Source organism: Haliotis rufescens, unplaced genomic scaffold (assembly GCF_023055435.1).
Source record: "Haliotis rufescens isolate VD_foot unplaced genomic scaffold, xgHalRufe1.0.p SCAF_8, whole genome shotgun sequence".
Classification (NCBI taxonomy): Eukaryota; Metazoa; Mollusca; class Gastropoda; order Lepetellida; family Haliotidae; genus Haliotis; species Haliotis rufescens.
Window position 1 is genome coordinate 48,191,010 of NW_025964372.1, and position 72,089 is coordinate 48,263,098.

General features: G+C 43.1%; 2 protein-coding genes across 2 annotated transcripts; one reads left to right on the top strand and one right to left on the bottom strand.

Moving 5' to 3' along the window:
* Positions 1–4,439: 4,439 nt before the first annotated feature.
* LOC124152749 (complement C3-like) lies at positions 4,440–57,750 on the top strand. Its single transcript, XM_048389067.1, has 39 exons — positions 4,440–4,734; positions 18,096–18,262; positions 19,964–20,164; positions 20,558–20,628; positions 21,287–21,415; positions 22,660–22,702; positions 22,810–22,903; positions 23,971–24,070; positions 24,220–24,459; positions 25,472–25,669; positions 26,915–27,034; positions 27,669–27,761; positions 28,073–28,273; positions 31,020–31,178; positions 31,560–31,634; positions 32,681–32,786; positions 33,722–33,904; positions 34,242–34,374; positions 35,235–35,463; positions 36,607–36,816; positions 37,924–38,026; positions 38,562–38,663; positions 39,327–39,515; positions 40,055–40,130; positions 40,890–41,046; positions 41,622–41,696; positions 41,858–42,038; positions 43,003–43,217; positions 43,924–44,085; positions 44,881–45,053; positions 47,030–47,296; positions 48,320–48,407; positions 48,730–48,798; positions 50,107–50,212; positions 52,139–52,234; positions 53,428–53,511; positions 54,274–54,360; positions 55,516–55,660; positions 57,041–57,750. Exons 1-39 carry the CDS (start codon positions 4,646–4,648, stop codon positions 57,276–57,278), a joined length of 5,454 nt encoding a protein of 1,817 aa, XP_048245024.1. The 5' UTR covers positions 4,440–4,645; the 3' UTR covers positions 57,279–57,750.
* Positions 57,751–59,505: 1,755 nt separating this feature from the next.
* LOC124152746 (cation-dependent mannose-6-phosphate receptor-like) lies at positions 59,506–66,411 on the bottom strand. The gene is made up of 3 exons (XM_046525787.2): positions 65,935–66,411; positions 63,525–63,734; positions 59,506–61,827 (listed from the first exon to the last, which is right to left on the bottom strand). The coding sequence occupies exons 1-3, from the start codon at positions 66,287–66,289 to the stop codon at positions 61,664–61,666; spliced, it is 729 nt and encodes a 242-aa protein (XP_046381743.2). The 5' UTR covers positions 66,290–66,411; the 3' UTR covers positions 59,506–61,663.
* Between the last annotated feature and the right edge of the window lie 5,678 nt (positions 66,412–72,089).

The following is a 72,089-nucleotide window of genomic DNA, read 5'->3' on the forward strand; positions in this document are numbered from 1 at the left end:
CGATTATGTTTCTAGGTTTGTCAGCTACAAACCCGTGCTCGTGGGTTTCACCGAAGTGGTAAACGTCTGAGACTCGCATCACTTTGGGCATTCCTCCTACATTAAGCTGACTCGCCGTGATATAACTGGAATACCGTTAACAGCGGCGTTAAACCCAACTCACTCACTCACTGAACGGAAACCATGGCGGCCATCTTTGATTAATCCGAACTGATCCTTGTACAAACCTTCGTGGGAATATTGACAAGCAAGCTTTTGCATCAGCTACAACTGAAAATGGGTTTACAATTGTTACTTGGCAGTGTATTTTATTGTTGCACAGTGATTGTAACTGTGTTACATTGTTTCTGTTGAGATTCGGTAGACGCTTATTGCATTGTATTTGGACAGTGATCAGACGTCAGGAAGTTACTATGTTTAGATGCTAGTGTGGTGTGTAAACTTCCTGCCCGGTATCCCGCTGACGGTGATAGTATGTAACCAAAATGTCTGTAATGTTCTATGTGGCGAGGGCACGATGTAGAAATTTCCATTAACTTGGTAAGTTGAATGTAAGGTGACAATAGATGGGTTTACGTATCTCCCAAGCATTTCATCGCTTTGAAACCAGCTTTCAGGTGAGGATCGCTCATCATTCCTACCTAGCTCATCTCGGAAGCTTGAACACTGTCGCCGCTGGCTTAACACATATTGGAATTACTATAGTCAAGTGGGACCTGGTACAGCAACAACGCCATCGTGGCCGCCAGGGAGAAGATCGTTGTCTGACGCCGCACTCAGCAATGTCCTAGTTACATGAAAGCGGGCTTAAATAATAGCTTTGAAAAGACACACTACTCATTGTTATCATTATCAAAGTCCCTTGACGACGATCCCCTATGACACACAATCAAGCAAGTCACTGAGCCTAAACCTCCCGATCCATCATGTAGCCCCGTGCGACATATAACATATATAGGTTTCAAGGGACTTCTTCTAACCCTGAATCCCCTCGGGTTTCCATGGACATGAGGTATGTGTGGTCGTTCGTGCATCTATACCACCATACGTGCTTGAACTACTAGTTCACCGATTCACTAATTGAGGATGACCTTTGACTAGGATTATGGAAACGTAACATAGCCAATAACATTGTGACACTTTATGTTCCTGGATGGTGTAGGGAGACAAGGATTATACCCTTCGGGGAGCCATATTGCATTGCTTCACGTAATCCTAAAAGAAACTTTGGAGCATAGTCGCCCTTAAAAAGACAAGCAAACATTGTGAAAATTATTTGAACAATATTTTAAATATTTTACCAAGGATGACAATGCAACAATTCGGTTATAACCCTTCTAGGTTTCCATACATTTAAGACTGGCAGTATAAATGTTGATTTCAATGTTAATAAGATAGGAGCTGACGAGGTATTACTTATTATATCTACAGAGAATTGATGCGGGAAGTCTCGGGAGAAATATTCGTTAAGTCTGAGTACCGAGTAAGACGTATTTCACAAGATCTGTAAAGGAAACGACTACTTTGTACAGGTCAACAGCTTAGAGCCATTGTTTGTCCTTGACAATGTTTGGCTACAGTGCCATCTCGTTTATGACGTCACAATTGTTTAAAAAGGCATGAAGCTGGAAATAGGATACTGAAGTAACCCGAAGCCGCAAAATTCTAAAACAGAACATGAAACAAAAAGTATAAGTAACCATACGAACTGAGGATAATCTCCTTAACGCCAATCCCCACTGGGGAAATAAATGAGAGTTTTTATTTTATGGATTGTTACATACCTTCTCTCCAAGATGTTGTGTTGTACTGAGTAGTCCCAGCAATCCCTGCTTGTCGTAAGAGGCATACATCATCTGCACATTTATAAACACAAAGAGTTATATTCCTCGGTGGGATTCGAACCTGCATCCTCTTGATGTGTCGTCCGTGTCGCTACCACCTGTGCCACGGAGACAATTGTCAATCTTCTTAGTCACCATTTGCTTTGTTTATTTGTGCATGTTTATGTTAATATTGTACCTAGTTCGTTGTAAGTCCTGGTGGAATATCTTATTTCAATATATATTATACTCGTACTTCTCCTCCTCATTTGACTTACTATGCTTGTCGTAAGAGGCGACTATGCTTGTCGTAAGAGGCGACTATGCTTGTCGTAAGAGGCGACTATGCTTGTCGTAAGAGGCGACTAACGGGATCGGGTGGTCAGGCACGCTGACTTGGTTGTTGCATGTCATCGATCCCAATTGCGTAGATGCTCATGATATTAATCACTGGGTGCGGCGTTAAACAACACACCAACCAACCAACTTATCTGGCTTATAACTTGATAGTATGCACTTTATTAAACATGTTTAAAGTTAACGTGGCTTCACTTAACGGGGCGGTCGGGTAGCCTAGTGGTTTAAGCGTTCGCTCGTCACGCCGAAGACCCGGGTTCGATTCCCGACATGGGTACAATATGTGAAGCCCATTTCTGGTGTCCCCCGCCGTGATATTGCTGGAATATTGCTAAAAGCGGCGTAAAACAATACTCACTCACTCACTCACTTTACTTAACCATGAACTACTCATTTTAGTAGTGTTTTATTATGTTTAAAACGTACTTGGTCTCTCTCAACATGAAGGTTCGGGTTGTTGCGTCAGATATGGATATACACACACAACCCACGAGAACTACCAGGAAGCATGTCATCATGGCTATGAATATAACCAATAATACTGAATGTTTAAAACGTACTTGGTCTCTCTCAACATGAAGGTTCGGGTTGTTGCGTCAGATATGGATATACACACACATCCCACGACAACTACCAGGAAGCATGTCATCATGGCTATGAATATAACCAATAATACTGAATGTTTAAAACGTGCTTGGTCTCTCTCAACATGAAGGTTCGGGTTGTTGCGTCAGATATGGATATACACACACATCCCACGACAACTACCAGGAAGCATGTCATCATGGCTATGAATATAACCAATAATACTGAAAGGGTAAAGGGTCATGTTGACCCCACAAGGGTTAACATTTCGTATGGTGTATAAGGTGTCAGCGACACCTAGTTACGAGCTGGTTAACCAAACAGCATCGCAGACAGCGGTATCGCGTTACAGTTCTCCGCAGGGGACAACTCAGTACAAGACATGGTAAACCTATCTACGAATGCAATAAACACAGGCGCCAGCCCTGCATGGCTGTGTATGTCACCATACTGTGAACTTCTACTTTATGGCGTTTTATTATCAGATTCATATTCGGTTCTATCCACATATATATTTATGTTCTTTTGAGTAGGATTGGCACTCTTCTCCGTTTAATAACTCGAAAACATAACATTACACACTCACTCATTCTATTCCTGAACCCCTTTAAGACAAATGATTCTGGACCCTTCCTGCCAAGATACATCCAACCAGCATGTGCACATCGCTATTTGAATGCTTCATCATTTTGTTTACGTCAACATTTACTCTCACAGAAATAACATATATTTTTTAAGGGTATATTTGAAACAAAAAATTAATTGTTAAAAATGTCGTTTTGCAATATTACAATTTCATAGCGACAAAGTAGACACGATTTATGGATAACAACTTCTTTAATACCGTAAAGGCGACGTTTTGGTATAGATCCTTATACCGTTGTCAGGCAATCGGTCTTGCTTGACAACGTTATAAGGATCTATGCCGAAACGTCGCCTTGACAGTATTAAAGAAGCTGTTATCCATAAATTGTTTCTACTTTGTCATCCGTCAACTTCTAGGTAATACCTATCACACAATTTTATTTAGAAGTGGTTCTCTTCGTCTTAAGAGAGAGACATGTAGGTATATTGTACTGTTCCTAGAAATCAAAGATTATGTCCAGTTTGTGAAGACTGTTATTTGCAGATGCATTCCATCTCTTGATATCTATATAATACAAATCCTAGGTAATAAATAGCTTCCTAGACAATTCTTTATTTTATGTACTTATGGCATTTACTGATTTTAATTACTCAGCTTGCAAGGTTTGTTTGTCTTGTTAAGTGAGTTATTAAGCTATATTGCAATACCTAGTCTATGGATTCCTTCACTATGTTGTTTACAATATACTCTTCTAAGTTTGTGAACACGGGGCGATGGCCTGTATGTCTCATGAATAAAGTCTATACCCACATATATTATATTACGTTCCTTTTCTCTACCAATACCATACATCATGGTCTGAGAACACTGTCTTAATAATGTGTGTTATTAATTTAGCTGTATGTACGATACTGCATAGTCGTCAATTTTACAGGCGTTTCAGACAGGGCGTGCAAGCAACTTGAGTTGATGGGAATCGCATGTGAAGGACAACCTACGCAGCTGACGTCTTCCTTTAAACTTTGATCACTCAAAAGCCCCCCTCCCCCCTCCCCCACCCACAACAGTGCACTCTTGCGCAACAGATGTCCCAGCCACAACTGTGGGAATGGGTCACGTCCCAAACTCATCAGTATGACTTACAGCAGGCGATTCATCCTCGACACGGGCACTCGTATTTCACGACCTCTCGCCAAAGTTCAGCGATATTTCTACGCCCGGATCTATCCCACATGGCGATAACACTTTGTATACATTTTGTGATTCTATCGTAAACTTAAACGGACGCCATTCTATGCGCAAGTCTTTGTATATTAACATGACGCGCCATTTTCTTAGCCTGGTGTTTCTTGTGTGGAGTTTAGTGGAAGCTGAGGACACGAGGTGAGTACTGTTATATGATTGTATGGAATAGTGTTAGGGTCAAATGTGGGCGTGTTTCCATGTAATCGTGTATATAGGACAATACATTGTCTTCTTACGATGCAAAGGCTCCGCCTTGTCAGACCGTCTGTGTTAGCAGGACGATGCGGAGAAGAAAGACACTTTATTGCATCCTTTTATGATTGGATACAGCTGTATGACCTTGGTTAGTGCTAAACATGTAACATTGTGGACAGCAGTGTGGGGGAATTATCGGTTAATATGAGAAGCGAACTAGTATTTGAGACTACGTTCTTGATGCATTGGCAAAACTCGTGTGTGTTTGATTAATCATCGCATGTACCTGTACCTATGCTACACTCGGACAAAATAACAGAATATGTACATGATGGGGTTTTGTACATGTTGTGACAGACATACAAATATGAATATAAGTTCAAGATCGACGTTGTACAGTGTATTATTTAGTATTCCTCTGTACTATATCAGCGACAATCGTCATAAATAGAAATGCCATAACATCATGATAGAAATGCCATTACATCAATGTCTCAGGGCCCACTTGCACAAAGCGATCTTAGCGCTAAGATGATCTCAACTCCCATACTTTAACATAGGCTTACAATAGTCTTAGCGTTAAGATCGTTTTGTGCAAGTAGGCCCATGGTCTTTTACATCAATACGTGATCTATTTGTGATTTAAACATAATTGTATTGCGGCAAATCAAATGGATTAGGCACAAGTGACACACTTACGAGGCCTTCACCTAAGACATCAATATTTGATATTTTACATCAATACTGTGTGTATTACATGAATCATTGGTCTATAACACCAATGCCGACCCGTAAAGATCATGGTAGAGAATAAGTCTTCAGCAACCCATGCTTGTCGGAACAGGTGGTTATGCTTGTCTTGAGAGGTGACTAACGGGATCGGGTGGTCAGGCTCGCTGACTTGGTTGATGCATGTTATCGTAGCCCAATTGCGTAGATCGATGCTCATGATATGAATCACTGGACTGTCTGGTCCAGACTCAATTATGTCCAGACAGCCGTGATACATGGCTGGAATAGTGCTGAGTTCGGCGTTAAAGAACAAACAAACATCAATACCTTTTCTATCACATTAATACCTGATCTATGACATAAATACCTTGTCTTTTACATCAATACCTGATCTTTCACATTAAAAAATAATTGAATGATGATCTGCCATTTCCAATAATAGTAGGTCTTTGATCGTCTTTACAAGCTATTAAGTCATTTCGTTAAACGAACGCAGGAAAGCAAGCACATGCTGTACCCCCCTCACCAAGTTATGTTATTTAACATTAACAAAATTATGATTGCACTTTGAACTCTACTTGAGAAATAGAACGACAGGCACCTATATGCTTATAATTCGGGTTACAGATTTTATAATAAGTTTTAATAATACGATCGCAGATTCATTTTTGATTTCATAAAACAGTTTGAACGATACATAAGTGTGTCCCTTATGTGACAAGTAGGACGAGAGAGGGAGTCAAGACGCACAAACGTCTGAAGGAAGGAGGAATGACTGCACTCTTCCTTCCTGCCAGTAGTGTCAGTGATCGAGATAGCACGAAACGCCCGTCGTGAGCCGAGTGCGTGAGAACTATTTCACGATAACTGCGGAATGATAAAAGTTTCCCAAATGTACCGCATCCATTATAGCTCGGTTTGTAAATGTGTCCCTCTGTTTGTAAATAGCCCCCTCCGTTTGTATATGTGTTCCCCCTGTTGTAAATGTGTCCCCCTTTTGTAATTGTTTTCCCCCTTTTGTAAATGTGTTCCCCATTTTGTAAATGTGTACCCCCTTTTGTAAACGTGTCCCCATTTTGTAAATGTATCCCCCTTTTGTTAATGTGTCCCCCTTTTGTAAATGTGTCCCTCCGTTTATAAATGTCTCCCCCTTTTATAAATGTGTCCCCCTTTTGCAAATGTGTCCCCCTTTTGTAAATATGTCCCCCCTTTTGTAAATGTGTCCCCCTTTTGTAAATGTCTCCCCCTTTTGTAAACGTGTCCCCCTTTTGTAAATGTATCCCCCTTTTGTAAATGTCTCCCCCTTTTGTAAATGTGTCCCCCCCTTTTGTAAATGTTTTCCCCCTTTTGTAAATTTGTCCCCCTTTTGTAAATGTCTCCCCCTTTTGTAAATGTGTCCCCCTTTTGCAAATGTGTCCCCCTTTTGTAAATGTGTCCCCCTTTTGTAAATATGTCCCCCCTTTTGTAAACGTGTCCCCCTTTTGTAAATGTATCCCCCTTTTGTAAATGTGTCCCTCTGTTTATAAATGTCTCCCCCTTTTATAAATGTGTCCCCCTTTTGCAAATGTGTCCCCCTTTTGTAAATACGTCCCCCCTTTTGTAAATGTGTCCCCCTTTTGTAAATGTCTCCCCCTTTTGTAAACGTGTCCCCCTTTTGTAAATGTATCCCCCTTTTGTAAATGTCTCCCCCTTTTGTAAATGTGTCCCCCCCTTTTGTAAATGTTTTCCCCCTTTTGTAAATTTGTCCCCCTTTTGTAAATGTCTCCCCCTTTTGTAAATGTGTCCCCCTTTTGCAAATGTGTCCCCCTTTTGTAAATGTGTCCCCCTTTTGTAAATGTGTCCCCCTTTTGTAAATGTGTACCCCCTTTTGCAAATGTGTCCCTCCTTTTGTAAATGTGTCCCCCTTTTGTAAATGTGTCCCCCTTTTGTAAATGTGTACCCCCTTTTGTAAATGTGTCCCCCTTTTGTAAATGCATCCCTCTTTTGTAAATGTGTCCCCCTTTTGTTAACGTGTCCTCCTTTTGTTAATGTGTCCCCCTTTTGTTAATGTGTCCCCCTTTTGTAAATGTGTCCCCCTTTTGTAAATGTGTACCCCCTTTTGTAAATGTGTCCCCCTTTTGTAAATGCATCCCTCTTTTGTAAATGTGTCCCCCTTTTGTAAATGTGTCCCCCTTTTGTAAATGTCTCCCCCTTTTGTAAATGTGTCCCCCTTTTGCAAATGTGTCCCCCTTTTGTAAATGCATCCCTCTTTTGTAAATGTGTCCCCCTTTTGTTAACGTGTCCTCCTTTTGTTAATGTGTCCCCCTTTTGTTAATGTGTCCCCCTTTTGTAAATGTGTCCCCCTTTTGTAAATGTGTACCCCCTTTTGTAAATGTGTCCCCCTTTTGTAAATGCATCCCTCTTTTGTAAATGTGTCCCCCTTTTGTAAATGTGTCCCCCTTTTGTAAATGTGTCCCCCTTTTGTAAATGTGTCCTCTTTTTGTAAATGTGTCCCCCTTTTGTAAATGCATCCCTCTTTTGTAAATGTGTCCCCCTTTTGTTAATGTGTCCTCCTTTTGTAAATGTATCCCCCCTTTTGCAAATGTGTCCCCCTTTTGTAAATGTGTCCTCTTTTTGTAAATGTGTCCCCCTTTTGTTAATGTGTCCCCCTTTTGTAAATGCATCCCTCTTTTGTAAATGTGTCCCCCTTTTGTAAATGTGTCCCCCTTTTGTAAATGTCTCCCCTTTTGTTAATGTGTCCCCCTTTTGTAAATGTGTCCCCCTTTTGTAAATGTGTCCCCCTTTTGTTAATGTGTCCCCCTTTTGTAAATGTGTCCCCCTTTTGTAAATGTGTCCCCCTTTTGTTAATGTGTCCTCTTTTTGTAAATGTTTTCCCCCCTTTTGTAAATGTGTCCCCCCTTTTGTAAATGTGTCCCCCTTTTGTTAATGTGTCCCCCTTTTGTAAATGTGTCCCCCTTTTGTTAATGTGTCCCCCTTTTGTTAATGTGTCCTCTTTTTGTAAATGTGTCCCCCTTTTGTTAATGTGTCCCCCTTTTGTAAATGTGTCCCCCTTTTGTAAATGTGTCCCCCTTTTGTAAATGTGTCCCCCTTTTGTTAATGTGTCCCCCTTTTGTTAATGTGTCCCCCTTTTGTAAATGTTTTCCCCCCTTTTGTAAATGTGTCCCCCTTTTGTAAATGTGTCCCCCTTTTGTTAATGTGTCCCCCTTTTGTTAATGTGTCCCCCTTTTGTAAATGTGTCCCCCTTTTGTTAATGTGTCCCCCTTTTGTAAATGTGTCCCCCTTTTGTAAATGTGTCCCCCTTTTGTTAATGTGTCCCCCTTTTGTAAATGTGTCCCCCTTTTGTTAATGTGTCCTCTTTTTGTAAATGTTTTCCCCCCTTTTGTAAATGTGTCCCCCTTTTGTTAATGTGTCCCCCTTTTGTAAATGTGTCCCCCTTTTGTAAATGTGTCCCCCTTTTGTAAATGTGTCCCCCTTTTGTTAATGTGTCCCCCTTTTGTTAATGTGTCCCCCTTTTGTAAATGTTTTCCCCCCTTTTGTAAATGTGTCCCCCTTTTGTAAATGTGTCCCCCTTTTGTTAATGTGTCCCCCTTTTGTTAATGTGTCCCCCTTTTGTAAATGTGTCCCCCTTTTGTTAATGTGTCCTCTTTTTGTAAATGTTTTCCCCCCTTTTGTAAATGTGTCCCCCTTTTGTTAATGTGTCCCTCCTTTTGTAAATGTGTCCCCCTTTTGTAAATGTGTCCTCTTTTTGTAAATGTGTCCCCCTTTTGTTAATGTGTCCCCCTTTTGTTAATGTGTCCCCCTTTTGTTAATGTGTCCCCCTTTTGTAAATGTGTCCCCCTTTTGTAAATGTGTCCCCCTTTTGTTAATGTGTCCCCCTTTTGTAAATGTGTCCCCCTTTTGTAAATGTGTCCCCCTTTTGTTAATGTGTCCCCCTTTTGTAAATGTGTCCCCCTTTTGTTAATGTGTCCTCTTTTTGTAAATGTTTTCCCCCCTTTTGTAAATGTGTCCCCCTTTTGTTAATGTGTCCCTCCTTTTGTAAATGTGTCCCCCTTTTGTAAATGTGTCCCCCTTTTGTAAATGTGTCCCTCCTTTTGTAAATGTATCCCCCCTTTTGTAAATGTTTCCATCCTTTTGTAAATGTTTCCATCCTTTTGGAAATCCTTTGCTCCGTTTCTTTGCTTTTCGGAGACGACAGGCTGATTTTTAGGTAAATTCATAATTTGCTGTAATATCAAAACCAATTGCCATATTATTGGGAGTAAGTTACAGGTCGTGAACCGCCAAATGTTTTCAGATAAAACGTTCGTTCGCTGATATCACTTGAACCCAACAGTACAGCAATTCCCTGTGGTGCTTCCTCTATCGGGAGATAAGCCATCATGATGCACCGGTACACTGGATGAGGCGGTGGACCTGTGGGCGCGGCAGTGTATTTGCTAACTTAGGAGTATTTCACACGTTGTCATTTCTGCGTCGAGGTCTGGAGTAACATACGTATACGTGTAATAAATACATTATAATAATATATTATATATCAGGAGCATCATAAATGGATCGCCTCCATGGTCTAGTGGTAGAGCGCCCGCCCGGAGAGCGGAAGGTCAGGGTTCGATACCGGCTACGTCATACTAAAGACGTTAAAAGATGGTACTTGTTGTTACCTTGCCTGGCGTTGGCAAGGACTGGTCCGCTCTGAGTCAATATACTATGTGTGAGTGAGGTAATAATGTTAAACTGCGGAATGATATCTCAGTGGGCTAGCACTATAAACATTGCAATAGTCCGGACAAGTACATGCAGCCACACACACACACACACACACACACACACACACACACACACACACACACACACTCGTACGTGCAATAATCTTGAACGCGACGTTAAGCCCCATTTCACCTTACCTCATCCTAAATGAGGCATATATTTCCACAATACATTTCTGCGCAGAGAGTTCTACTGCGTTGTGGCGATCTGAAACTAAATGAGACGTAAATTTCATTTTCATATGGCAAACATTCATAGAACCCAGTACCCCCAACATCGTCGTGATAAATATACATGTAACCCGCCTTGGAGGGAAATACATTTCTCAGCGTGTGAATAGATCCCGTATACCCCGCCACGAGCAAGACAGGCTTCACGTAGATTTCTGAGAGGCAGAATAAATCCCTTATACCCCGCTTCTAAATTTGTCATTAATCGCCGACACGTAAGGGATGATGTAAATCCTGCTGGGGCCCTAGTAGGTAGCAAACGCACTTTAAGCCCCTATGGTCCCCTGTATGGTGATCTACCTTCACATTCGTGACCAACTCGTGTTATTCCGGGACAAGCCGAATAGCGTCTTCTTGCAGGTTACGGAAAGGGGCGAGTGCTGACGAATGCTACCTTCAATGGCTGGCGATCTATAGCCCGTCTTTATATTGTGTTGTTTACTGATAGTGTATTATTTGAAATGTTCTCAACTAGTTTTAAATCGAATCTGTGATATTCTAGTTATTTTACTTTCCATCATTTACAGGTTGTAATAAGTCTAAGATATATGTATTAATAATTTATAACTTCTCGTCACGAAATGGCTGAAATACTGCCCATGTGACGCTAACGTTTAACTCACTCACTCACTCGAAGTGAATGAAAGTCACGTGACATAGCACAAGTTTACCTAAGCTCAGTCGAACAGCTGTTTACTATCAATTATTGAGCCTCAGCCTCAGCCTCGTGGCCTCGGGACGCATGAAACCCGATGCATCCCTCGTAATACTGCTACATCTTATATAAGAATAAATTAGAACCCTCCAAGCCTGGATCTAACTTTTAAAATTTGACAGTTCGATCCCTAAGGGCGCAGCCAGCAGGGTCTAACTGTCAAATTTTAAAAGTTTGATCCCGGCTTGGAGGGGTCTAATTTATTTAAACCATGGCCAACATTTATAGCACCTAAAATGCTTAAAAAACATTGTTTTGTTAAAGGTATTTTGAAATATATTCAGGAATTCTATGCTCAACTGTGAGAACACTGTGTTAGTCGGCCCTGCGTGAAGCACGTGAAATATGTCCCCCGAGCCTTTCGCACGTGCACCTCGCACTTTGCCGATTTGGGTTATGAAATGCATGTCCCGGGGCAAGTATACCATTCGTTTTGGACCAACTCGAGCACATCTATCAATCAACTAAATTTTACTTGCCCATGTTGATGGGCCTATTATGAGCAAATATAGCCCTGATCAAGATAATAGTAATTTCTTTTCTGTCCGTTCGTTTCGTTGAACGAAAAGCTTCAAAAATCACAAGTACTGTACAAATACTAGAATGCATAGAGTAACATACTGTATACAAATTACATAATACACATTTCGCAGTTCATAAAGGGATAAGCAATTGGTACTGATGTAAGTAAATATAAAACTATTAAAGGATTTTATGCTCAGCTGACCCCGCGAGATGCACGTGAAACGTGTACCCCGTGCCTTTCTCTCGTGCACTCCGCTCCGGATTACGAAATGCAATGTGATTGGTACATTCATCAACAATAGCCAATAGTTCTGATAAAGAAAAGCGGACACTTCTATTTCGTTTTTTCTACTATGGAAACGCTTCTACAAATTTACATATGAATTACTTTATTCGTAAGGGGGCCACCGGCCCATTATACATTGTTCATTAATCGGTATCCATGGTAACGATGGAGCGCCAGATGATAACAGAGTATATAAAACTACCAATGGTAAAAAAATAGAGCAGATCATACTAAACAGATCATTTCTTGTCCACAGGGGTTTGTCCCAACCGATTACTTTATATGAAATTGTTTACAGTGCATAAATAAACAATGAAGCTTTGGAAAGTATCAGTACTTATTTACAAAAGAGTTTGTCACAGTAGATAAGTACATAATCTCTGTTTACAGTGTATATATGAGCAATAAAGTTTGAAAAGTAGAGCAGACAAGTAAATCCTACAAGAAGCATCAGTTCTTGTTTACAAAGCGTCTATTTCACCCGACCACTGGGGACTGAATTATTGAAAGCCATTATTAAATGTGTAGTGAGTATCAACCAAAATACATGTGGTATCCTCTTAATACATGTTCATATTAATCATTGTTTAAGAACTTTTCCCTTTCTTAAATGCAAGAAAAATACATTTTCCTATGCTGTTTAACATTGTGGTGTTAGAAGATACAAGTAAACTATGAAGCTTTTGCGGTGAAAATAACTAGGATTAGTGACTGTCTTAAATCCGAGTAGAAGTTACATTCAAGACAAAAATGAAACTCTGTTTCTACAGTGGGAATAACACAAAAAGGACAGAGACGTTTATGTCTCGCCAAGCCCAGCTTTCTACCTGCCTCAATCATCAACTGATGGCTGGAAGTGAGGTGAGGTGAAATGGGGTTTAACGTCGCGTCCAAGATTATTGCACTTATATAGCGACGTGCATGCACGTGTGTGTGTGTGGCTGCTTGTACTAGTCCGGACTGATGCCGATTTATAGTGCTAGCACACTGAGATACCATGCCGCAGTTTAACATGAATACCCCACTCAGACACAGTATACTGACTCCGAGCCGACCAGTCCTTGTTTTAGCCCCTTAATGCCGAGCGCCAGACAGGGTAACAACAAGTATCATCTTTTAACGTCTTTTGGTATGACGCGGCCAGGGATTGAACCCCGGACCTTCCGCTCTCCGGGCGGACGCTCTACCACAAGACCACGGAGGCGGTTACTGATGGCTGGAGCACCTAAGTGACCAAAGTGCAATACGATAAGCTTTTATATTAACATCGTATAAATAATTTTCAAATACAATATGAGATTTCAATGATCTGTACAGATCTAGCTTGGAAATTTTTTGAAGATTTGACAACCACATTTGTTGATCAATATCGATACATCTTTGTTTAAATGAAGCCAAAAACTGATTTACATTTCCAATATTCTGAGCCTCCCAAACAGTTCCAAAACCATAGTTGTATAGCAGCATTTTCACATCTAGGGCCCATGATTTGATATTTTCATTTGCAAAAGATAATTGGTAATTATACACATGTTTTAGAATACCGTTTTCTTCTTGATGAGGTGAGGTGAGGTGAAATTGGGTTTAACGTCGCGTCCAAGATTATTACACTTATATAGAGACGTGCATGCACGTGTGTGTGTGTGTGTGTGTGGCTGCTTGTACTAGTCCGGACTGATGCCGATTTATAGTGCTAGCACACTGAGATACCATGCCGCAGTTTAACATGAATACCCCACTCAGACACAGTATACTGACTCCGAGCCGACCAGTCCTTGTTTTAGCCCCTTAATGCCAAGCGCCAGACAGGGTAACAACAAGTACCATCTTTTAACGTCTTTTGGTATGACGCGGCCGGGGATCGAACTCTGACCTGACCCATAATGGGATGTCTCCAGATCTTTGTTTAGCAGTAGCGTGAACTAAGATCTGATTTAATGAGATTGACCACAACCCATAACAGAGTGTCGAATAGGCTACACATTTATCAAAGCCCCAAATGTAATTCCGGAGAGGAGGGTGTATCCTATACCCTTACTGTGTTGATGGCAAGACGAAAATGGGAATCGGACTGCGTCATCGTTTCCCGCCGTCGATAGTGGTTCATGCTATCGACCACTGGTTTGTCTGATTCAGATTCGATGCAACCGTCGTAATTACTGACTGTAGCGTTAAATGGCTTTCAATAGCTAAACCCTGTATCTTATGCACAGTGGCATGGATACGTTGCCTTGGGCGATGTTGATCGCTTCATATCTATCACAAGGTGGGGGCACGGGTGGCCCAGTCGTCTAAGTCGCCGCGATTCGCTGTGCAGAGTTGCGCCAGAAACCTATGATTGTGGGTTCGAATCTCGGTTCGCCCAAATTATGTTTCTAGGTTTGTCAGCACCATACCCGTGCTCGTGGGTTTCACCGAAGTGATAAACGTCTGGGACCTGCATCACTTCGGGCTTTCCTCCCACATTAAGCTGACACGCCGCGATATAACTGGAATAATGTTAAAAGCGGCGTTAAACCCAACTCACTCACTCACTATCACAAGGTGAGGTGAAATGGGGATTAACGTTGCGTCCAAGATTATTGCACTTATGTAGCGACGTGCATGCACGTGTGTGTGTTTGTGTGGCTGCTTGTACTAGTCCGGACTGATGCCGATTTATAGTGCTAGCTCACTGAGATACCATGCCGCAGTTTAACATGAATATCCCACTCAGACCAGTCCTTGTTTTAGCCCCTTAATGCCGAGCGCCAGACAGGGTAACAACAAGTTCCATCTTTTAACGTCTTTTGGTATGACGCGGCCGGGGATCGAACCCCGGACCTTCCGCTCTCCGGGCAGACGCTCTACCACAAGACCACGGAGGCGGTCATTTTCTTCTTGGTACAACAACCGTATCCAAAACTTAATGATTTTAACAAAACGGTTTACTTGAAGAGAGTATCGACCAAGCTCTCCACGAGCAACAATGTTAGGTGTAAATCTGCTAAGATCCAAAATAGTTTTACAAAATACGTCATGAAATCTTTCAACATCGGGTGAAGTGTGGAATCCCCACACTTCACTTTCGTAGTTTAGAACTGGGGAAATTTTAACATCGAAGATGTATAGTAATACTTTCAAGGGCAATTTAGTGAAGTCTGCAATTTTAGATTTTAAACACTGGAGGTTTTATTAGCTTGCAAAGCTAAAGTATTTTGTGTGTTGTACCAAGATCCTGAGCTTGACAAATGAACACCCAAGTACTTATAGGTAGGGACAATATCCAAAGCGTCATCCTTTAGAAAAAAACTTTTCAAAAGATTTCGAATTTACATATACTACGTTGTCATAACAGGCGACTATGCTTGTCAGGCGACTAACGGGATCGGGTGATCAGGCTTGCTGACTTGGTTGATGCATGTCATCGTATCCCAATTGCGTGGATCGATGCTCATGATATCAATCACTGAATTATCTGGTCCAGACTCGATTATTTACAGACCGTTGTCATATAGCTGAAATAATGCTGAGTGCGGCGTTAAATAACAAACAAAAAACCCCGTTTAATCTACAGATAGCATGCTGAAGAAGAATATAAATCCCCGTTAATAAACGGATTATCAATTTGCCTTATTGTTAGTAAAACTTTTTATTTAATTATTAATTCCGCAGAATGTCTTCACTGTCGTTGCAGATAAATGTTCGTGGCGGTTCGAATCCCGAAAATGTTTCTCATCAGGTTGTTCTATCGCCAATCAGAGGCAAAGACGAAACCCCACCAGTGCCAAGTCATATTTAACAAACAGTTCAGTTAGTTGATGCCTATTAAAAGATAAAGTAGACATGATTTAACATTAAATTTTTGACATTTTGTCAAGAAAATGTAGGCACGGTTTAATAATTCATACTGAGTTGTAGGTTCTTCTGATCATCCATGTTGTCATTATTTTAAAACTCGACCTACCTTGTACCTATGTCGAGAATTGAACCCGAGTCTTCGGCGTGACAAGCGAACGCTTTAACCACTAGGCTACGCCACCGCCCCTGAAAAACAGTAGAACTGATAGGGACATGGAATATGCACTAGTATATATCCATTACATCGATTATTAGTGGCAATCAATTTATTTTTATTATATACTTCAGTGTGAAAGACTGAGTTTTCTGAAGTTGAGAAAAGTGATATTTTCATTGCAGTGAACATAACACTTGATATTTCACTGCAGTGAAACATAACACCTGATATTTCACTGCAGAGAACATAACACGTTGACGGAACTATGTTGGCCTACACGAGACAGCTCGTACACAAACTGTTGATTTACGTCAGTTCAACGTTGACAAGTCATATAATGACAGATGGTCATTTATGTAGTTAATACCGATTCTTACCGTTTGTTATTTTGTTGAAAATGATTTGTATTAAACTGTGAATTTCTCTTCTGATTTGTCAGTCGATACTTTACGTTTCGCAAATCGCCATTTTGTTACTTGAATTGCGTGTATTCTTTCGCTTCGAACAACGTTAACCGTCTCATTGATTTGAAATTTATTTTTTGATGAAGTTGATTTTGTATATAATCATATCCAAATTTATACTAAAGAAATTTAGTGACATCAAATATTTTTGGTTATTTTTGTTTATATTTGTTAAGATTTAGCAAAGACGGAACTACATTTTTAGTCGTACTTACAGGGGGTGGAAAACCGTCCATTTGTGTTATGTAGGGAGAATTTACGCTTGAAGGTTTTACATTTGTAATGAAATAATTTAATCTTCCTGCAGACAACTACACCAAAAGAATATAATAAATAGGATATTTCATGTGTCGAGTGAAACATCATGTTTCTCTCACCGAGTGACGGAGGGAAAGAAGATATTTTCACGAGTGGCGTAGACACTCGTGACGGGGGGAAAGGAGATATTTTCACTCGTGGCTACGCCACTCGTGAAAATATCTTCTTTCCCTCCGTCACTTGGTGAGAGAAACATGATATTTCACTCGACACATGGAATATCCTCCATATCCTGCCCAGTCTGTTGCACCCGTCATAAGCACATACAAAGGCAAGTCGAATGTTTTCCCTGAAAATTGAAAAAAGCACGGGAACATATGGTACAAGTCAATTAGGGAATTGCATCGGAAATATCCTCCACATATCTACCGTGAAACCTTTGAAAGTTTTACTGAGGACTTGCATCCTGTAACCCTGATCAAACATTTTGAGTCGTTTGACGCTCTTTGATATCTTTGAAGAAAGAGCATGCTAGATTGTACCTCAAAGTTGTGAAATGTAGACAGGTCTGAGCTGCTGGAATATTGCTCGACATGACGGGAAAGTTGACTGTATTTAGATGGGTGAAATGGACTACAAATTGAAATGCCTCCATTACTCGTGTCCGGATAAGTTATAGAAACACTTCGATGTGACGGTGTTGGAGCATTATAATAGGGTTCAAGGTTAAGTTCGTCCACAGCAACCTATCCTAGTTGTAAGAGGCGACCAAATGGATCGGTTGAAAGCTTTGCATCGTATCCTGACAGCACGGAGTTTCTGGTCGCTGTTTTTATAGGCCGCCTCTGTACAGCTGGGATATGGGCTGATTGTGGTGTTAAATGACAAACAGACAAACATGTCACGTAGATATTAGCATCAATATGAGGATACATCATAGCATAGATGATGTTTGTTTGTTTTTTAACGGCTTTTAAGCAACACTCCAGCTATAAACACGGCGGCAAACAATCACCCAGATCACTCTATCACTTCGTCGCCTCGCACGCCAAGCAGTGGTTACTGGGGATGTTCGAGAAAATTAACCTGGAATCCCCATGGAGTGACCTGATTGGGACTGAGGTTACTACAGGGATCTATTAGTATCTATCCTGGTAGAGCGTAGGTCTTCAGCAACCCATGCTTGCCGTAAGAGGCGACTCGATTATTTACAGACCGCCGTCATGTATCTGCAATATTGCTGAGTGCGGCGTTAAACAACAAACAAACAAACAAATAAACAATACTAGTATTCTAACCTGGAGTCTCCACTGGGTTGTTCTCATTGCAGTCCTGTCTACTTCATCGTCGCCCCCAACATCATCCACGTCGATACAGATGAAGTCGTCACCGTGACGACGTACGGCGTTGAGGAAGAGGTGACGATACGGCTTTCGTTGTTGGACTTTCCTAAAAGCACAGTTGTCCATTTTGAGCAGGAGATCACAGTATCGTCAAGTAAGCGTAACACGTATCTTGTGTGACACCAACTTAGTGTTTAGTATTGACACTGGTCTTAAACGTGCCGTAGAATTGACGTCATTTATCAATGTTCCTCACACTCTAGATGGCGCTCCATTAGTAATGACGTCACCCGCAAATGTTGATGAACGTTCAGATACACTTGATGACGTTCCAATATTACTTACGTCAGACACTATGCCAGTTCACATATATTAGATGACCGCAATATCCGTGATGATCTGGGTCACATTCAACGCTTGCCGTAAGAGGCGACTATGTTTGTCGTAAGAGGAGACTTACGGGATCGGGTGGTCAGGCTCGCTGTTTTGTTTGATGCCTGCCATCGTATCCCAATTGCGTGGGTCGGTGTTCATGATATCAATCACTGGATTGTTTGATCCAGACTCGATTTACAGACCGCCGTCATGTAGATGGAATATTGCTGAGTGTGGTGTTAAACAACAAGATGACGCCATGTTCTGTTGTTTCACATATGCTGGATGACGTCATGTACTAATTTGTTTCAAGTATATTAGATGACGTCATGTACTAACTTTGTTTCAAGTATATTAGATGACGTCATGTACTAACTTTGTTTCAAGTATATTAGATGACGCCATGTACTAACTTTGTTTCAAGTATATTAGATGACGTCATGTACTAACTTTGTTTCAAGTATATTAGATGACGCCATGTACTAACTTTGTTTCAAGTATATTAGATGACGTCATGTACTAACTTTGTTTCAAGTATATTAGATGACGTCATGTACTAACTTTGTTTCAAGTATATTAGATGACGTCATGTACTAACTTTGTTTCAAGTATATTGGATGACGTCATGTTCTGAAGTTGTTTCACATATACAAGATGACGTCAAGTACTAATGTTTTACACACATTAATACATATATATATATTTTTGTGTTTGACATACATGACGGTGGGTTTACACACTGTGTTTCTAATGTAGGTTTTGGGTTACTTGTAGATTTAACCGCGCTAATCTGAAATTGGAACCAAACTCGCATTATGCTTATCTTCATTTTTCCCTGACTAAATAAAACGCGAAATCTTTGGTGTTAGCGAGTATATTCAGTGAAGCGGCATGGGTTGAGTCCAGTGTTTTGAGTGGGTTGTCGATCTGAATTACGGGATCACCGACAACAGCCTTTGAACAAAATATGGCGCTGTATATGCTCAAGCAGTTTGTTTACATCGTAATACACTCAGAACCTGCGCACGGTTCCAAAAGCAATTTAGCGCGATTAAATCGACAGGTTCTCCATTGAAAACACAGCATGTTTATCTTCTAATTAACCACCTCTGAATGAGTGAGTGAGTGGGTTGGGTTTATCGCCGCTTTTAACAGTATTCCAGTTATATCACGGCGTGTCAGCTTAATGTGGGAGGAAAACCCGAAGTGATGTAGGTCTCAGACGTTTACCACTTCGGTGAAACCCACGAGCACGGGTATGGTGCTGAGAAACCTAGAAATATAATCGGGGCGAACCGGGATTCGAACCCACAATCATACGTTTCTGGTGTGTCCAAGGGACGCAATTCTGTACAGAGAATCGCGGCGCCTTAGACGACTGGGCCACCCGTGCCCCCTCACCTCTGAATGACTAATCAGAACCAAATCATTTCCAAATCCACGGTAGAATTGCTATTTAATGTTATTTTACGTATACCAGATGACGTCGTCAATGCCACAATCCGCCTCCCGCTGTCAGCCCTGCCACAGACGAAGTTGGACCCCTTCTACGTGTCGCTGGTGGCGGAGTGCACGGCCCTGGCGCTGTCCTTCAGGCAGGAAGTGCCAGTCCTGGTGGACGACAGCCCGGGGGTCATCTTCATACAGACAGACAAGCCCGTCTACACCCCAGGGCAGACCGGTGAGCACCCACGGAACCCTGTAGAATGTCACTTTAACGCGTAGGCTCTTCCAGTGTTACACAGTGGTTTTGCTCTTTGCTCTGCAGCAAATACTAACATGAAAACTCCATACGATGTACGCACGTATATATACTTTGTCACTGCTAGAGGACAACCAGCCTAGATTGTCTGTTCGTCCGTCCGTATTTCGTTTCCGGAGCAAAACTTAAAAATCGTGTAAGAGTTTTCATCCAAACTTGGTACATGTATTAACCAGGGACTGAAATGGTGCCTTTGCTATTGTGGGCCCTGTTTTTATTATCTTTTGATGACTCTTGTTTTTAAATGTATACCAACTTATACATATAAACCATGTCCGACGTGTGTTTAACGTGTGTATTTGCTTGTTCCAGTCAATATCAGAGTGCTGCCGCTCAATGACCAGCATCTCCCCTCACAGTGGCCCGTGCAGATTGATGTCAAGGTAAGACGAACCTCGGTGGTAGCCAGGTAATTTGTAATCAAGCACGTAAGATGACAAAGGCTTATTGTGAATATATATATATATATGTACCCCGGAAACTCTGAGCACTGTTTTCAGATTCTGCTACAGACCACTCAGTCGAGTATTTATATTTGTAAATAAACAGTGTCTACATTGATGCAGCTTACAGTGGCCAACAACCTTGCCGTACTTACATCAACAGAGCGGTCGGGTAGCCTAGGGGTTAAAGCGTTCGCTCGTCACGCTGAAGACCTGACTATTTTAAAGATAAAGGCTTAGCAGAAACTTACATAAAATGTCACTTTCCAGTTTCTGAAGATTTCAGATGGGGACAAAGGTTATGTTTTGACGTCAACGAGTGAAACATATATCGGATTGCGTTCCATATGTCTGAACACTCATTTGTGACTGTTTGACACTGGTACATGTATGTTTGACACTGGTACATATATGTTTGACACTGGCACATGTATGTTTGACACTGGCACATGTATGTATGACACTGGCACATGTATGTTTGACACTGGTACATGTATGTATGACACTGGTACATGTATGTTTGACGTTGGCACATGCATGTTTGACACTGGTACATTTATGTTTGACACTGGTACATGTTTGACTGACTACTCCCCAGAACCCTGACTCTGTAGCGGTCAGCCGGTCAGTGAGTGAGGGAAACCAGAGCTTCGTGACGGACAAGCTGAAGATTCCGGACAACCCCGTGTATGGAAACTGGACAGTGGAGACAAAGTTCTACAACATGGTATGGGAGCTGTATAATGTTCTATTTGATCTTACACCGCCTCCGCAGTTTAGTGGATAGAGCGTCTGCACCTCTACATACGTCGCTATAAGTACAATCATTTTGAACGCGACGTCAAACCCCCTTTTCACCACACCTCACTTATTTAACCTTAAACACTTTCCTTTTGTATAATGACTCGGACAGTGTATAATACAAATGTAATTAATAATATCCGATGAGTTGTGTAATTTGTAGGTGCATATAATGCATTACAAGGGCAGTTAAATAAACACTTTGGGGGGATTTTCATTCACCTACTGTTACAAGATGGCAGGTGTTATTCAAGGGTATTCATCGACCGATCATTCACAACGCGGCTTATTTCTATACTATGTCCTTACAAATATGTCCTTGCCTGTAGTTATGAAACGATGTCTTCCTTTAATTATACACCCGAATGAGCCGTATGTATTGTTTGTATAAAACCACACGAAACCGTGCATTATTATTATTATTCTGTGAATAATATAAATTCTAGAGGCGATGACAGCGTTATGATGGCTTTGAAATACCGAAACGTGTGTACTTTACAGCAGGAATATGTACATATATTACTGTATTGAGCATGTATTTAAAAACCCATAAAAAACAATAAAAATATCTGGCATATCTGGCATACTCTAAACTGTTACGGGACTCGGAAGGCCCAGTTGTCTAAGACGCCGCAATTCGCAGTGACGAGTTGCGTCCCTTGGGTACGCCAGATTGTGGGTTCGAATTCCGGTGATCCCTGTTATGTTCCTAGGTTTGCCAGCACCATACCCGTTCTCGTGGGTTTCACCGAAGTGGTAAACGTCTGACACCTGCATCACTTTTGGCTTTCCTCCCACATTAAGCTGACACGCCGTAATATAACTGGAATAATATTCAGCAGCGAAAAGTCTCAACTCACTCACTCTAAACTGTTATAGGGGAGGTCGGTTAGCCTAGTGGTTAAACCGTTCGCTCGTCACGCCGAAGACCCGGGTTCAATTCCCGCCATGGGCACAATGTGTGAAGCCCATCGCCGTGATATTGCTGGAAAATTGCTAAAAGCGGCGTAAAACCATAGTCACTCACTCACTCACTAAACTGTTATATCTTTACTATGTGAGGCAGTGCCCTTCTGTGTCCTGAATGATCACATGGAAGTCGTTAAAAAAGTAGCGTAGCAGATACGTTAAAACGTAACATCTTATTGTACATGTACATATATATTTCAGTTGAAAACTTCGGCCAAAGTACGTTTTGAAGTCAAAGAATATGGTAAGAATCGTTTCTACTTTTGTCACTCAAAATCGTTAATTTGGTTTGGTTTTATGTTGTTAAATTGTGACATCTTTCTATTATTGGATTCGAACCTTCTCCTCTAGTGTTGCCGACGTTCACAGTGAAATTCGACGTAGCAGAGCAACACAGAGTTATCCTCCCTGACACGGAGCATTTCAACACAACACTCAAAGCAACGTAAGTCCTATACCTGGCTCATGTGCCCTTTTCGTTGTACAGTCAGGCCCCGTTATTTCGGAACCTCCGCAATCTGGACAGTAACTGTTGGAAACGTCTACACTAAGGCTACGAAAAAGGGAAATTACAAGGGTCCTCAATCATCGGCGCGTCAGTCATATTGATTGCTAATAAAAAGCAATTTACTAATTTCCTGAGTCATATGAGTAACATTGCATCAAAGTTTCTATATTTCTTGTGGAAATAAAAGAACTGTTCTTCTCTCAGTACTTATTTTCAATAAGGAAGAGAATATATAGATGTCAACGTCTTTATTATGAGGAACACAACGTTTCGGAGTATATCCTTACTCCTTCTTCGGGTGAATGATGAAGGAGTAAGCATATACTCCGAAACGTTGTCTTCCTCATAATAAAGAAGTTGATATGCATATATTTTCTCCCTTATGTGAATCATTTTTTGTTTAAAGGTCATATCTTTCTCCGCGAGTTACGTCCCTTGGGTCAGAAACCAAACCAAGGTCGTCGGTTCGAATCCCGGTTCGTGCCGATTATCTTCTTTAAGATACATGTGACCGACAAACATGTATTATTCAATGTAGCCCAATACAAAAGAACATACTTCACCGTTCATTAATCCGGATAGTTGTTAATTCGGACGGTTTAATTGAAATTGTAAGGTCCGGACTACGGAGGTTCCAAAGTATGTGTGATATGGAGACATCATCTCATGGATACACAGCTTTCATGAAGGGTCGATGCTCATAATATCAATCACTGGGTTTTCTGGTGCAGACTCGATCATTTACAGACCGCCGTCATATAGCTGGAATATTGCCGAGTGCGGCGTAAAACAAAAACAACAACCAACATGAATGATGTTTCGTCTGATCCAATTGAGTTCAAGAAACGTTTACCAGACCATCAACTTAACCCGGAAGAGAGGTTTAATTTATCGAAATCAAATTATAATCACAAGAGTAAATGTAGAAATATAACTTTTAAAGTCGTATTTCTTGGCAATATCATAATGTGATTACTACATTAATATGATGATGTCTCTTTCAGATACGTATTCGGGAGGCCAGTCAAGGGTCACGTGACAGTGACATATGGACTTGTTTGGCACGGGCATGTGTTCCCCATGGGAAAACAACGTAATATTTTGGTAAAATTTCACATGATATAATAGCTATCTTTGAAACTGACATATCTTAATTATCCATAATGAGTCGACTCTCGCTCTCTGAATTGTTGGAATATCTGGTCTTCTTTATAATGGTCTTATTTGTTAGAAGCATCTCACGTCCATTTCAGTTGAACGGTACCGGCATGGCGGAATTCCACGTCAAGACAGACCAGGTGAAACTACCCGTGGAGAGTGTGTGGTTTCCTAATGGAGGAAGGCTATATTTAGAAGCTGACGTCACAGAAGAGGCTTCTGGGAAAGTGGAACACGCTATTGACCAGTCTGTTGTTTTTGCCGAAACTGCTTATGTTTTCAAATTTACAAGATCCAGTAGATTCTTCAAGCCAGGTCTTCCGTACATACTGAGAGTGAGTTATATGTTTTTATATATATACATGTTGTAGAATAGATTATATATTATGTATTATTCCAAGGTCCAGTGGTGAACCTATTTTCGATTGAAATGAGGTCAGGTGTTATTTTCTTCTCTCATATCCACCGATGATCCAAGGTCAGCACTGCACGGGTTTGTAAACACTGTGTTCCTCCAATACCCGTGAATGCATACGGTCCCTTAGATTAAAGGCAGGACACGGGTGGCCCAGTCGTCAAAGGTGCCGCGATTCGCTGTGCAGAGTTGCGTCCCTTGGGCACGCCAGAAACCTATGATTGTGGGTTCGAATCCCGGTTCGCCCCGATTATGTTTCTAGGTTTGTTAGCACCATACCCGTGCTCGAGGGTCTCACCGAAGTGGTAAACGTCTGAGACCTGCATCACTTTGGGCTTTCCTCACACATTAAGCTGACACGTCGTGATATAACTGAAATCATGTTAAAAGCGACGTTAATATGTTAATAATGTGTTATATTGTCACGATACATTGACCTAAGGGTGTATATTGTCCTGTGAAGAGCCATGTTAAAATTCATCTTCAGCAACCTAAGCTTGTCGTAAAACGTGCCTAACGGGATCGGGTGGTCAGGCTCGCTGACTCAGATGATGATGATGAAGCGTTGGATAACCACAAACACCGTTTTAAGATGCATTCAGCTGATACTTTCTCTCCTGTCGTGCCCAAAGTGCCAAACACGTAACTCCATTCACGTGAGACCAGTGAAGATCCGGGGAAGTATTTTGCCAGTTTGCCGTAAAAGGCGACTATGCTTGTTGTTAGAGACGACTAACGGGATCGGGTGATCAGGCCCGCTGACTTGGATGATGCATGCCATCGTATCCCAATTGCGTAGATCGATGCTCATAATGTCAATCACTGGATTGTCTGGTCCAGGCGCAATTATTTACAGACCGTCGTCATATAGCTAGAATATTGCTCAACGCGGCGTAAAACAACAAACAAACAAACTGTGTTTTATTGTCCAGGTGGATGTAGTCCGGGCTAACGGAGATCCTGCGCGAGGGTTGACTGTGGTCGTGGAGGGTGAGGCGGCGGTGAGAGAGGAGGGCGTTCAACTGACCCCCTGGAATGGGGGAGAGAGGAGGAACTTCCGGACAGATGACAATGGAAGACTGACGCTTGACTTCCGGTTGCCAGCAGACGCCAAGAACCTTCACTTCATGGTGATGACCACAACCCCGATCTCATCCAAATCAGATTTTAGTTCTTGCTGCCGCTTTAACAAAGATCTGAAGACAGCCATTTACAAGTCACGTCAGAACGACCTTTCGCGAACTTTGACTGACCATTGACATGACTAACAGGAAGTCGACGTTAGCCAATCAGAAAACAGCCCCCTCGAGCTATACGACTAGTTTCAAACTGGCGACTTCCAATCCAGACTATTCATTGAAAGATATTTAAACAAAGTTCTCGATTCCAAATTTGAAAACTGAAAAAGAAGGCTCTGAATTGTCTCTTAGATGGCGGAGATTATATGACGGTACTTCACACGGACTATGCAAAGTCTCTTCCGTTCATCTTTTATCACTGTGAAGCGAGAGATCGACGATGATTTTGACGGAATAAGTCGTACAGCCCGTAACTGTCGTTCGGAATACCCCGTGTTAACCTTTACGAGGTTGCATGATTTAGAAAACACTTTCCGACTGTCTCTTTCTTGATTTGGTTAGCAACGCCCTGATTGGTCGGAAAAAGGTCACTCTGACCTGACCCGTAATGGGATGTCTCAAGATCGATGTTTAGCAGTAGCGTGAACTAAGATCTGATTTAATGAGATTGACCACAACCCATAACAGAGTGTCGAATAGGCTACACCTTTATCAAAGCCCCAAATGTAATTCCGGAGAGGAGGATGTATCCTATACTCTTAGTGTGTTGATGGCAAGAGAAAAATTGGAATCGGAATTTGTCGTCGTTTCCCGGCGTCGATAGTGGTTCATGCTATCGACCACTGGTTTGTCTTATTCAGATTCGATACAACCGTCCTTATTCCTGACTGTAGCGGTAAATGGCTTTCAATAGCTTAACCCAGTATCTTATGCACAGTGGCATAACTACGTTGCCTTGGTCGATGTTAAACGCTTCGTATCTATCACTAAGTACATCTGCTGTGATAAGTGAGTGAGTGAGTGAGATTTTCACGCAGATTTGAACAGTATTCCAGTTATATCACGGCGTGTCAGCTTGATGTTGGAGGAAAGCTCGAACTGATGCAGGCCTGAGACGAGGATGGTGCTAACACACCAAGACAATCGGGACGAACCGGAATTCGAACCGACGACCTTGGTTTGGTTTCTGGCCCAAGGGACGTAACTCGTCAGGCAGGTATCAAAACAAATCCTTCATCTGCAGTCTGCTGTGATAGACAAGATTCGTGATCACATCCTTCTGTATATTTCTTTCAGCTGAAGTCCAAAACAAAGGGCCTTGCACGAGCGTCTGAGACGGTGGCCCATTTCGGCGCGTCCCCCTACTTCTCCCCCTCAGACACCTACATGCTTGTGAAAGCAAACCCTACTGCAGGGGTGAGTGGTCGCTAGGTTCCAAAACTACATCGTCAGTTGATGTACTCAACGAACTGGTAGCTTTGTTGTACACTCAATCAAAATCCCATTTGTCAAAGAGTTGATATTTTGACGGCAAACTGTTGACATTTGTGGAATAAACTTTCGGGGAAAAGTTATCATCCAAAACTAGTTTTCACAGGATATATCGCTCGGGTAAAATCAAGATATATCTCATAGGAGGTATAGGTACAATCAAATTGCATCACAATGCTTTGCAGACCATTGTGATGTCAAAATCAAATGCCATCGCTAATCTCAGAAGCTAGTCAGCTGTAGTTTTAACAAGGACATTGATTATAAATGTTTACCAAAAGTGAAAAGTTTGGAAGAATTATTTTCAATGTGAATGCAATCTCATTCTCGTGTCTTTTGATGTTTAAAAAATAGCAACACAAGTGTCGGAGTACCTCATTCACACGCACTTGTCAATCTACCAATTAATGGCCAGGAAAGCGATCATTCAACCAATCAAAATAAATTTTAAAAATATGTTTCAAACTGGATGTATGAAAGAATACCCTATTATTTATGTCACTGTTTATTCACTTGGGATAATATAGTTACAAACATCTAAATCTTATAATTATTCTAGGATTTCCAGGACGATATCCCCGCCGTTGGAGACTACATAACGGTTCAGACGACAAACACCGACCCCGTTGACCTCAACGTCATCAACCTGCTGGTAGGCATAGCAACTAGTGTTGCGTGTAAATCAAATAAAAAGGACAAAGAATATTTCCGTATTCGTAAGAAGTTTCTGCTAAAATGTGAGTCCACTGAACGACTCCGACTATATCATAAGTATGTATTTAAATATCCCTGTCATATAGTGATGATACCAGGTCTTTGCGAGAAGGTAAGCGTATCCAACCACACCGGTGGCACAAACACATGCAAAGGCAAATCAACTGTTCACCTCTGAAACACGGGAACACATGGGACTAGTCGAAAATTACGACATGAATCAATAAATATCGCTTTTTGCCTTTTTAGGTTGTTTCACGAGGAAGGGTTGTGTTACAACTGAAAACTCGGAACCTGGGCGGCGCACGCACACAGTTCCACTTCCCTGTTACCCCGGAAATGTCCCCGAGTGTCCGCCTATTGGCGTTTTCAATGCGAGGCTCAGAGGCGGGGTCAGAGGTCATAGCTGATTCAACGTGGCTTGATATCGAGGAAAGTTGTGAACATGAGGTATTGTTTTGTTAAAAACTAATATTAACATTATCTATGGCGTAACCCAAGAATAAATCAATAATTCAATAGAACGTGTCAACTGCAAGTGCAAATATTATAGCAAACATTATTGTGTATGAAACACTGGATCGATATATTACAAAACATTCTCATCTCCTGGTATTAATCATACAGTAACTATTTAGGTAGATGTTATGTTTGTTTTTTAAAACTCTCTAAAGCGTACTTCAGTAATGATCAATATTGGGGCACGGGTGGCCCAGTCGTCTAAGGTGCTGCAATTCGATGTGCAGAGTTGCGTCCCTTGGGCACTCCAGGAACACGTGATTGTGGGTTGGAATTCCGGTTCGCCCCGATTATGTTTCTAGGTGTCACCAACACCCGTGCTCGTGGGGTGGCGGTCACCGAAGAGGTAAACGTCTGAGACCGGCATCACTTTGGGCTAGCCACTGCTTTGACGCGCCGCGATATAACTGAACTGCTGTGAACCCAACTCACTCACTCACTTGTTGAATACTACATTTGACAATCATGATGGGCGTGTTGAAAGCAACCATTTTTCCATATATTGTGAGTGTGTTTGTTCCTGATGATGTCGGTGGCCATCACCAAATGTGTTCATAACATTTCTTTCTCTTTCTCTGTTATGACGTTCCTTATTATTTCCAATTTACTGTGGAAATCAGTTGAATTATATTAAGTGTATCGCAGTGCACCCCGAGGGATTCCGGGTTGGAATAGGTAAGAGTGAGTGAGTGAGTTGGGTTAAACGCCGCTTTTAACATTTTTCCAGTTTAACTGACGGGCAAAAGAAACTATACCAAAGTATTTTTTATTTAAAAAATATCACATCAGCACTGAACTGGAGTTTTCATTGTCAAACAAAATGCATGAACGCAGCTTCATCATTACTGAGTTTAAAAAATCCTGCTTCTTCGCGAATATGGACTTTATCGAACTTTTTTCATTCAAAATGGGATGCACGTGCATCACGACAAAATGGCTCGGAACGGTATAAAATCCGCCAATCTGTATGTTTTACACCACAATTGTACCGACCACAACAGCTGACATGCCGAGACTGACCGCACAAGAGCGAGAGAGAGCAATGGGGATGTTGCAGTTGGGAGCACGCCATGCCCATGTTGCTCGCATCTTCAACTGCACCAGAACAACGATAACGAGGCTGCAGACACGACTCACACAAACAGGTCGTACAGATGACAGGCCAAAAAGTGGAAGACCCAGGGTCACAACCGCCAATGAAGATCGGTACCTCAGCATCTTACATCTACGCAATCGTTTCGTCACTGTGACGTCATCGGCAGCCACAGCATTACATCACGTGGTCAGCAGAAGGACAGTTGCCAGGCGTCTTCGACAACACGGTATTCGGGCCTACCGGCTCTTTCGCGGGATGACCTTGCGCCGTCGTGACCGACGCAACCGCCTCCATTGGGCAAGAATGGTACAAGGGTGGCAAAACAGGAACTGGCAACGAATTCTATTCTCTTATGAGAGCAGGTTCCAGTTGTATCGAGCTGATGGCCGTGTGCTGTGTATCGTCGGAGAGAGAGAGAACAGCCCAATCCCCCTCCGTCAAGTCGTCAAACGTTGATTCAGGCACTGTTGGAAGAATGGCGAGCCATCCCCAACGACGTCATCAGGGATCTTGTAAACTCCGTGCGGCGACGTGCCCAAGCCTGTATTCAATGGAGGCCATACAAGATACTGACAGTAATGCATTTGTGAAAAAAATGCGTTTTCTGTTTTCGTTCAGATGATTTGTTTATTTTGCAAATTGACATTTACCCCCTCTGTCATTCCTTACCTGATATTGAAGTTCCTGTAAATGCCACCTTTGTGGAATTTGAATCAGAACATTGTCAGATAAATTTTCTTTCCAACTTGCAACACTATATTTTTGTGATATATTTGATAATGTTGTCAACACCAAAGCAATGTTGGCATAGTTTCTTTTGCCCGTCAGTTTATATCACGGCGTGTCAGCTTAATGTGGGAGGAAAGCCCGAAGTGATGCAGACGTTTACCACTTCGGTGAAACCCACGAGCACGAGTATGGTGCTGACAAACCTAGAAACATAATCGGGATTCGAACCCACAATCATAGGTTTGGTGCGTGCCCAAGGGACGCAATTCTGCACAGCGAATCGCGGCGCCTTAGACGACTTGGCCACACGTGCCCCCCGGAATAGGGTAGAACCCATGATGGTTAGAGGCGACCATGGATCGGATGTTCAGGCTCGGTGACTTGGTTGATTGCGTGTCATCGTACCCCGACGGTGGGAATCGTTGCTCACAATATCAACCAGTGGATTGCCTGTCCAGATTCACTTATTTACAGGCTACCGAAAGATTAGCTGGAATACTGCTGACTGCGGCGTTAAACAACCAACACACGTTTCTTATAATATATGAATCACTTGATTGACTCGATTATTTACAGGCCGCCGTAATATATACTCACCGCAAAAAGAAACGCGAATCATAGATACGTATAGAGAGGTATGGACGATAAGAAGAGATGTTTCCAATGTGTACCACTTAATGACAAAACTAACAATCAGTCAAGTGTTACTACAGTGTCTTTATGCTTATCACGAGATGCTCCAAACTTTACACGCTCATCCTTTTGTCGTTTCTTTTGTCGGTGAGTATATATAGCAGGAACACTGCTGAATGGGGAGTTAAACAACAAACAAACCTAAACAAAACATTGCAGATAACTATGAATGACGACTTGTCGAGACGGGACTACTACCGACCCGGGGACACGGGGACGCTGACTGTGAAGGGCAGGCCAGACATGAACATCGGCCTCCTCGCTGTCGACAAGGCGGTGTACTACCTCAAGAACAAACTCTCCTTGTCTAGAAGCACCGTATGTATAGTGTCTGGGTGGAGTCCTGAGATCCAGCATAACTTTGTTCTCACTATTGAAACTTAAACATTACCTTAACTGCTACAGAATGTTTAGAGCTTGTGTCGTCTTAGTAAATGCTTTATTAAGAGTGTGCAAAATATTGTTTTCGAGAAATCTGAAATGTTCAAAAGGACTGTTTTGTAGAATGTTTATTTACGTTTCTATTGTTCGAACTTTAATTTATTCATGATTGTAACTGTATTCCGACACTGAAATTATGATTTAAAAGAAAACATATCTGAAGTCAAAATTAGTTGTTGTCTATATTGCGTTGTGGCCCCGGGAAACATGGTGTTGGCATTCTGATTGTTGTAACGTCTTCACGTCGTATTCCATCAGGTGTTCGACTCACTGAAGCAACAAGACCGTGGGTGTGGCCGAGGAGGGGGCCGGGACAGCGCTAACGTGTTTCAGGTGAGATTTTCCTGTTCTTTCAGCTGTACATCAGTACAAAACCGGACCTGCCATATACAAATGTATTTGTGTTGACGTTAACTTGTGAATTACAGCTGTGATTCTGTGACGTTAACTTGTGTATTACAGATGTAATTCTGTAACATTGACCTGTGTGTTACAGCTGTGATTCTGTGACGTTAACTTGAGCATTACAGCTGTAATTCTTTAACATTGACCTGTGTATTACAGCTGTGATTCTGTGACGTTAACTTCAGTATTACAGCTGTGATTCGGTAACATTGACCTGTGTATTACAACTATGATTCTGTGACGTTAACTTGAGCATTACAGCTATGATTCTGTGACGTTAACTTGTGTATTACAGCTATGATTCTGTGACGTTAACTTGTGTATTACAGCTGTGATTCTGTGACGTTAACTGGAACATTACAGCTGTAAGTATGTAACATTGACCTGTGTTTTACAGCTGTGATTCTGCGACGTTAACTTGTGCATTACAGCTGTGATTCTGCGACGTTAACTTGTGTATTACAGCTGTTATTCTGTGACGTTAACTTGTGCATTACAGCTGTGATTCTGCACGTTAACTTGTGCATTACAGCTGTGATTCTGTGACGTTAACTTGTGTATTACAGCAGTGATTCTGCGACGTTAACTTGTGTATTACAGCTGTGATTATGTGACGTTAACTGGTGTATTACAGCTGTGATTCTGTGACGTTAACTTGTGTATTACAGCTGAGATTCTGTGACGTTAACTTGAACATTACAGCAGTGATTATGTAACATTGACCTGTGTATTACAGGTGCAGCACCTTAACATTGACCTGTACATTATAGACGAAATACTGTAACGTTGACTTATACATATACACTTTATACATATTCGCCGCGGTTAGATGCAACTGACATTGTTGAATCGACTGTCTGTCTGAATGAATGGTGTTAGGTACACTGGCGCGTCTACTGGAACATCATTTCGCACTCGGTCGGCTTTGAGTAAAACTACTTTGGTTCAATGACACCCACTTTTCTGTGTTCCAGGACGCTGGACTGACCGTCATCACGAATGCGGGGCTAAGAACAGAGCCCCGGGCACAGAAGGCCTGCTCCAACAAGTACGTCAGACGACGCAGGGAGGAATCGAGAGGTGGATTATTTTGAGATTTATGAGTGAGTGAGTTGGGTTTAACGCCGCTTTTAACAGTATTCTAGTTATATCACGGCCTGTCAGCTAAATGAGAATGCCCGAAGTGATACAGGTCTCAGACCTTTACCACTTCGGTGAAACCCACGAGCACGGGTATGGTGCTGACAAACCTAGAACCATAATCGGGGCGAACTGGGATTCAAACCCACAATTATAGGTTTGTGGCGTGTCCAAGGTACGCAACTGGGCCACCCGTGCCCCCATTAAGATTTATGAAACATCGGTTGTGTGAGGACTTTCTTAACGTTAAAGAAACTGTGAGTGAACATGGTTTTACGTCGCTGTTGCAATAGTCCAGCAATATCACGGCGGGAGACACAATGGGCTGTCCACATTGTTGGGGATCAAACCAGTGACTTCGGCGTGACTATAGTACACAAACCCACTGACATCATTGAACCTCATTGAAGCACGTGCCATTGTTGCTGCTCAATTCATAATGGTTTTGAAGGTTATCGAACAACGTCGTTGCTGGTCTATGTTTGGAATTGAAGTGTTATGACCGGTGGTTGGTTAGGCACGGATCCTGGGTATATGTACAAATATCATTCACGTTAAAAGTTTGTCTTTATAACAGTAGATCTCAGTTAGACCCAGTAGACCCGCAGGCATCCACACCCGCAACCATAACCACTACCACCAGTGAGTGAGTGCTGTTTCACGCCGCTTTTAGCAACATTCCTACAATATCACGACGGGGGACACAGAAATGGGCTTCCCACATTGAACTCATGTGGGGAATCGAACCCGTGTCTTCGGCGTGATGAGCGAACACTTTAACCACTAGGCTACCCCACCAGCCCCTACCACTAGTGACACGTATCACATTCCAATTGAAAACAATCCTCCGACTAATATATGTATTGTTCCGGCAGACAGTGCCCTGGCCACACTGTGTTGCAACGAGGGGTTCGCCGTTGAGAACGCCACAATCTCCATCTGCTACAAGTTTGCATCTGTTGTGAAGAACGGCACCAAGTCCGAAGAATGTGCTTCCAGCTACTTCCGGTGCTGCAAACACCTTGTCGAAAACCCTGGCAACCACACGGGATCGGGCAGTGAGCTACTAGACTAATATTATCATTACAATATTCCACAGAGATACCCGATAATAGAGATAAATGTTGATCGGTTTAACGTAATCTTCCATATTCTTTAATATTCAATACATATTCTTCATTAAGTAACCATGATCTCTTCAGATGGCGATTTTCAGATACGAAAATATATTTTTTTTGTATTTGGAGTTAAATAATACGAGTATGTATTTTGTGGGGGTATGAAATATGATGATGTGCTCTAACATTCCAGTATAATACTTTAGCTCATGTCACATGCCAAAACAACAACGCCGTCGTATTCAGATATAGACATTATTGCTCCATTTCGAGAAAGGAATCACCAAACCCGAGGACGTAGAAGACGATGGCCTTGACCTTCCGTTCGACCAGAACGACGTTGACGTGTCTTCTATCCCCCTAAGATCCAATTTCCCCGAGGCCTGGTGGTTTGAGGACTATGTGCTGGAGTACGTATACAATGAGTATTTGCATGTGGTGATTGTAGTGGAACCGTGCTGTAACATTGACTATAAGCGCTACGTACATCGCATTATTATGCCTCAAAGTGAGATTGACCAATCAGAGAGAAGAACCACTGACCCCACATGAGCCCGTATACCGTCAGTAAAAATCCAAGATGGTCGTGACTGACCCAATGTGAGACCGTATACCGTCAGTAACAACCATCTTGGATTTCTCAACACCCACTTCACATAAATTTCACAATAAAATTCTGGTACAGTAATTCGTTATTCGACACTATTTTGTGTATTTTATATCAGCCCAATATTTTTTTGATAACTTAATATGCATCCATTTTTGGAATGAGACTAATATTCTGTAAGCCCAATGTTTTTTTCTGCTAACCTGATATGTCACCGTATACGGCAACTAAAGACACCATAATATTTTGCGGAAGGGGGGGGGGGGGGGGCAGAAAACATCAGTTCGAGTGTCGCTGTGCTTGTGACGCCGCACCGAGCAATAAACCTGACAATCCAGTGATTGACATAATGAGCATAGATCCACACAACAGGGATACGATGTCATGCATCAGCCAAGTCAGCAAGCCTGACCACCCGATCCCATTAGTCGCCTCTAACGACAACCTCAGTCGCCAATTTGGGCAAGCATGGGTTGCTGAAGACCTATTCCAACCCGGATCTTCACGGGTTATTGTGACATAACTCACACTTGATTACAACATGTACCTTATTCTGTCTTCATATTTCTTAGTTCGCGTTGATAGTCTCATTCCAAAAGTGGATGCATCAACACCTATTATTATTGTTGTTGTTATTATTATTGTTATTATTACCATTATTAGTGGCGATGGAAAGCGGGAGATTGAGTTCACCCTGCCGGATACGATCACAACCTGGGTTGTGCAAGCGGTGGGCGTGTCAAGACGCCATAGCTTCTGTGTGGGGAAGGCTCACAACATCACAGCCTTCAAGAACTTCTTCATCCAGCTGGACCTCCCCTTCAGCGCTATCCGGCTGGAGCAGCTGGAGGTCCGGGCTACGATATATAACTACATGGACAGGAACGTCACGGTGAGTAGGGAACGTTAATGGCGGTGAGTGGGCGACATCACGGTGAGCACGGTGCGTTACAGACGACGCGTACGAGTGGGGAACGTCGAGTGAGTGAGTGAGTGAGTTTGATTTTACGCCGCTTTTAGCAATATTCCAGCAATATCACGGCGGGGGACACTAGAAATGGGCTTCACACATTGTACCCATGTCGGGAATCGAACCCGGGTCTTCGGCGTGACGAGCGAACGCTTTAACCACTAGGCTACCCGACCGCCCCTGGGGAACGTCGAGGTGACTGGCGAACGTCACGATGAGTGAGAAACGTCACCGATGGTGAGTGGGGATCGTCGCGGTGATAAATAAACGTTAATTGAGGTGATTGGGGTCCCGGGAACGTCACGGTGAGTGAGAAACGTTACCGGTGGTACCTGGGGGCCGTCACGGTGAGTGAGAAACGTTACTGACGGTTAGTAGGGAACATCATGTTGAGTGAGAAACGTTACCGACGGTGAGTGCGGAACGTCGCGGTGATAAATAAACGTTAATCGTGGTGAGTGGGGTCTCAGGAACGCCACGGTGAATGAGAAACGTTAGTGACGGTGAGTGGGGAACGCCACGGTGCAGTGAGAAACGTTACCGATGGTGAGTGGGGAACGCCACGGTAAGAGAAACGTTAACGGCGGTATGTGGATACCGTCACGGTGAGTGAAAAACGCTACTGACGGTTAGTGGGGAACGCCACGGTGAATAAGAAACGTTACTGACGGTGAATGGGGAACGCCACGGTGCAGTGAGAAACGTTACTGACGGTGAGTTGGGAACGCCACGACAAGAAACACTTTACCGACGGTGAGTGGGGAACGTCACGGTGCAGTGAGAAACGTTACCGACGGTGAGTGGGGAACGTCACGGTGCAGTGAGAAACGTTACAACGGTGAGTGGGGAACGTCACGGTGCAGTGCGAAACGTCACTGACAGTGTTCAGGTAGCACCACATAAAGTGGGGAATGTCACTTATGGTGAGTGGGGGACGTCACAGTGAATGAAGAACGGTACTGAGAGTAAGCAGGGGGCATCACAGTGATTGGGGAAAGGCCATTGCTCATCTCTTTAAACGCTCAATTCTATTCATGACATGGTGTATGACATTATGTTTGGCAGGTGAAAATGTATCTCTCAAGTGAAGAGGGAGTGTGTTATTCGGGAGATCCCGGAGAAAACTCGGAAGTTGCCGAGCTAGACGTGCCAGCCAATGATGCGTCCTCGGTGTCTTTCCCTCTCATCCCCCTGGAGGTGGGGGATTACCCCGTCAGGGTGGTGGCCTTCTCCCCCTGGGGATACGACGCCGTTGAGAAAACTCTCAGAGTCGAGGTAAGTATCTGTTATAGGAATGACATGAGTTTACACGAGGCACAATAGAAACGTTCCTGGTAATTGGCTTCGTACTTGTTGAATGTAGATTTTCTGTAACGACAGTTTAATGGCCTACTTTTAGCAAATTGTAAGCTCATGCATTGATTCTAAACACGTACTCACTAGAACCATCACATTCAACAAAATACAGATACATTTTGCACTACAAATATACCAGCTGGTTCAAATTTATTTATTTATTTATTTATTTTTACCTTTTTATATATATTCAAATATTGATTGATTGTACAAATTTATTTATTTATTTATTTATTTATTTATTTATTTATTTATTTATTTATTTATTTATTTATTTACATTTAGATATTGATTGATTGTTTAAATATTGATTGATTGTTTAAATATTGATTGATTGTTTAAACTGATTGATTGATTGATTGATTCATTCATTCATTGATTCGTTGATTCATTGATTCACTGATTGATAATTATATTACCCAGTAATTTGCTACTTTGATGCTGTATTTTAAGTCAGATAACGAACGCGTAACTGAACATTCTTTACAAATAATGATACTGGGCAGGTTCTCTGACTCGGACGTTATTTGTTTTATGTCCTGTCACTTGTTCGTTACCCTTAACATACGCTGAATGCATTATAATAGTTACCGTTTGGGGGGACAGATTATACTCGCAAAGATCATCGTTTCAATTTCATCATCGAGGTGTATTGCTTGCGTCATGTGAGGTTGTTACATGCATGCATGTAGTATGTCGTCACTCGTGTTGATTCTTTCCTTGGGAAAATTAATTTCTCTGCAGAGTTGCACTTACAAATAACTTACGAATAAGTGACTGTGAAGAGTTACGTCCCTTGAGAATGCCAGAGATATATGATCGTGAGTTTAATTCCAGATTCGTCCTGGTTGTTTCAAGGTTTGTCAGTGCCATACTGAGTACTCGTGGTTCTTACCCAAATGGTGAACGTCTCAGACCTGTATAACTTGGGGTATCCTCCCGTTTTAAGCTGAAATTCCGTGACGACACAGGACTACTGTTTAAAGCGGCGTTAATGAAACTCACTCACTTACATTATGTTGCAAGGGTGAGGGGATGGAGAAGATCCACACCGTGTCTGTGATGCTCGACCCCTCCGGCAAGAGGCTGCTGCGAGACACGCCCTACAACTCCTCTTTTGGTCTCAAATGTGCGTACGTCGGTGGTGCTTCTGTTTAGCTACTAACTCAAACTTGCTCCATCATTTCGTCAACTGTAAACAACAAATTGAATTCTTGTCAGAATCGCAGCTACATTTTAAAATATATTTGTCTCTCTGGTAGAGAGTTACTGTTTTCATGGGGACGGTGGGGTAGCCAAGTGGTTAAAGTGTTCTCTCGTCACGCAGAAGACCTGGGTTCGATCTCCCACATGGGTACAATGTGTGAAGCCCATTTCTGGTGTCCCCGTCGAGATATTGCTGGAATATATTGCTCAAAACCACTCACGCACTACTGTTATCCCGAGGCTCAAATGAACTTGATGATAACGTGTCTATTCATTGGGTACAAAAAGCTAGGATTCGTTTCTCCAAAACAATCTAGAGCAATATCCAGATACAGATATTGATCGTCCAAGATATTATTTCTTAAATCTAAACGATTTGTATTGTTTGCCATTGGACGAACTTTGTAGAATTAATGAATATGCCTTCACGGAACTTGAACATGTCATGACCTTTGCAGCTGAAATAAACAAGCACCAGAGCAAGCAGAAGGTCGAGGTCGACCTGCAACTCCCCAAAGAGACTATCCCAAAGACAGAAACATGTTCAGTCAGCGCTATAGGTAGGACGATAGTCATACTGCTACTGCTAACACCAGCTTCGAGACCCGTGAAGATCCGGGGTAGAATTGGTCTTCAGCAACCCATGCTTGTCGTAAGAGGCGACTAACGGGACCGGGTGGTCAGACTTGCTGACTTCATTGATGCATGTCATCGTATCCCAATTGCGTAGATCGATGCTCATGATGTGAATCACTTGATTGTCTTGTCCAGACTTGATTATTTACAAACCGTCGTCATATAGTTGGAATATTGCTGACTGAGGAGTTGAACAACAAACAAACAAATAAAACGACAATATTGATTATTTTAAAATTCGTCGCAAAACAACACATATGAGCTCCCTTCACAGTAATAGCTTGTGTTGATCATGTCACGTCTGCATAAACACCTGTGCATTTTAAACGTGCCCATGTTCCATGAGCCAGAAAGAGATGTATAAAAAATTAATATTTTTATTTTGTGTTTTATATTTAATAATGTTATATGTTTTAAATGCTTTTAGAGTGTCTCATAAGCCATAGAGGCTGGATATTGTACTTTTAATAGCAACTTGCTTTTGTTTAAAATGTGTTTTATGTACAATATGTGACACTTAAATAAACATTTTTCTTCTTCTTCTTCTCTTATAAATCTGACGTGTGGACACTGCCATGTGTTTACAGGAGATCTACTGGGCCCCACGGTAACGAGTGTGATCAAAGGCCTCCACAACCTGCTCCGGCTGCCCACGGGATGCGGAGAGCAGAATCTCATCTTCCTCGGCCCCAACGTGTTTGTGCTGCGGTATCTCAGGGCCGCCAACCGCCTCCCACAGGCCGTGGAGAAGAAGGCACGGACGTACATCAGAGAAGGTGAGGAGGTGGGTGGGTGAGGAAGTGAGTGGGTGGATGAGTGAGTTGGTTAGTGTGTGGGTGAGTGAGTGAGTGGGTGAAGGGGGCGAGTGAGTGGGTGGTTGGTTGGTTGAGTGGGTGGGTGGTTGGGTGAGGGTATGGTTTGGTGAGTGGGTGGGCAGATAAAATGTTTCTTTGGCAGGCGAGCTGACAAGCGAGCAGTTTTGTTTGGGTTCTGGATGGCTGAAAGTGAATCTACAAGATGAGCAGATTTTTTGGATGGGCGAGTGAGAGAGTAAAGTATGCTTCAATAAAGACCTAACACATGGATAACGTTGACTGAATGTAAATAAATGTCCATTTTAGGACAGTAAAAGAGAATGGTGTTATGCCCCTTCTGCACATTCAGGTCAATTTCTGAATCACGATGATGCATCATTCAAAACTCATTCCTTTGCTTTAGTTCATCTCAATTCTGTTATTCAGAAACAACAATTGTCCGCACATTGTACAATGGCCATAGTGACTATATTCTGAATCTGTTCATCCCCTTGACACAGGTTTGAATCGCCAGCTGACGTTCAGAAAGCCCGACGGATCCTACGGGACATGGCCCAGCGCAGACTCCAGCACCTGGTCAGTGTCATCACAGTTCATAATACATACAATGATTACTGTTGAAATATGTTCAATAGGCACGCACACGCACACGCGAACGCGCACACGCACACGCACACGCACACGCACACACACACACACACCTTTTAATCAGTAAATAGAACACCGGCCCAAAATACATCGCGGTTGCTTGAGAGATCTCCTAGATGCTATATTACACCCAATCATACACCGTGATCTACAGCCAGGGTAAATGAAGAGCCTTACTATATTTAGGAACAGAATTTCATATTGTGTTGGTTTACGGGAGTATGAACGCTTTGAACCGTACAAGTTAAAATCGTATCACAGGACAGGGAATTCCCCACGGAGAATTGAAAACTCTGAAGAGCATTTGTGTGCGTCATCTATATTTTGAATTTTGTCCCTCTGACATCCAGGTCGGTAATGCGAATATGTAAATAAATGTATAATGAAACCTTGAGTGAAAAGCAAACGTTAATTTATTGTCCGACATTGCCGATCTTCACGGTCGTGGTAAACAGGAGAATAGAGAATTGTTCCACTTGGGGATTCCAATTACACGTAGTTCCGGTCAGGAATCGTGTTAACGTCAAAGGTGAAGTTTAAACTTTGTAAACGTCACTTTTTGACGTTGTCGAACAATGAACGGGTCATGTGATCAGGAAATAAACCTATCAGATCATCGGAATTCCCTTAAACTTCAAATCATGCATTTATAACTCCCTAACTGGACGGATCCTTTTGACCTCACAGGCTGACGGCATTTGCCCTGAAGACGTTCACACAGGCGGCGGAGTTCGTGACGGTGGACCCTGTAGTCACGTGTCAGGCCTTCGAGTGGCTGCTCCATAAACAGAAGGAAGATGGCACCTTCATCGAGAACGCTGGGGTCATGCATAAGGAGATGACGGTGAGATGGCGGCGCCCGGAAGGACCCCTCTGATGGGCTAGCTTTCCGTGTACGATGTCGACTTGCCCATGACATGTCTGCTGGTTGTAAAAAACTGCCGGGGGAAAGAAAGTATACACTAGAAAAAACCACAATACAAACGTTGTATAAACATTATTTGGCTGAACAAATCGCCGTTAAAATTTAAACACAAGGTCCAAAACACAACTATGATACCCGTATCAAATATTTCACAATCGATTAACTATTTCCTGTTTTAGTGAGTGAGTGAGTATGGTTTTACGCCGCTTTTAGCAATATTCCAGCAATATCACGGCGGGGGACACCAGAAATGGGCTTCACACGTTGTATCCATGTCGGAATCGAACCCGGGTCTTCTGCGTGACGAGCGAAAGGTTCTCCGACAGAAGATCACGTCAGCGTTTAAATCAAGTCGGCAGATAATCGAGACTGGTTGTTTTCAGGTGTTGTCGTTTTATGTTTAAAAAGTTTGTCCCCGTGAAAAACGCGGCGTTAAAACCAACTTGTCAATGAAATTAGTAATATTTTTTATGAGTCTTTGTTTGATGTTGCAGGGCGGTGTGAATGGCGACGCTACACTAACGGCCTTTGTGTTGATTGCCCTGTTTGAGAGCGAGTGCATCCCTATGGTGAGGTCCAGGTCCACTGACGGGCACCTGTTACATATGTCCAGTACATAATCTAAAATAATCGTTGGTCCTGCCGAATCGTTGGTATAGCCGAATAACATCTTTCAGAAACGAAGCAGATTCCATAGACATTTTGTATCATTTTGTAACTTTGTTCCAAGTCTCGGAACTTTTCGGAGGAGATCCGGAGGCGAGCAGTAGAGTTCCTGGAGCAAGAGCTGATGGCTTTGGACCGCCCCCTTGCCGTTGCCATGACAGCCTACGCCTTGACGATGTCCCTGAGTCCAGAGAGACACAACGCTTTTGAGAAAATGAAGGCCATGGCCCAGTCTTCCGTCGATGGTCAGTCACACATATTCACGTTTATGTGTTTCAACCGAGGCTTCATATTATAATTATCACAAATCAGGTGAAGTTAAGCAACGCCGGTGTCGGAGAGTAGTGACCTTGTGGCCGCGTTCCGCAGCTTGACTCCTGAGAGTTTCTAGGGCTTCGGTCCTGCCCCACACTGAAGCACATGTAGCACATGTGGTGTCTCCTAAGGCAAATGACTATGTTCGAAATGTGCCTCTGACCACCAAGCAGTGAATGGGGACCCGGTAGAAGAGACGGTAATGTGGTTGTTAACCTTCTAGCGTCTCACAGGTAGCTTTGGTTGTGTACTCCCAAGGGAGCTGAGAAAGATATCGAGTGCACACTGATCCGTTGACCAGGGGAATAACAGTGTATCGCTATGATTATCCACTTTGTGAATGGAGTTTGGCGCATTATAATGCACATATTATTGTTAATATCATTATGATAATTTACGAACAATTCGAAAAGCGACGTATATGACTGATGTTAAAAAAGTGAAAATATCTTGAAGGAAAACGAATGTATGAAACAGGCCTTCAGCTAAATATTAGATGCCAACATGAAGAGTGAGTGAGTGAGTTGGGTTTAACGCCGCTTTTAACAGTATTCCAGTTATATCGCGGCGTGTCAGCTTAATGTGGGAGGAAAGCCCGAAATGATGCAGGTCTCAGACGTTAACCACTTCGGTGAAACCCACGAGCACGGGTATGGTGCTGACGAACCTAGAAACATAATTGGGGCGAACCGGGATTCGAACCCACGATCATAGGTTTTTGGCGTGCCGAAGGGACGCAACTCTGCACAACGAATCTCGGCGCCTTAGACGACTGGGCCACCTGACAAAGTGAAGAAGTTACTTGTAAATACAGCGTTTGAGAAACAAACAAATGTGATGGTAACAAATGACTTCGGCCTTCGAAAGACCTTGTTTAAAAGGTTTACCTTACAGGACATACATGTTGGCCGGCTGGTGAGATCGACCATATCGAGGGACACTTCCATGAGCCCCTGTGGTACGCCAAGAGACCCGGGGCCCTGGCTGTGGAGACCACGGCGTACGCCCTACTGACCTACCTGGAGCACGGCTTCATCAAGGAGAGCCACTCCATCGTCACCTGGCTCATGGGGCAGCGAGAGTCTCACGGCTCCTTCGTCTCTACACAGGTACGTACGATATAAGTTTGTTTAGTTGTTGGGTTTTTTTCTGGTTTAACGCCTCACATGAACTGCATAATCCGGTAGCTGTACGTGAAGAAAGTATTTTATGAACCCTTTATGAACCATAATTAATTCATGAGAAAAACACTCACTCACTCACTCACTCACTCACTCACTCACTCACTCACTCACTCACTCACTCACTTTGATTCAGGACACCGTGATAGGCCTCCAGGCCCTGTCCGAGTACAGCACTAACTCACTCACTCACTCTCTTCTCTCTGATTCAAGGACACCGTGATAGGCCTCTAGTCCCTGTCCGAGTACAGCACTCACTCACTCATTCACTCACTCACTCACTCACTCTCTTCTCTCTGATTCAAGGACACCGTGATAGGCCTCCAGGCCCTGTCCGAGTACAGTACTCACTCACTCACTCACTCTCTTCTCTCTGATTCAAGGACACCGTGATAGGCCTCTAGTCCCTGTCCGAGTACAGCACTCACTCACTCATTCACTCACTCACTCACTCTCTTCTCGCTGATTCAAGGACACCGTGATAGGCCTCCAGGCCCTGTCCGAGTACATCACTCACTCATTCACTCACTCTTTTCTCTCTGATTCAAGGACACCGTGATAGGCCTCAAGGCCCTGTCCGAGTACAGCATTCACCCACTCACTCACTCACTCACTCTCTTCCCTCTGATTTAAGGACACCGTGATAGGCCTCCAGGCCCTGTCCGAGTATAGTATCAAGACATACTCGTCCGTCCTCGACATGACCTGTGACCTCAGGTCCGACGTGGACTCCAGCTTCAAGGAGTCCATCCTGCTGCAGCACGAGGACGCCTTCGTCCTCAAGACCGTGCCCAAAGTACGTGCTCATGGACCAGTGACACTGGGGAAAAACAAATTCTTAATCAGTATGATATAAAGTAATCTCTGCTCAGATTGTTTGTCTAGATCTATACTTTTGAGAATATATTATAACAGAATAAGAAAGGAACCAAATAATTAAGAAAACATAGCGGCGTTCATCGCAACAAATAGGAACTATATAGCCATTTGGGGCGAAGAAAGCGCAACTTATTAGTGTTTCCTTGTAAAGATTAGGGGACGGTCGGGTAGCCTAGTGGTTAAAGCGTTCGCTCGCCACGCCGAAGACCCGGGTTCGATTCCCCACATGGGTACAATGCGTGAAGCCCATTTCTGGTGTTCCCGCCGTGATATTGCTGGAATATTTCTAAAAGCGGCGTAAAACCATCCCCTCACTATAAAGGTTAGGCTCCAGGTATATACAATTTATAGCGCCAATTCCTTGTTCTCTTCAATAGTGCTGAAGCAATTTGTCGTTAAACGTGTGTGCACCCCACCCCACCCCCCCCCCCCCCCCCCCCCCCCCCGCCCCCTTTTTATTTCGAAAAAAATCTTTATTTCTGTATAAATTACCACCAAAGACAATAAATAGATCTTAATTGTGCACACCCCCTTTTCAAAAAAGCTGTATCCGCCAATGTAATATAATCATATACTGTAGTGACAGTGATTTTCTTCTGTGTTTATTCTGTTATGTGTTAGGACCGCCACCAAGGTTTAGTGGTAGAGAGTGGTAGAGCGTCTGTTCCGTCCAACTATGACTCTTGAATAAATCGGGGGACTGTTTCCGCAGGTACCGACAGGGGGGAAACTTGTGTTCGAGGCGGCAGGCACGGGGGTCGGGATGATGCAGGTGGAAGTCAGGTACAACATCCCGGATGAAGACAACAGCTGTCGCTTTGACGTCATCGTGAAAAGTACCCGGCTGTCGCATATGCTGACTCAGTTCTTTTGGCAGAAGGGCAAGTGAGTACACTGTGTGCTTTCATGTTCGAGAATATCTGCGAAATCGTATCTATATTTGTACTGCGCCGCTTTTACTGTCTGACAATGGTTTCGAGCGCTCTGATTGGTAAATATCATCATGTGCTTTTGTTATGGTTGGAGCTCGGACCAATCAGAGCGCTCGACGCCATTGAGCGCGGAGATTGTTTGTTTACTTCCGCGACCGACAGCCGCGATTGGGCCAATATTTCGATTACATCACCCGAAATAGGTAATAAATTGCAAAAATGAAGGTTTGTGGTATACAGGGCGTATGTAGGGGAGGAACATGGCGTGCATTCACTGCTATTTAATTTAAACGATACAGCTGATTTCAACTTCGGCCAAGATAGCGAGTGACGTACCTTGTCTATAAATAATATATATGGGTCCGGTGCTTCAGTAATATCACTATCCTGCTTCAGGGGCCTGTGGTTCGATGCTGAATTTTCCACCGGCTGCACACGCCCCGTTATTATTAAAACCATAACTAATTATAACGGACAGTGTTTGAGTTTGTGTGTTGATAGGTACAGCATCTCTGATTATATTAAGAATTATTTGTCGCCAATACGGAGGCAAAACGTTTGTTGTCAATCGCGATTTGTGAAAAGCATGAAAAAATGCCTCATGTGACGAAAATCAACGCTTATGTATAATCTGAAGTAGTGTTGAAATATGTGTAATCATCTTCTGATAACGCGCAATGGAAGCAGTCAATACATCTTGCCAACTGTTATTTTTTTAGCTGTCCGTTACGATAAGAGTCATAACATACATGAGACATAATCGGATTACTAATATACCATGTTTCTTCTATTTATAATGCCTATAAATAGATTCCTGTAAATGGTAATTTCTTTACAACTAATTCCATCAGTTTCGTTCATGATAATTAATAGGCTCGAGCTGTCTTCTGTAGAGTGGGCCGGTGGGTAGCCTATACTAAAGAGTGTGAGACTCGGGTTCGATTCCCTACATGGGTCCAATGGGTAAACCAGTTTCTGGAGACCGCGGTCGTGATATTGCTGGAGGATTGCTGAAAGCGGCGTAAAATATTATACAATCCTGTACATGTGTAAGAGTTTGTCAAGTATTATATTTTCTAGGGCCGTAACGATTCACCGGTACCTACGATATCATCGATACTGAAATACACACGATACTTGAACCGGCAGATTGTGAGATCGCGATACGCTATTAATAGAACAGGAGCTTATAGAGTTACCTCCCATAATGACAGAAGTTGCACAGCGCCACCTGTAAACATGGCGGAACACAAGGACGTGGTAGCTGAGGACGCGCCGACTAACTGTTACATTTAAAAATCATCCCTTCATTTGAAACTGTTTTGTTCTTGTGGTTTTCTTTGTTAAAGTTTCGAGATAACAATAAATAAATGTATGAAGGAAGAGGTCTTAGAGCTGTATTTCAGTTATTTCCCCATTTCGTACAATTGATGTGGTGTATCGTGATATCAGTAGTATCGTCAGTCCGTATCGTGATGCGGACCTCCTCCGTGGTCTAGTGGTTGAGCGTCCGCCCGGAGAGCGCAGGGGCCGGGATTCGATCCCCGGCCGCCTCATACCAAAAGATGTTAAAAGATGGAACTTTTTGTTACCCTGTCTGGCGCTCGGCATTAAGGGGCTAAAACAAGGACTGGTCGGCTCGGAGTCAGTATACTGTGTCTGAGTGGGATATTCATGTTAAACTGCGGCATGGTATCTCAGTGAGCTAGCGCTATAAATCGGCATCAGTCCGGACTAGTACAAGCAGCCACGCAAACACACACACGTACATGCACGTCGCCATATAAGTGCAATAATCTTGGACACGACGTTAAACCTCATTTCACCTCACCTCACCGTATCGTGATGCGAATCGTATCGCAAGGTACCAGGTGATACTCAGCTCTAAAAGTTCCATTATATCGGCTAAACTCTTCTCCCTTCCTCCAGTTCAGACTGCGAACCGTGTTCCCAGGAGTGTGATGAGGAAGAGGATGAGGAGGAAGAGGAGGAGGGAGATGATGACATCGAGTCCTTCACCTTCCCGTCTGTCGTACCTCGGATCCATGACAACCGACGCAAAATCAAAAATAATTACATCGACCACCGTGGAAGCCGCATAGGACGGCCCTTCTCTCGCATTGGCAAACCTCTCCACAGACGAGCACGCTCCCTGGTGGCCAGCGCTAGAGTACTGTGCATTGAAGTGTGTGTCAGGTAGGAGTTGTCTCCCTTAGATGCGACAAAAACAATACAAGTGTACAAATGTATATCAAAATCAGGCAGTTACAAAATATGTAGATTCAATTCAGGTTGAACGCATGTAGCTAATTTGTATGTTTGTAACCGACACATTTTAAAACAAACCTTTCCTACTGCACAATAAAATGACACGTTTTCCTCCACGAACCAAAGATAGTGTATGGGTCATGAGGTACATACACGTTCTCACAGACCGCCTCCGTGGTCTAGTGGTAAAGCGTTCGCCCGGAGAGCGGAAGGTCCGGGGTTCGATCCCCGGCCGCGTCATGCCAAAAGACGTTAAAAGATACTTGCTGTTACCCTGTCTGGAGCTCGGCATTAAGGGGCTAAAACAAGGACTGGTCGGCTCGGAGTCAGGATACTGTGTCTGAGTTGGGTAGCCAAGTGAAACTGCGGCATGATATCTCAGTGGGCTAGCACTATAAATCGGCATCAGTCCGGACTAGTACAAGCAGCCACACACACACACGTGCATGCACGTCGCTATATAAGTGCAATAATCTTGGACGCGACGTTAATCCCAATTTCACCCCACCTCAAATCACCTCACCTCACACGTTCTCACATCGACACCTTGAACATCCTACGAACACAATAGTTTGTTATCATCATCATCATCATCATCGAACAAGTTTTATGGATATACAACGTATTTATTACACTGAATGAGACGTTTCGGTGTAGATACTAACGCCGTTATCAAGCAAGTGATGTACAGAAATATGAAGTAGGAAAGATATATACATGTGGATAACTGATGTTTGTACAAGAACGAATGATGATAAATTTATGTTTACCCAACATTAGTGAGGATGTGGGGAGTGGTGAAGGTCCTGGTCAGCAACTGACTACCAGGTATCCTTCTTTGATGTTAGAATCACAACAACAACGACATAGGTCAAACTGCTACTACTTACTGAACATGTGTAGTGGAGAAACGCCGGGTGAGCTCTCTCATGTTCATACCCTACTCTCCAGGTATCACGGCGAGAGAGAGACGGGCATGTCTGTGGTCGATGTTGGTCTCTTTACTGGCTACAAACCAGTAGAATCCGATCTTAAAAACGTAAGTAATTCCAGTTCTTTTATAACAGAACCCGTATATACCATATGGTTCTGCACCATGGCTGTGGATATATACCAGAATTCTATGAAACAAACAAAGTCTAGCTATAGGCAGCTCTATTCACGTTATCACGAGGAATCATTTTTTTAGAGGAGAGATATGTATTGTGTAATTGAAGATGTCATAGTTTAAAATCTAATTTACGTTAATGCCCATTGCAATATCTATAACTTAACTGTAATTTCATTTTGGCTATATCAATTAAGCGAAATCTTATGTCCTGTATAGGGAATATGTTGATGTATTTAATTATATATTCCAGTTGATAAACAAAGGCAAAATACAGCACTACGAGCAATCTCAGAGGTCCGTCATATTCTACATGGAAGAGGTAAATAACACTTTGTATTCGTTGTATAGGAAGATGAACGAATGCCCTTAATACTGAGTGTGCGAGTGAGTTTGATTTAATGACCATTAATACAAACCTTAAAATATACGTGGGATGTAGAACCGATACGAGCATTAACGTCGATACAGAGGCTTCTGGTAGACACGTATACGTAACAGAGCTGCAAACACAACGATAACGTATTCAAGTGAGTTATTTTCCATTACGCATAGTCAGCAATATTCAAGTTAACAAATGGCGGCCTGTAAACCAAGTCTGTTTCAGGCAAACCGATGGTTAAGGACACGAACAAATAGCCACGATGACACATATTCAGGTCAAATAATCCACCTTTCCCTAATCTCATTCTAGTCGGCTCTAAGAGCGTCAAAGAGTAATGTTTCTTCTTTGAACCTGAGTTTGCATTCGTGAAGTCCCGTGCCATTCCGGGACAAGCCGAAAGAAGACTCGTGCCCCACTCGAAGGATTACATATAGGCGTATTACTGACGCGCATTCTGATTGGCTTGTGCCTGTTCGATTCATGGCGGCGATCGAGAAGGAGTCAGTTTTCTTATTGGCTACGGAAAAATGCGATTGGTGACGATTCATGCTTCGTGTAATACTAGCTGAAATGTGTTATTATATTCGAAAAACATAAACAGACACATTACAGGTTTGTAAAATGTTCGTTCAGCGGAAGTAATACGACAACAAAGTCTTATGACGTCACCAGGTGTTCACAGACCTGCTGTTGTGGAACAGGGACTAAAGTCTTTGAAGGGCATTTAGTGAGTGAGTGAGTGAGTGAGTTGGGTTTTAACGCCGCTTTTAACAGTATTCCAGTCATATCACGGCGTGTCAGCTTAATGTGGGAGGAAAGCCCGAAGTGATGCAGGTCTCAGACGTTTACCACTTCGGTGAAACCCACGAGCACGGGTATGGTGCTGACAAACCTAGAAACATAATCGGGGCGAACCGGGATTCGAACCCACAATCATAGGTTTCTGGCGTGCCCAAGGGACGCAACTCTGCACAGCGAATCGCGGCGCCTTAGACGACTGGGCCACCCGTGCCCCCTTTGAAGGGCATTTAGAAGTGATACACATAAGGAAGAGAATTTATGGATGTCAACTTCTTTATTATGAGGAACACAACGTTTCGAAGTATATGCTTACTCCTTACCAACCTGAAGTTGACATCCTTAAATTCTCCTCCTTAGGGACTAAAGGACCGGGTCGTTCAAGTAATAAGCAGAGCTGAGTTGATGTAGATAGCAGTGTTGTTGATCGATGCTATTGATATCCAGATATCTCACAAGAAGAACGAGTGTCTCAAATTCCGAGCCAAACAGAGACACATGGCTGAAAACATCCAGCCAGCTCAAGTCCAGGTGTACGACTATTACAATCCAAGTGAGTTGTTTGTTTGTTTGTTTGTTTTTATAACAGAATTCAGCGATACCAGCTGTATGACGGCGGCTTGTAAATAATACAGGTCGGACGTTCCACGCAGTCAGACAAGTTACAGGACCCCACCACCCGAACTGTTGCGATAAGCATAGGTTTCTGGGGATCAGTTCCGGAATCGGGCGGTCGGGTAGCCTAGTGGTTAAAGCGTCAGCTCGTCACGCCGGGTTCGATTCCCGACATGAGTTCAATGTGTGAAGCCAATTTCTGGTGTCCCCAGCCCTGATATTGCTGGAAAATTGCTAAAGTGGCGTAAAACCATACACACTCACAATTATGTATTTATTAATTACTATCAAATGGTGATGATGCCAGGTGTTCGTGGGAAGGTGGGGGTCCAGCCCCACCGGTGGCACCGTCACAAAGCATACTCACTCACTCACTCACTCACTCACTCACTCACTCACTCACTCTAACCCGGAATCCCTACAGGTTGGTTCCTCTATAAAACGAAATAATCACTTACAGTGATACCAATTATAACGGCGGGCGTTACTAAAAACGGGCGCGATATATTGAAACCATTTGGGAATTGAATGGGGTGATTTGAGAACGCTACTCGACTAGACGTCAACCACCCAAACCTATCAATAGTCGGGCCCAAAAAATAAGTTGCGTGTCAGTGATTCAGCCTGACCAACCATTGAACAAGCGACACGCCTATTTGGTTTTCTTCTATATTTGTAGCAATATGTATGCTTTTATTTGACGATTCAGAAATATAGAGACATAACTCACGACCTACTAACCAGTCTTCTCAAGAGTTCATGACCGCCTCCGTGGTCTACTGGTAGAGCGTCCGCCCGGCGAGCGAAAGGTCCGGGGTTCGATCCCCGGCCGCGTCATACCACACGACGTTAAAAGATGGTACTTGTTGTTACCCTGTCTGGCACTCGGCATTAAGGGACTAAAACAAGGACTGGTCGGCTCGGAGTCAGTATACTGTGTCTGAGTGGGGTATTCATGTTAAACTGCGGCATGGTATCTCAGTGAGCTAGCACTATAAATCGGCATCAGTCCGGACTAGTACAAGCAGCCACACAAACACACACATGTGCATGCACGTCGCTACGTAGGTGCCATAATCTTGGACGCGACGTTAAACGCCATTTCACCTCACCTCAAGAGTTCATATTACCGGAAACACATCTGTTCTTCTACACGGAATTGTTCACTTTTTGGCAATAATAGTGAGTGAGTGAGTATGGTTTTACGCCGCTTTTAGCAATATTCCAGCAGTATCACGGCGGGGGACACCAGAAATGGGCTTCACACATTGTACCCATGTCGGGAATCGAACCCGGGTCTTCGGCGTGACGAGCGAACGCTTTAACAACTAGGCTACCCAACCGCCCCTTGGCAATAATAAACGAGGGTTGAGTTCTGAACCTCACATATAAAGAATTGCGTGACGGTGTGACCAAATATTTGGTTGGGTATCCGGAAAGTGATAGCTGGGTTTTCTAATCGTGTAACCTCGAAAGGATTAACACTGGGTATTCCGAACGACAGTTAAGAGATTTACGACCGATTCCGTCAAAATCTTCGTCCATCTCGCTTCAGTGGGATAAACACTGGAGCAGACTTGAAAGAGACTTCCCATTGCCCCTTGGAAGTAGTGCCATACAATCTCGGCCATCTATTGGACATTCCAGAATTTTCGTTTGTTCAGTTTTCACATTTTCAATCGATATTGTGCCATAAAAGTTGCTTTCTGATTGGCTAATGTTAACTTTCTGTCGGTCATTTCACTGGAACGTGACTAGTAACGGGATCTTCTCAGATCTTTGTATTTCGGTAGCGAGAGGTAGGATCTGATTTAAAGAAATTGAGTAATACTATTTATTTAAGCTATCACCTTGCCCTGTTTAGATGAACGGTGCACGAAGTTCTACAAGCCTGACAACGCAAGCGGCCAACTTGCCAACTTCTGTGACAAACAGAAGAAGATATGTCAGTGTTTGGAAGGTCAGTATGAGAACGGGACGGAATCCTCTTAGTCCGGACACCCTGATATCCGGACATATTCTATTCAATATGTATATTTATGAGCAGATGTCTCAGTTACAATGAATCTTAAATGAGGATATAATCCGGACGTCGTTCAACCTCGAACGGTTCCGTCCGGATATTGAAGTTCATAATGGTCGAAATAACTTCACTGACACCGAACAAGCTTTAATATTTATTTATATCATTAATTGTGAATGAACCTTTATCAGATGAGAAAATACTCTTTGTATGCTTGTAAATCATAAAGAAATTCTGGCTTCACGTTAGTTTGTTTCTTTCTTTCTTTGTTATTTAACGCCGCACTCAGCCCTATTCCAGCTATAAGACGGTGGTTCGTTAATAATCGAGTCTGGACCAGACTAGCCAGTGATTGACATCATGATCATTGATCTACGCAATTGTGATACGATGACATGCATCAACCAAGTCAGCGAGCCTGACCACCCGATTCCATTAGTCGCGTCTTACGACAAGCATAGTCGCCTTTTACGGCGAGAATGGGTTGCTGAAGACCTATTCTACCCCGGAACTTCACGGGTCTCACGTTAGTACGTGGATGGGGTAACGTGTTCGGCACTTTGGGAAGACGGAAGAGACTGTATGAGCTGAATGCATTTTAAAACGGTGTTTTGGTTAGCTCACGGCTCACGGCTCAATGCTTACGGCTTATGGCTCACGGCTCACGGCTCAAGGCTCACGGCTCACGGCTTATGGCTCACGGCTCATGGCTCACGGCTTATGGCTCACGGCTCACGGCTTACGGCTCACGGCTCAAGGCTTATGGCTCACGGCTCAAGGCTTATGGCTCACGGCTTATGGCTCACGGCTTATGGCTTACGGCTCATGGCTCACGGCTTATGGCTCACGGCTTATGGCTTACGGCTTATGGCTTACGGCTCATGGCTCACGGCTTATGGCTCACGGCTCACGGCTCGAGGCTCACGGCCCACGGCTCAAGGCTCACGGCTCACGGCTTATGGCTCACGGCTCATGGCTCACGGCTATTACTGCGTGCAAAAGGAACAGGTAGTTAGGGACCTTTGCAATCCACATTTAAATGTGTCATTTAAGGATTTCGTGTCCAACATGATTGGTAAGATTATCTTATTCCTTGATGAAGTATGTAATCCCATAAGAACTCTCACCAGGTCGCTGTGGCCGTTGCGAGGAGGTCTGGTATGGGAAGAAATGGACCACCTACGTGAATTACTCCTGTCAAAACGCCACAAACAGTAAGTTCTATATTCACAACCTTTGTTATTGATTTATATGATTTGTTTTTTGTTCAACGCCGCGCTCAGCAATAGTCCAGCTGTCGAAAGCGGCCCTTAACGAGTTCTGACCAGACAATCCAGTGATTGATCAGGACCGATCCACACCACCAGGGTGGATGTCACACAGTCTACCACGTGACCGAGCCTGGCCACCCAATCCACCTTACGACCATCATGGGGTGCTGCGGATTAGCCCGGAATTGATATAATCACTCAATACGACATCATAACTGCATGTGTATCTTGCTAATGATAACCACCTGAAATAAATAAAAACAAGTAACTATGCATTTTCAATGCATTCAATTCACATTAAATTACTCGAACAAATTCGAAAAACACAGTGATCATGACATTGTATAACTATAGGAACATTGAAAGTTACATTATTTCTTTCGATAGATGGAAGCTTAGACTTGCCCAAGTCTCTTAGGCAATAATTAGAAGTCAAATCATTATTTCTAGATCATGTAAATAATAAGATTGTCCCTATAAGAGACTGGAGTCTTAGTCCACATATCTAGACTTGCATATAAGAGGAGAGATAGACTATACATCCATGGACTTATCTTTCAGTACAGCTTTAGCAAGGCTAATGGAAGTTGGATATGCTATATCCTATATATAACTGTATTAATTATTGCACTAGTCTCTACTGCATATCAAACATCTGCTATTCAATATGAACGGTTGGAAATATTGTTGTCACTCATATTGCAGTTTTGTTGGTGAAAATTCTGGACCATGACGTTGCGAAGGCGGGTTTCGAGCGCTACCTAGGTGTAGTACAGCAGGACGTGTACCAAGGTGAGATAACTCCTGCCCTACTTTAGAGATACTGCCCTTATCGTGTACATTTTTAGAGTAAGTTATTTGGGTTTTATGCTCCTTTGAAATGTGTTTTAGTTATTTTACGGCGTGTCACTTAATGTAGGAGGAAAGCCCGATGTAACTTTGTGAAATCCACGGGCACGAGTATGGTGCTGACAAACCTAGGAACATAAACAGGGCGAACCGGGATTCGAACCCACAGTCATAGGTTTCTGGCGTCCCAAAGGAACGCAACATCGAAGTGTGGCGCCTAAGATGACTGGGCCCCCTGTGCCATCCGTACGTCTCAGAAAGCATGTGAAAGGTTTCTCTTAGTTGACGATAGGTCCAGAGTATGGATAACCACGAAACTAAGAGTGTGGACAGTCCAGTAACATAATTGCACTACATAAACATATCGTTAAATACGCAATGAGGCTCATTCCCATTGAGTTAATAAATTAATTTAGTGTAACGCGTGCAAGGAGGCTACTATTAAGCCAACACGCATGCAAGACAGCTTGGGCTTCCAAAATGTTCATCTACCCATTGATACAATCTACAAGCAGCTATCATTGTAATATCATAGTAATCAGATCTTTTTTTTTCTCTGTGTCGACATCTGAAAACACTTCAACGAGATTCGTAGAACCTGAAACCTGAGTTAATTTTGACTGCCAATCAAATGTCAGCTTTATAAACGTCATCAACTTCATGTCTTTGTTTTTACCACTTCGAATCGGAAAGTTCGTTCTAAGCAAAACAAAACAACCACAGGACACAAATATAACCTTGATATCACACCACGTTGGTTGTAGAAACGACAGAATGTATAATATCCACAATATATACGGCTTTAAGTATTTGCATTCAGAACTCCTCGATTGTATTCGTTTTCGAGTTACAGAAATGGGATATGTTTGTCTTATTGCTTCGCTCACTCGTACCGATACTTTAGAAGCCTCGATGGTTACTGACTGATTAGAGAATTCAACTGGCGCGACCTCCTGTGGAGGTGTACTCAGAACTTCACTCCAAGGGGTATAAGAGTAAAGGCTCTGACGTTACTGAGACTGGACCATTGTGACCAAACACGGAACATAGGCAAGGCATGTTGCGAATCATACGCAGTGATTAAACCGGCTGTTTCAGTTGGCCCCCGCCAGGTGGAGCCACGGACCAAGGTGATCCTGCTGAAGAGGGCGTCCTGCAGCTGCCCAGGGTTGGAGAAGGACAAGGTCTATGTCATGATGCTGAGGGAACCTAAGAAGTTTGTCGACGTCGAGGGGAACGAGGTGTAAGTTTCAAATTGTGTTATCGCGATATATCTGCCCTTACTGCATATTATTCCTTCCACCATTTCATGTTTGTGTGGGGACGGTTATTGTATTTTGCATGCACTTGGTTTATTCAATTTCGAGACTTCGACATCAGACTTGACAAGGGCAATTTACGGCTGCAAGGAGCTATGAGCACATGTTACAGTGAGTGAATTGGTTGGGTTAAAACGCCGCTTTTAACATAATTACAGTTATATCACGGCGTGTCAGCTTAATGTGGGAGGAAAGCCCGAAGTGATGCAGGTCTCAGACGTCAGGTTTGTGACGTGCCCAAGGGACGTGACCCTCGTGAAGACAGCACTTGGTGGGTTTGGTTTGTTGTTTAACGCCGCACTCAGCAATATTCCAGCTATATGACGGCGGTCTGTAAATAATCGAGTCGGAACGGACAATCCAGTGATTGACACCATGAGCAACGATCCACGCAATTGGGATCGATGACATGCATCAACCAAGTCAGCGAGCCTAACCACCCGATCCCGTAAGTCGCCTTTTCCGACAAGCAAAGTCGTCTTTTACGGCAAGCATGGGTTGCTGAAGACCTATTCTCCCAGCACTTAGATAGCACTTGCGAGAGGAGGCTTCCACTATACTAGGAACAATATTTGAGAGAACCCTTAATTTATTCAGAAATGATAATTTATGTAAAGAAATGACGTGGAAGTCAATCTTCGAAGTAAAGTCAATGTCTGGTCAATGCCCCGTGATCATCGATGCAGGCACATCTTCTGGGTATATTGGAAATCAAACGCCTGATGGTCTCCTGTGGTATCCTTCGCCATTCTTCCTGTAAGGCTTGCCAAGGCTGTCGCAAATTCTGGGGACGCTGAGGTCGGTTGCGAATCATTTAGCCCGGATCATCCCTAGGGTTCAGAACATTCAATTGGTGACATGTCTGGAGATTTACCTGGCCAGGAGAATGTTGTGATGTCTTGCTGCCTCAGACAGTCGACTGCAACACGAGCTCTGTGAGGAGGTGCCATGTCATCCTGGAACTCAAGTCCTTATCCACCATTATCTTAACTCGACCTGTTTGTCGATATCGTTCTATCAGTCAGGATATGGCATTTGTAGACCAAAGTGTCCTCATATATATTACAATATGTCCGTGTGCACTAAAACTTGCATACCTCACCTAAAATATGCGCATTTTAACGAAGCCATCCTCACAGCTTGACACTGAATCCGGTGGAGAGGCACATATGTAGAACTAATGCGCATTTTAACGAAGCCATCCTCACAGCTTGACACTGAATCCGGTGGTGACACATATGTAGAACACATGTATTACAAATATCTTTCGCTCCATGCAGTTGATATTGTTTTGGTCATTCAAGGCACGCCTTCCTGCTCGACCAGAAGGCGTTTGTTGTTGAGTATTACCGACTCAGGGACAAGGGGCTGAACAATCGCCAGAAGCAGCTCGCCCGCCATCTCAAGCGGACTGTTAGGAGGCTCACCAGGAAAGGATGCCGGAAGCTGACAAAGCGGAAGGGCAAGGGCAAGACAAGGGCGCTACGTACAAGGGCAAGGTCAGCTAAGAGGCGGAACCGGAAGCGCAGAGTTATGCCCTAAAACCAAGGTCAAGGGCAGCTTGAGAAAACATGGCGCCTCATGAAACAAATTACATGCTGCATATTTATTGCATGTGGAGGGACATGTACAATTAATGAAAGAGAACCAGTTCAGAGGATGTGTTCTACGTGCGGAGAAGGGTATTGTATAACAGGCGGTTCTAGGGATCTTATTACAATTGTTACGACAGATTGGTATAGTTGTGTGTAGCTTTGTGATGTGATGTTATTGTATCTTTTCCTTCATATAGTCACGTATCGTTCTCCTCTCTTTTCGTTTGTCAAATTAGCCATGGAATTGAATTTAAACTGAGACCGATGTCGGAAAAGGCTTAATGAACCCCCAAGTAATTAATCTAATAATTATTGGTTACACAGGGGTTATGAAGTAAACACAAATTACAGAGCACTTTTATTTGTTTGTCTAAAATATATCACATACGACTATTTTATATTAAAGCAATCTTATTTTTCTTATGTCTTGTTTTTTTATGAGCTCACTTTGGTTTTTTTTCAAAAAGGTCATGCTTTGCTGGAAGTCGTCATATATACAGGGCATAACTGCTTCAATAACCTTAGAAGAACTTTGTTTCATGCTGGTTGGAACTTGCACGAGTGTCGGCGCCTCGCGTTCATCGTGAATATTACACGGCGTGAGTTTGGTTTTCCGTCGCTACGAGTATAAGCAAAATGCCAGCAATGGTGCATCTTCCCGAGGCAAGAGAGTTAACTGACTTTAAAAGTCCAGTTTCCACCCTTGCCGAACCAGGCTGGAATTCCTGGGCTCGATCGTAGCGCTGCCAGTGGCTATTACGAGTTATGTCCTTTCTATGCCTCTCCTATTGGCCAATCAGATTCTACCTCTCGTATCACTTGCATTTGCTTCAAACAAAACGGTGGCGCCCAGTCAAGACGATCTGATTGATAATCAAGATCTATATTGTGATAAAACGAGTCTTACATCGTGAAGTGCATCAAATCACGTGAGCACCTTGATTAAAAGCATGAAAAGATTTAGAAAATATCTGTTGACAACGAGTTAGCGGTGCACATACTTTGCAAATCCTGCAGTCGACAGAAATCTGCGTGACACTTTACGAACCGGATTTCGATTTCGGTGCCTAGTTCGGCAAGGATGGAAACTTGACTTTTATAGTCAGTTAACTCCCTTGACTCAGGAAGATGGCAATGGTGTGGAACAACAACAATGTGCTTAACACCAATGTGGGGAATAAAATCGGGGCCTTGGTCAGGAGCTTCCCATAGGAGAGTTAAAGTCTGATTACATGTAATACGGGCGCCTTGTGACGGGTTACACATGCATTTAGTATATCTTAACATGACCACTTGGCGCATCACCCAGTACTTCACCCACTAGCTACATGATGCGGATGAGTTAACACCACAGCAACAATGGGCAACCGTTCCGGGATTAGTGAGTGAGTGAGTTTGATTTAACGCCGCTTTTAACAGTATTCCAGTTATATCACGGCGTGTCAGCTTGAGGTGGGAGGAAAGCCCGAAGTGATGCAGGTCTCAGACGTTTACCACTTCGGTGAAAGCCACGAGCACGGGTATGGAGCTGACAAACCCTGAAACATAATTGGGGCGAACCGGGTTTCGAACCCACAATCATAGGTTTCTGGCGTGCCCAAAGGACGCAACTCTTCACAGCGAATCGCGGCGCCTTAGACGACTGGGCCACCCGTGCCCCCGTTCCTGGATTAGATACACCCGTGGCAGACCGTGTGCGGCATCCAACGGAATGATGTGAAGATTGTAGGGCGGTCCTCCAGTGGGCCCAGTCCAACAGTTACCGGCACTGACAACCTCCGGATGTACAGGGAACTGATAATGAGTTTTTCTTATAGGTATCAGCGACAATATTTTCACATCTGACATTTCATTGCCCAGCTGAAAATGTTTGTTTGTTAACCCCGCAATCAGCAATATTCCAGCTATATGACGGCGGTCTGTAAACAATAGGGTCTGGATCAGACAATCCAGTGATTGATATCATGAGCATCGATCCGCTCAATTGGGAAACGATGACATGCATCAACCTGACCACCCAATCCTGTTAGTCGCCTCTTACGACAAGCATAGTGGCCTTTTACGGCAAGCTTGGGTTGCTGAAGACCAATTCTAACCCGGATCTTCACGGGTCAGAAAAAGAAATAGAAACGTGGGAACGGTCTTTCTACAACATTGGCCAACAAACATTGCTCCACCTTCCGACGAGAACATTTATTCAAACAATAATACAGAACATCAACATAAACAATAAATACATCCGATATGTTGGAAAATAAAGATGTAAATCCATATAACCCTGAATATAAACGCTTTGCACATGTCTGCACATGACAGGGCGCACGTACTTCACGCGATATGCACAAAAGCACCAGACAAAACTCATTCATTATCCAAAACGCTTCCAAACAAGATATCTCGTTTGTGTTAGATCATGGTTACCGATACAATTAAATTGCATACTTTACCATTGTGGCGTCATCGGTTACTATGACGTCACAATTAAATGACATCACTTTGAGACTGCATCTGTTTAGCTTTACTTTTTTCTCTCACGACACTGGTTATTACTGTTTGCTAAAAAGTAGGAAGAATGATTTTCGATGAAAAACAAATCTCAACCTCGTGTCCTTTGATATCAAATATATCAACATATGGCGAGTAAAGCCCGCAGTTTACAATTCCATCGATTCAAATATCAAAAGACACTAGGGTGAGGTTCTCTATGTGTCTAACATATCTACTTTGTTCGCTATGCTAAAATCCTTCAAACTAGAGTTATGGCTCAGATCGTCCACTGTTGGTACTGTAAAACCTCAATTGTCTTGTGCTTTCTAATCCGGAATTATGGTCTTCGGAAATATTAGACATGGCACTGCATGGCATTTAACAACGTTTAATAATTATGCAGCATAAAACTTTAAAAGTGTCACGGGGACGTTTATTCCCATTTTCCCGAGAAGAGGGTGTCCACGAGGCTATATCAAAGTGAAAACTTAGACAGAGGTCAACGCACACTCTTGCCTCGAGAAGATGATTATTCTCAAACGTGTGGATGGCAGTAGGTACCTCCTTAAATTGTTTATGGAAAACAAAACACCCCCGTTCTCTCCCCATCCACCCAAAAAGGAAAATGGCCAAAAAATAATAACTAAACTCGGGTGCCTAATACAAAGTCAGTTTCAAGCATGAGTTGTGGTAGAGTGTGCTTCATATGATTTGAATTTTCAATATTTTTTATTGTTCATGGAAAGGACTGACGGGCAGGATTTAAACAAAGTGACGCGCCCATGCCGGATATACATATCCTATTTGTATCGTAATATACATACGATTTTCTTCAAAGGTAACCAACACGTTCACAGGATGATGAGTTGTTGGTTCACTAGCCCGATGTCCTACTCTGGTCACAGATTAGGAAGAGCTAAAAATAGGTACCATCACAACTTAAATCGCCAGAATTCGGGACCCAGTGAATGCCGTTAACCAGGTATAGCATATTAAACAACAATGACTGATTATGTAACAACTGAACAAGACACCGGTGAGGAATAAGGCAGTAAGCACCTGGTGTCACAACTTGTGCCACAATATAACATGAAGCTTCAATACACAAAGCAAGAAATAAATACCATCAGATCTTTACACGAATCCTGAGGTGCGTGTCATGTTTTCAAATGCTGGAATAGTTTAACTTGATACAATTTGTGAGATCTTTCAACAATACAAATCCGTGAGTAAGTGAGTTGGGTTTTATACCGCTTTTAGCAATATTCCAGCAAGATCAGGGTGGGAACACCAGAGATTGGCATCACATATTGCACCCATTTTTGGAATCGAACCCGGGCCTTCAGCACAACGATCGAACTCTATAACCACCAGGTTACCGATCGTCCCCAGAAACATGAAATATTTGCTTCATAATGCAACAACACTAAACCTGGGATTACACCTTCCTGGTAAAGAACAACGGCTTGTGTAGTTGGAGTACAAAAAGTACTAGAATTTGTAGTGTAATCCCAAGAATAACATGTGTTACATTTGACTACTTTCTAAATGGCAATGTGTATACAACGTCATAGTGATTTGACTATTTGCAAAGCAGCTATTTACATTGCAACAACTGACGTCTTCAAACATCAAGAAAGGGCGTTATGTGTAGAAGCCGGGCTGAAGCGGTCACACGAACCTGTGAGCTAGACCATCGTATCCCTTTTTATGGAAAAAGCAACAAGTAATAACAACTTAGGAATCGTGGTCTCAATGATTTGATCTCAATTATGCTTTATCATGTGTTGTACTGCCACGCTCTGTGGAAAATAAAATGTGTAACATGGTACGGTTTTGATTTGATCACAACTTATCGTAATATCGATATTCAACACGGTCCCCCAAACATGGGCTGATGAAAAACAAGTAGCCATCTTTGATCAGCCCCGGAAGTGAGAACCAGAACGAGGTGTGTGGGACGATCTCCCTCCCCTCAGCTCCGTACACCGACTTTCTGTACAAGCTCCCTGAAAGGAGACAAAACATAGTACTTAATTACATGCTAACGGCAGCAGAAATATACAAGGTCAATTAAATACGAGAAGCGTCACATACCATTGTCCCTTGCGCTAAATTCTCAAGAGCATGATTCAGACCTAGGATGACAGGAGAACTGAACCAGAATACAAGACAACTGGTGGTTCACAAGCAAAGACCTAGACCTTAATATCGGACCCGTGAAGATCCGGGGTAGAATAGGTCTTCAGCAACCCATGCTTGCCGTAAAAGGCGACTATGCTTGTCGTAAGAGGCGACTGACGGGATCGGGTGGTCAGGCTTGCGGACTTGGCTGAAACATGTCGTCGTATCCTCATTGCGTAGATCGATGCTCATGATGTCAATCGCTGTATTGTCTGGTCCATCTCGATTATTTACAGAATATTTACAGAATACTCAAAGAGAGTGAGTACTGTTTTCGGCCGCACCTAGCCCTATTCCAGCTAGATTTGGGCGGTCTGTAAAATATCAATCGAATCTGGACCAGACAATCATGTGATTGAGAGTATGAGCATCGGAGTACGTTGACAGGTGTATGTTCCAAACCACAGAATCTGATCCCAACTTGAAACAGTTTGAATCTGAAAAGTTCCACATAATATTATTTGGGGCAGTCGATGGTTCTGAGATCGCGATTTCTTTCGGAAGCTGTGGGGATTCCGGGTAAGACTATAGGTCTCTAGCAACCTGTCCTTGTCGTAAGAGGCGACTAAATAGATCGTGTGATTAAAGGCACGGTGACTTCGCTGACTGCATGTCATCGTATCCCAATTGCGTCGATCGATGCTCATCAAGTCAATCACTTGAATGTCTGGTCAGACTCGATTATTTGCACACCGCCGTAAGATTGGATTGAACATTTCGGCGTTAAACAACAAACAAATCGCGCCTCCAAGGGATAATATACGCTATTCTATTTGCGTTAAACACTAGGCGGTCATTGTTACCGACCAATACCCCCTTACATGTACGACCCGTGAAGATTCCGGGGTAGAATAGGTCTTCAGCAACCCATACTTGCTGTAAAAGGTGACTATGCTTGTCGTAAAAGGCGACTAACGGGATCGGGTGGTTTGATGCATGTCATCGTATCCCAATTGCGTAGATCGATGCTCATGATGTCAATCACTGGATTGTCTGGTCCAGACTCGATTATTTACAGACCGCCTTCATATAGCTGGAATATTGCTCACTGCGGCGTTAAACAACCAACCAACCAACCAACCAACCCTTACCAGTACATCATCTCACTTCTGTGGTGAAGCCTCGCGAACGTCATAACAGAAAGAATAACCCGTTCGACAAGAAGTATCATTATTGTCTAAAACTCATTACATCTACATGATGGCAACTGGGGAACACCATCCTTTATACTCTGAAAAAAAACTGATTAAAAGAGGAAAGAATCACAGTATCACAGCTAGTGACGTCACTGACAGATGGAGAAAGGTCGGGTGGAGATTTTGAGGGGGCAGAGGGTGCATCCCCCCCCCTACATACCCTCCTTCTCAGACACTTTGCATGCCAAACTTTACATTTAGACATCGTGTGTTCCCGTCAATTTTCAAATCCTGGACCCTCCTCTTGTCGTATTATTTCAACCGAGGGAAAATTAATCCAGTTTCATGTTATGAACAAATGAAAGGGTATTGTCGTTTCAACTCACCCACGCCGAAATAGAGGATGAAGAGGGTTAAGAAGATGAGAAGGAGTATGGTGCCAGTGCTCAGGCCGGTAGCCACCGCCAGACATCCGTCTGGGCATGCGCAGGGCGAGTACAACTCAAACTGGAAGGTGGTCGCGTTGTACATAGGCTCCAAGTCCAGTCTGGTAAACGTAGCGCAGGTCAGGTGAACCACACTGTTTGTCTTGTTGTCTGAATCAAATAATCATCAATCAACAAAATTATTCCATAATGAATGAGACACTGGCAAACACGGGTGAAAAGGACGAGCTTTTATATCAGAGCCCCGTTGCACAAAGCGATCTTAGCGCTACGATTAAGTCTTTGTTAAAGTATGGGAGTTACAAAAGTCTTAGCGCTAAATTTGCTCTGTGGGACCCTGGGAGAGATTTTTACATTGAGCACGTTCATGGCCCAACACGTGATTGGTTAATCTGAACAACGTCTTCTATGAAAAAATGGTTGGAACAAAGACTTGTTTCACGCTAAATTATTAGCAAAACACTTCTTATCCATACATTTTGGCCTTTTTTTCAATGGCTTTATTATGGACTCTTCTGATAAATCTAATTAAAAAAAGCAAAACCTGCTCATTCCTTAATGGTTTTACGCCGCTTTTAGCAATATTCCAGCAATGTCACGGCGGGGGACACCAGAAAATGGGTTTCACACATTGTACCAATGTCGGGAATCGAACCCAGGTCTTCGGCGTGACGAGCGAACGCTTTAACCACTGGGCTACCCGACCGCCCCAATAGCTAAAAGAAAGACAGTAGCGTTGTATCATAATACTCGAGGCGAACAGATCAAGGACTCAATGAATGCCTTCATTTCTAACACATGACAGGTGAGGTGAAATGGGGTTTAATGTCACGTCCAAGATTATTGCACTTATGCATGCACGCGTGTGTGTGGCTGCTTGTACTGATGCCGATTTATAGTGCTAGCACACTGAGATACCCCATGCCGCAGTTTAACATGAATACCCCACTCAGACACAGTATACTGCCTCCGAGCCGACCAGTCATTGTTTTAGCCCCTTAATGCCGAGCGCCACACAGGGTAACAACAAAGACGTGCCCAGGGATCGAACCCCGGACCTTCCGCTCTCCGGGCAGACGCTAAACCACGGAGGCGGTCCTAACACAAAACAGAATAAACACAGAAGAAAATCACTGTCACTACAGTATATATAGAGGATTCATCACGAGTGTTTTTTAATATGGGAAATATCAACCGAGTCTTAGTTAATCGGTATTTGCCGAGCCTTTGGCGAGGCAAATACCGATTAACGGGACGAGGTTGATATTTCCCATATTAAAAAACACTCGTGATGAATTCTATTTATCATTTTCACATTTTTGCTTCCAAATTAAGGAATAATTGCATTAAACATTAACATCAGCAACTTGTCGAAATCTTACGTATAGATCGTGCGTAGTGATACATGTTTTCCATAGCCATGTAAACCAAAATAAACAATTCGCTGAGAAAAAAAGTTCCTCGGATTATTTTAAACAAAATACTTGAACAGACTTTTGCAGAATAATTGAAACTTTAATAACGGTAACAACAACGATTCTGTGTAATCTGATTATATCTCTGGTGTAACTTCACTTATAATATATAGTTTCAAATCAAACCGCTCGCTCTTCCGGTTATCTAATTTGCATATCTAATTTGCATACTTATGTCATTGGGGTATGACATACATGTTTTTATGTCATAAGCTTATGTCATGGATAAATGCTTAAGTTAAATGATAAGATTATATTATTCCCTAAAATATATGGGGACAGTGGCGGCACCGTCGCCTTAGGCGCGGCACAGAGTTTCGTTCCTTACGGCACACGAGAAACCTATTATCGGGGGTTAGAATGCCCGTTCACCCCATTATGTTTCTAGTTTTGTCAGCATCGTGGGTTTCACCGAATGTCTAAAACCTGCATCATGTCAGGCTAACCTCCTGCGTCAACCTGACAAGCCGTGATATAACAAAAAATAATGTTCAAAGTAGCGTTAACTCACACAATCGATTGATAATATTTCAGTCCTTTCTGCCAAAACAGTATCGCATTGCAGAGGCGACAGAGCCGTGTATCATATTTGACATCAAGTCACCTTTATTAACATCAAACGAAAATACACAATGATAGAAATAACTATGATAGAAATAAATCACACTCAATTTGATCGTGACAGGATCATCAGTGCTGAGTGCGGCGTTTAACAACCAAGTGTTTTCTGAATATAGGGTTGGAAGAGTTACCTCCCTTTATACATCGAAACACGGAAGTGTTAACACATGAACATTAGCATTGGCATATCTCATGATGGTGGTGATAAAATAGACTGCTCGACGACCATTTATATTTAGACACAGTCTACTTACCCCTTGTCAAATACCTGAGTTTCCAGTTGGTTTTGATCACGTCAGTCTCGAACTTAGCCTTTGAAATTTCCCCTGTGGTGTTTGGGGACTTGCGAAGCTCGTCATTTCTGCAAATGGCGGCGTCGTTCACTCCTTGACCACAGGCTATTCCTGCACAAGGGCTGTATGTGTAGATATGTCCATCTCCCGCAGACTTGATTTCTAACAGCGGTTGTTTACTTCCATTGATCAAATGCAGATTGATCTCGCTCCCGTTGTTTAGCCGACATCGACAGGGATCGATCTGTACACAGTCATTGTCACCCAGCACAGGCGACACGAATGTCGGGAGAAGCAACAGTGTTATAATAAACATAGGTACAGGACCATACCTTCTGCTGAATCAGGGTTGAATCATCAGGGGAGGGGATATTCTCATTTGAGTCGTGATTCCGCCTCAGCTGTGTACTGATGTAAGGGACATAACCCGTGCTGTCCTGTTCGACCACTAAATTTTACAAGGCACGACGTGACTCTCAGTATTCGGGTTCGAAACCAGTACTTTACACAATCAAAAACAAAAACTATATTTTAACTATATATGTGACATTTGTTGCTTCAGAAATAAAATCGACGTATTTAAGTAACTACACTATCTCTCCGCATGCTACCTTAGAAATTATGGCTCTCTTTGTCAACTTGGATAGAGTGTTAATTGCCTGAGTCAAATGAAGCTACGATGTATATAATATCAAACAACAGATTGTTCGTCTATGCATCTTATGTGACTGTACTCTTGCTGGGAAAAAACATATGGAAAATAAACTCCAAACACATGCTATCTATTTTTTCTGAATTTACAAGATATGTTTCAGATTATTTAATATTCATTTCATATGTAGTAGTATTATTATAATTATTATAATTATTTTTATTATTATTATTATTCAGGTTTTATACGTCACATGGACGTCAACGCTATTTTAAAGCTCTAAATACATATTTGCGACATTTGTGAAAATAACTTTCTGTTTAAAACGGCTAAAGCTGATCAGTGAACGGTCCGATGCCGTTTATGTGCAGTGATGCTGGGAGACACAATACCTGTGTCGGTGAAACGATGCATAAGATACTGCAACTAAGTACATGTGTTATCGAGCATGCAGCATTGAGTATGTGGGAGATTATATTTCATTTGTTTGAATTTTATGAAAAGGAAATAGGGTGAGCCATCATGATTACTGTCAAGAAACATTTGCAGACCTGATCCTAATTCCATTTATTTCCTTACATCCTGACTATTTCCATACACCCAGTCTAGGCCCTTACACGTCTCATACATCCTGACTATTCCCATACACCCAGTCTAGGCCCTTACACGTCTTATGCATCCTTACTTGTCCCATACACCCTGACTAGGACCTTACACGTCTCATACATCCTAACTATTCGCAAACACCCAGTCTAGGCCCTTACACGTCTCAGACATCCTGACTATTCGCATACACCCAGTCTAGGCCCTTACACGCCTCATACATCCTGACTATTCCCATACACCCAGACTAGGCCCTTACACGTCTCATACATCCTTACTAGTCTCATACACCCTGACTAGGCCCTTACACGTCTCATACATCCTGACTATTCCCATACACCCTGCCTATCCCCTTACACGTCTCAGACATCCTGACTATTCCCATACACCCAGTCTAGGCCCTTACACGTCTTATTCATCCTTACTTGTCCCATACTTCGAGACTAGGCCCTTACACGTCTCATACATCCTGACTATTCGCATACACCCAGTCTAGGCCCTTACACGTCTCAGACATCCTGACTATTCGCATACACCCAGACTAGGCCCTTACACGTCTTATGCATCCTTACTTGTCCCATACACCCTGACTAGGCCCTTACACGTCTCATACATCCTTACTATTCGCATACACCCAGTCTAGGCCCTTACACGTCTCAGACATCCTGACTATTCCCATACACCCAGTCTAGGCACTTACACGTCTTATGCATCCTTACTTGTCCCATACACCCTGACTAGGCCCTTACACGTCTCATACATCCTAACTATTCGCATACACCCAGTCTAGGCCCTTACACGTCTCAGACATCCTGACTATTCCCATACACCCAGTCTAGGCCCTTACACGCCTCATACATCCTGACTATTCCCATACACCCAGACTAGGCCCTTACACGTCTCATACATCCTTACTAGTCTCATACACCCTGACTAGGCCCTTACACGTCTCATACATCCTGACTATTCCCATACACCCAGCATATGCCCTTACACGTCTCAAACATCCTGACTATTCCCATACACCCAGTCTAGGCCCTTACACGTCTTATTCACCCTTACTTGTCCCATGCACCCTGACTAGGCCCTTACACGTCTCATACATCCTGACTATTCGCATACACCCAGTCTAGGCCCTTACACGTCTCAGACATCCTGACTATTCGCATACACCCAGACTAGGCCCTTACACGTCTCATACATCCTGACTATTCCCATACACCCAGTCTAGGCCCTTACACGTCTTATGCATCCTTACTAGTCTCATACACCCTGACTAGGCCCTTACACGTCTCATACATCCTGACTATTCCCATACACCCTGACTAGGCCCTTACACGCCTCATACGTCCTGACTATTCCCATACAACCAGACTAGGCCCTTACACGTCTTATTCATCCTTACTTGTCCCATACACCCTGACTAGGCCCTTACACGTCTCATACATCCTGACTATTCGCATACACCCAGTCTAGGCCCTTACACGCCTCATACGTCCTGACTATTCCCAAACACCCAGACTAGGCCCTTACACGTCTCATACGTCCTGACTATTCCCATACACCCTGACTAGGACCTTACACGCCTCATACGTCCTGACTATTCCCATTCAACCAGACTTGGCCCTTACACGTCTTATTCATCCTTACTTGTCCCATACACCCTGACTAGGCCCTTACACGTCTCATACATCCTAACTATTCGCATACACCCAGTCTAGGCCCTTACACGCCTCATACGTCCTGACTATTCCCATACACCCAGACTAGGCCCTTACACGTCTCATACGTCCTGACTATTCCCATACACCCAGACTAGGCCCTTACACGTCTTATTCATCCTGACTATTCCCATACACCCAGACTAGGCCCTTACGCGTCTCATACGTCCTGACTATTCCCATACACCCTGACTAGGCCCTTACACGCCTCATACGTCCTGACTATTCCCATACAACCAGACTAGGCCCTTACACGTCTTATTCATCCTTACTTGTCCCATACACCCTGACTAGGCCCTTACACGTCTCATACATCCTGACTATTCGCATACACCCAGTCTAGGCCCTTACACGCCTCATACGTCCTTACTAGTCCCATACACCCTGACTAGGCCCTTACACGTCTCATACGTCCTGGCTATTCCCATACACCCAGACTAGGCCCTTACACGTCTCAGACATCCTGATTATTCCCATACACCCAGACTAGGCCCTTACACGTCTCATACATCCTTACTAGTCTCATACACCCTGACTAGGCCCTTACACGTCTCAGACATCCTGACTATTCCCATACACCCAGACTAGGCCCTTACACGTCTCATACATCCTTACTAGTCTCATACACCCTGACTAGGCCCTTACACGTCTCATACATCCTGACTATTCCCATACACCCTGACTAGGCCCTTACACGTCTCATACATCCTGACTATTCCCATACACCCAGTCTAGGCCCTTACACGTCTTATTCACCCTTACTTGTCCCATGCACCCTGACTAGGCCCTTACACGTCTTATTCACCCTTACTTGTCCCATACACCCAGACTAGGCCCTTACACGCTTCATACGTCCTGACTATTCCCATACACCCAGTCTAGGCCCTTACACGTCTCATACATCCTGACTATTCCCATACACCCAGTCTAGGCCCTTACACGTCTTATTCACCCTTACTTGTCCCATGCACCCTGACTAGGCCCTTACACGTCTTATTCACCCTTACTTGTCCCATACACCCTGACTAGGCCCTTACACGTCTCATACATCCTGACTATTCCCATACACCCAGTCTAGGCCCTTACAAGTCTCATACATCCTTACTTGTCCCATACAGCCTGAATAGGCCCTTACACGTCTCATACATCCTTACTAGTCTCATACACCCATACTAGTCCAGTACACCCTTACTTGTCCCATACACCCAGACTAGGCCCTTACACGTCCAATACATCCTTACTAGTCCAATACACCCTTACTTGTCCCATACACCCTTACATGTCTCATATACCCTTACATGTCTCATAAACCCTTACATGTATCATACACCCTTATACGTCTCATACACCCTTACATGTCTCATTCACCTGGCATGTCTCATACACCCTCACATGTCTCTAAACCCTTACATGTCTCATACACCCTTCCATGTCTCATACACCCTTCCATGTCTCATACACCCTTATACGTCTCATACACCCTTACATGTCTCATACACCCTTACATGTCTCATACACCCTTACATGTCTCATACACCCTTACATGTCTCATACGCCCTTACATGTCTCATACATCCTGACTTATTCCCATACATCCATACTAGTCCAATACACCCTTACTTGTCCCATACACCCTTACATGTCTCATATACCCTTACATGTCTCATAAACCCTTACATGTATCATACACCCTTATACGTCTCATAAACCCTTACATGTCTCATACACCCTTACATGTCTCATACGCCCTTCCATGTCTCATACACCCTTACATGTCTCATACACCCTCACATGTCTCATACGCCCTTACATGTCTCATACACCCTCACATGTCTCATACAACCTTACATGTCTCATACGCCCTTACATGTCTCATACGCCCTTACATGTCTCATACGCCCTTACATGTCTCATACGCCCTTCCATGTCTCATACACCCTCACATGTCTCATACGCCTTTACATGTCTCATACGCCCTTCCATGTCTCATACACCCTCACATGTCTCATACGCCTTTACATGTCTCATACGCCCTCACCTGTCTTATACGCCCTTACATGTCTCATACAACCTTACATGTCTCATAAGCTCTCCCATGTCTCATACACCCTTACATGTCTCATACGCCCTTCCATGTCTCATACACCCTCACATGTCTCATACGCCTTTACATGTCTCATACGCCCTCACCTGTCTCATACGCCCTTACATGTCTCATACAACCTTACATGTCTCATAAGCTCTCCCATGTCTCATACACCCTTACATGTCTCATACGCCCTTACATGTCTCATACGCCCTTACATGTCTCATATGCCCTTACATGTTCCATACACCCTTACATGTCTCATACACCCTTACATGTCTCATACGCCCTTACATGTCTCATACGCCCTTACATGTCTCATACGCCCTTACATGTCTCATACGCCCTTACATGTCTCATATGCCCTTACATATCTCATACACCCTCACATTTCTCATACACCCTTATATGTCTCATACACCATTACATATGTCATACGCCCGTACATGTCTCATACGCCCTTACATGTCTCATACACCCTCAAACGTCTCATACACTCTTACATGTCTCATACACCATTACATATGTCATACACCCTCACATGTCTCATTTGCCCTTGCATGTCTCATACACCATTACATGTCTCTAAACCCTTACATGTGTCATACACCATTTCATGTCTTATACACCCTTACAGGTCTCATACACCTTTATATGTTTCAAACACCCTTACATGTCCCATACACCCTTATATGTCTCATACACCCCTACATGTCTCATACACCCGTACATGTCTCTAAACCCTTACATGTCTCATACACCATTTCATGTCTTATACACCCTTACATGTCTCATACACCTTTATATGTTTCAAACACCCTTACATGTCTTATACTCCCTTACATGTCTCATACACCTGACACGTCTCATACACCCTTACACGTCTCAAAAACCAATACTAAACCAACCTTCTACGACCCAAGATTTCCCATAAATCGCCAGTATCGGTTAAAGATAGCGTCTCTGAAACTGAAGTAGGAAAAACCCTCCTCAGAGAACTAATACATATGCATACACAAACCACCACTTGAGAAAAGTATTATTTGACAAACGT

Coding starts and splice junctions, on each gene's coding strand:
- LOC124152746 (XM_046525787.2), bottom strand. CDS start 66,289: ATGTTTATTATAACACTGTTGCTTCTCCCGACATTCGTGTCGCCTGTG. Junction 63,735..65,934: donor ACTCAGGTATTTGACAAGGG/GTAAGTAGACTG, acceptor TATTTGATTCAG/ACAACAAGACAAACAGTGTG. Junction 61,828..63,524: donor CATCCTCTATTTCGGCGTGG/GTGAGTTGAAAC, acceptor GTCTCCTTTCAG/GGAGCTTGTACAGAAAGTCG.
- LOC124152749 (XM_048389067.1), top strand. CDS start 4,646: ATGCGCAAGTCTTTGTATATTAACATGACGCGCCATTTTCTTAGCCTG. Junction 45,054..47,029: donor TTCTTTTGGCAGAAGGGCAA/GTGAGTACACTG, acceptor CCCTTCCTCCAG/TTCAGACTGCGAACCGTGTT. Junction 55,661..57,040: donor GACGTCGAGGGGAACGAGGT/GTAAGTTTCAAA, acceptor TGGTCATTCAAG/GCACGCCTTCCTGCTCGACC.